This window comes from Saccopteryx leptura, chromosome 5, assembly GCF_036850995.1.
Source record: "Saccopteryx leptura isolate mSacLep1 chromosome 5, mSacLep1_pri_phased_curated, whole genome shotgun sequence".
NCBI lineage: Eukaryota > Metazoa > Chordata > Mammalia > Chiroptera > Emballonuridae > Saccopteryx > Saccopteryx leptura.
The window spans coordinates 99,244,631-99,316,719 of record NC_089507.1 but is presented as its reverse complement, the minus strand read 5'-3'; positions in this window follow the sequence as shown (position 1 = coordinate 99,316,719).

The following is a 72,089-nucleotide window of genomic DNA, read 5'->3' as shown; positions in this document are numbered from 1 at the left end:
GGAACTTTCAGCCACGAATACTATACCCATCAAAGCTATCCTTCAAATATGAAGGAGAAATAAAAACATTCACAGATACAGAAAAGATGAGGGAATTTATCATCAGAAAACCCCCACTCCAGGAATTACTAAAGGGGGTTCTCCAATCAGATACAAAGAACAAAAAAAAACAGAGCCACAAGTAAAAGCTCCAAGAAGAACACAATAAAACCAAATTTAAACTGTGACAACAACAAAAAGAAAGAGGGGGAGAAGATGGAGATTAACAGTAGCAAAGGACGATGGAGTGCAAAAGTACTCACAAAATAGTTCGCTACAATGAACAGGGTAGGGACCCTTTTCATTATTCAAAGGTAACCACCATTGAAAAAACCACCACAGAAGCACATGAGATAAAAAAGATAGCAACAGTGGAAAGATGTATGGAATACAACCAAATAAAAACAAAAGATAGAAAAACAAAAGAGAAGGATCAAACAAGACACAAAACTAACAGAAAGCAAGATATAAAATGGCAATAGGGAACTCACAAGTATCAATAATTACACTAAATGTAAACGGATTAAACTCACCAATAAAAAGGCACAGAGTAGCAGAATGGATTGAAAAAGAAAATCCAACTGTATGCTGCCTACAGGAAACTCATCTAAGTAACAAGGATAAAAATAAATTCAAAGTGAAAGGCTGGAAAACAATACTCCAAGCAAATAACATCCAAAAAAAAGCAGATGTAGCAATACTCATATCGGATAATGCTGACTACAAGACAGGAAAAGTACTCAGAGACAAAAATGGCCATTTCATAATGGCTAAAGGGACACTGAATCAAGAAGACATAACAATTCTTAATATATATGCACCAAACCAAGGAGCACCAAAATATATAAGACAGCTACTTATTGATCTTAAAACAAAAACTGACAAAAATACAATCATACTTGGAGACCTCAATACACCGCTGACGGCTCTAGATCGGTCATCCAAACAGAGAATCAACCAAGACATAGTGGCCTTAAACAAAACACTAGAGCACCTGGATATGATAGACATCTATAGGACATTTCATCCCAAAGTGACTGAGTATACATTTTTCTCCAGTGTACATGGATCATTCTCAAGAATTGACCATATGTTGGGCCACAAAAACAACATCAGCAAATTCAGAAAAATTGAAGTTGTACCAAGCATATTTTCTGATCATAAAGCCTTGAAACTAGAATTCAACTGCAAAAAAGAGGAAAAAATCCCACAAAAATGTGGAAACTAAACAACATACTTTTAAAAAATGAATGGGTCAAAGAAGAAATAAGTGCAGAGATCAAAAGATATATACAGACTAATGAAAATGACAATACGACATATCAGAATCTCTGGGATGCAGCAAAAGCAGTGATAAGAGGGAAGTTCATATCACTTCAGGCATATATGAACAAACAAGAGAGAGCCCAAGTGAACCACTTAACTTCCCACCTTAAGGAACTAGAAAAAGAAGAACAAAGACAACCCAAAACCAGCCGAAGAAAGGAGATAATAAAAATCAGAGCAGAAATAAATGAATTAGAGAACAGAAAAACTATAGAAAAAATTAATAGAACAAGGAGCTGGTTCTTTGAAAAGATCAACAAAATTGACAAACCCTTGGCAAGACTTACCAAGGAAAAAAGAGAAAGAACTCATATAAACAAAATCCAAAATGAAAGAGGAGAAATCACCACGGACACTGTAGATATACAAAGAATTATTGTAGAATACTATGAAAAACTTTATGCTACTAAATTCAACAACCTAGAAGAAATGGATAAATTCCTAGAAAAATACAACCTTCCTAGACTGAGTCAAGAAGAAGCAGAAAGCCTAAACAGACCTATCAGTAGAGAAGAAATAGAAAAAACCATTAAAAACCTCCCCAAAAATAAAAGTCCAGGCCCTGACGGCTATACCAGCGAATTTTATCAAACATTCAAAGAAGACTTGGTTCCTATTCTACTCAAAGTCTTCCAAAAAATTGAAGAAGAAGCAATACTTCCAAACACATTTTACGAAGCCAACATAACCCTCATATCAAAACCAGGCAAGGATGGCACAAAAAAAGAAAACTACAGACCAATATCTCTAATGAATACAGATGCTAAAATACTAAACAAAATACTAGCAAATCGAATACAACAACATATTAAAAAAATAATACATCATGATCAAGTGGGATTCATCCCAGAATCTCAAGGATGGTTCAACATACGTAAAACGGTTAATGTAATACACCATATCAACAAAACAAAGAACAAAAACCACATGATCTTATCAATAGACGCAGAAAAGGCTTTTGATAAAATACAACACAATTTTATGTTTAAGACTCTCAACAAAATGGGTATAGAAGGAAAATATCTCAACATGATAAAGGCCATATATGATAAACCATCAGCTAACATCATATTAAATGGCACTGAACTGAAGGCTTTCCCCCTTAAATCAGGAACAAGACAGGGTTGTCCACTCTCTCCACTCTTATTTAATGTGGTACTAGAGGTTCTAGCCAGAGCAATCAGACAAGACAAAGAAATAAAAGGCATCCATATCGGAAAAGAAGAAGTAAAGGTATCACTTTTTGCAGATGATATGATACTATACATCGAAAACCCCAAAGAATCCACAAAAAGACTACTAGAAACAATAAGCCAATACAGTAAGGTCGCAGGATACAAAATTAACATACAGAAGTCAATAGCCTTTCTATATGCCAACAATGAAACAACTGAGAAGGAACTCAAAAGAATAATCCCCTTCACGATTGCAACAAAAAAAATAAAATACTTAGGAATAAACATAGCAAAGAATGTAAAGGACTTATATAATGAAAACTATAAACCATTGTTAAGGGAAATCGAAAAAGATATAATGAGATGGAAGAATATACCTTGTTCTTGGCTAGGAAGAATAAATATAATCAAGATGGCTATATTACCCAAAGCAATATACAAATTTAATGCAATTCCCATCAAACTTCCAATGACATTTTTTAAAGAAATAGAGCAAAAAATCATCAGATTTATATGGAACTATAAAAAACCCCGAATAGCCAAAGCAATCCTAAAGAAAAAGAATGAAGCTGGGGGCATTTCAATACCTGACTTCAAACTCTATTATAGGGCCACGACAATCAAAACAGCATGGTATTGGCAGAAAAATAGACACTCAGACCAATGGAACAGAATAGAAAGTCCAGTAATAAAACCACATATATATAGTCAAATAATTTTTGATAAAGGGGCCAACAACACACAATGGAGAAAAGAAAGCCTCTTCAATAAATGGTGCTGGGAAAACTGGAAAGCCACATGCAAAAGAATGAAACTGGACTACAGTCTCTCCCCCTGTACAAAAATTAACTCAAAATGGATCAAAGATCTAAACATAAGACCTGAAACAATTAAGTACATAGAAGAGGACATAGGTACTCAACTCAGGGACCTGGGTTTTAAAGAGCATTTTATGAATTTGACTCCAATGGCAAGAGAAGTGAAGGCAAAAATTAATGAATGGGACTACATCAGACTAAGAAGTTTTTGCTCAGCAAGAGAAACTGATAACAAAATAAACAGAAAGCCAACTAAATGGGAAATGATTTTTTCAAACGACAGCTCAGATAAGAGCCTAATATCCAAAATATACAAAGAACTCATAAAACTCAACAACAAACAAACAAACAATCCAATAAAAAAATGGGAAGAGGATATGAATAGACACTTCTCCCAGGAAGAAATACAAATGGCCAACAGATATATGAAAAGATGCTCATCTTCTTTAGCTATTAGAGAAATGCATATCAAAACGGCAATGAGATACCACCTCACACCTGTTCGATTAGCTGTTATTAGCAAGTCAGGTAACAGCAAATGTTGGAGAGGCTGTGGAGAAAAAGGAACCCTCATCCACTGTTGGTGGGAATGTAAAGTAGTACAACCATTATGGAAGAAAGTATGGTGGTTCCTCAAAAAACTGAAAATAGAACTACCTTATGACCCAGCAATCCCTCTACTGGGTATATATCCCAAAAACTCAGAAACATTGATACGTAAAGACACATGCAGCCCCATGTTTATTGCAGCATTGTTCACAGTGGCCAGGACATGGAAACAACCAAAAAGCCCATCAGTAGACGACTGGATAAAGAAGATGTGGCACATATACACTATGGAATACTACTCAGCCATAAGAAATGATGACATCAGAACATTTACAGCAAAATGGTGGGATCTTGATAACATGATACGAAGCGAAATAAGTAAATCAGAAAAAAACAGGAACTGTATTATTCCATACGTAGGTGGGACATAATAGTGAAACTAAGAGACATTTATAAGAGTGTGGTGGTTACGGGGGGGAGGGGGGAATGGGAGAGGGATAGGGGGTGGGGAGGGGCACAAAGAAAACAAGATAGAAGGTGACAGAGGACAATCTGACTTTGGGTGGTGGGTATGCAACATAATTGAACGACAAGATAACCTGGACTTGTTATCTTTGAATATATGTATCCTGATTTATTGATGTCACCCCATTAAAAAAATAAAATTATATATAAAAAAAAAAAAAAGATTTTCAACATCATTTAGAACATTTTTAACAATCATAAAATATTGTTATTGAACAGCAGCTTTTTTTTGTTATCGCTATCTACAACATAAAATGAGAAATGAAGCCTGAGAAAGATTGTTTCACACTTATGACAAACAAAACATATTGAAACCATGTTTCACTATGTGTATCAAATTTGTGGATTATGCATATAAAAGTTAATACAGGCTTAAATAATAGCATATTGAAATAGAATTTAGAATGATTAATGCTGAAAATATTGATATGTGCTTTTAAAGAAAATTATGTGTATTTGGTGATGTAATAATAAGCTTTAATAGAAATACTATTGTAAATTTAAATAAATTAGTAAAGATTTGGTCTGATATATTTTTACTAATACCTTTTTTAATGTGTGTGGATATAATTAACATGTCATTGATATTAAAATTATTCTAAAACATGCAAAAAAAAAAAAAAAAAGAAAGTTAGACAAGTAGTGATCTTGACGTACTTTACAATGCTTTTTAAAAAAGAGTATATATTTTTGTTGCAAGAATGGATAGCCATTCAAAAATTTTTCAGCCATTAAGGGTTAGTATTAAGAGAATTTTTCTGGAATATTATTTTATAATGTATATACATAAGATTGAGAAGAAGAGAATGGATAAAAAGACATCACCTGAAAAGACATGATTTTTGAGAGCATTGATAGTAATAATAATAAAGAGACAAATGAGATAGAGGTTGGGATTATTGATTCCCCAAGACTCAGCAGCTGTTGACTTATGAAGGCAAGCGGTGGAAGAGGCCCTGGGGTTTGAGTGGTTGATGAGAAACTGTGTGGCATTCGGTTCCTAAAGGAAGGCACCATTCACATAGGTTTGAAAAAGCAGGCAGAGACATGACGAGTTTGGTTTGGAGCTCTTAGACTTCAGGTGCTAGTGAATCACTAGGTCTCGGGTGAGTGATGCTGGAATCCTGAAACCACAGTATAGTGGAGCTGTCAGAGTGGTGACACAATAGAGAGGAAGTCACTGAGGTCAGGAGATTAGCACAGAGTGTGTAGATGTAGAGCACACCCCAGGCCTTCCTTCATCTGAAGCCCAAAACTCCATTTACACTGGACACTCTGAATACTTTGTGCTGGAATCATAAACTCTAGTTCTGAAGATGCATGGAGCACCAAGATTATAATCTTTTTCTTATTCTTTTCATTCTTCGGAAATTGCAGATAACCCTTGAATACTCATTCATAAGCCTTCCAACACTCTTGTCTAGTGTTTCCTTGACCTAATCCGTTTCAACAGCTTCTATTTCCCCTCTAGTTTAACTATCCGTTGCACATAACACCTTAGAATTGTTATCCTATGTATTTTATTCTATATTTCAAGACACAATATCTACTGAGTCCAAGTATTCAAACTAGAACTCACCCTGGTCTGTCAGTATTTGAAACACAGCCATTTATATTAAAATATTTATTGTCACTCACACTTGACATGAAGATTAACATTAATGAGCATATACATATATAATATAAAGGTCTGCTATGCGCCAAGAACAGTGCTAGAACTGTCTCAGAAATGTGGCCCCCTGCCTGACCAGGCAGTGGTGCAGCGAATAGAGCGTCAGACTGGGATGAGGAAGACCCAGGTTTGAAACTCTGAAGTCACAAGCTTGAGAGCAGGTTCATCTGGTTTGAGCAAAGCTCACCAGCTTGAGCCCAAGGTCACTGGCTTGAGCAAGGGGTTACTCGGTCAAGGCACATATGAGAAAGCAATAATGAACAACTAAAGTGCTACAATGAAGAAATGATGCTGCTTATCTCTCTCCCTTCTTGTCTGTCTGTCTCTATCTATTCCTCTCTCTGACTCTCTCTCTGTCTCTGTCAAAACAAAAAACAAAACAAAAGAAAAAGAAATGTGGCCCCCATTGCTCCTGATACCAATCCAGTGAAGATGTGATGTATTTCTCATTCATTCATTAAATATGTGGGTGTGAAACTACTGTCACAGTTTCCCTGCCTGGTACTGCTTGCTGAAACTGATTCTGGAGTCCGAGGTAGAATAGGATCTAATATTATCCTCAGTAAAACCCTGAGAAATCAAAGGAGGGAATGGCCTCATAAAGTGACTGTGATGGCCCCACAGAGTCCACTGCGGCTGGTGATGCTGCTCTAGGACACAGAGGTGAGCTCCTCTCTTGCACGGGGCTTCTCAGGTTCCCATCCGTGCCATGGGCTCTATCCAGGGTTGACTATGGCACCAAGATTTCACTAGCTATCTTTGTCCTCTTCCTAACAAACCCCAGAGAAAAACAGAACAAAGGAAAACCAAGAAAGACTTCTGAATTTCGGTCCTACCTCCCAGAATTGTAAGAATTTTTTGCAAACTGTAAATTGATAAAGTGCTATAACAGAATTGTCAAGTACTATTCATTGCATCTGATGGCAAAATAGCCAGTCTTGGAACCAATTCTCTATCAAGGTTGTTAGTTGCAATGGTTTGAGAAGAAAATAAAAATTTTAAGGGCTGTTGAGTGGTTAGGAAATGGGCCAGGACAACAGAGGCTCAGCAGCCCAGCCAGAGCCGCAGCCAAACTCATCCCGCAGATGGGTCTATGGAGGCAATTCCTATACCACCCTAGCCCCTGGGGGCCAGGCTTGGGGTCCAGCACCATCAACAACGCCCACAGGAGGCTGCTGGTGATGTTGTGGCACCGGGACTGAGTGTTGTTACTTCTTCTACTGAAATTCTGTCTCCATTCTCTATCTTGCATCACTAGCTGCACTATTCTGCTAGGGCTAGGGCTGCCACAACACAGAGCCACTGACTGAGTGGCTTAAACAACACAAGATCACTCGCTCCACTTGGAGGCTAGCAGTGGAAGATCAGGGTGTCGACAGGGTCGGGGAGCTTTAAGGTGAATCCAGTCCAAGGCTCTCTCGTTAGCTTGTAGAAGACTCTCTTCTCCCTGTGTCTCTTTGCATAGTCTTCCCTTTGTGTTTCTGTGTCCGAAGTTTTCCTTTTCATAAGAACAACAGTCATATTGGCATAACGCACACCCTAGTGATCTCATTTTAGTAACCTCTGTAAACACCTTATCTCCAAATAAGGACACATTCTGAGATACTTGGCCTAGGTCTTGGCCGTGTGAATTTGAGGTGGGGGTTGCAATTCAACCAGTAACACTATTTCCATATACAAAGCATCAAATAGGGCTTATGTAATCCTGGTCCATTAGCCAGTTTGGGGAGGGTGGAGTGAAGAGAGAGTGGATGCAGACTTTGGGTCTTCTTTAGTGTCCCCAGCACTCACATGGAGGAAATCCCCATCCAGGAGAAGAGGTCAAGTTTCTGATGGTTAAAATTATATATATTTGTGTGTGCTAGTGTGTATAGTGTGTGTATGTGTGTGTGTGTGCATTGCCATCTGAAAGAAGAACACTCTTACATAAAATTCCTGATGATGTGTATGCTTATCCCTTATTCCCGCAACCCAGGCACCATTAAATCACCTTTCACTGATAGTTAATAAAATCTGTGAGATACACAGGCATAAGATTTATAAAGCCACTGAATAATACAGCTATTAAAATAGAATAAAGAAATATCATCTAATAAAATTTGTACTTGACAGTGAAAAGTATAAGCCAACTTTACGGAGGCTTCATAAATGTCATATTATTTTTTGTACCTGTACTGTAGATAGCCAAAATTTATTGTGATGTTAGTACATTTTTTTAAAAAGCATATTTAGGCCCTTTTATGTCTTTGATATTACTGCCGATCTCAACCTGAGCTGGTCATCTATATGAGGAATTTAGTCTCCTAAAAAGTTTTCACATTGTTAACATGTTTTTAAAAAATACTGCTAACATTATGATTCCAGTGGAAGCACTATTTCATCAAAATATAACGTGCTTCATCATGTCTCCAGAAAGCATGTATTTTGTGCACAGCTCTGGAATGCTGGCCGTGGGTTACAGAGTTATCAGAGCAGGAACTTTATGCCAAACCAACATCTTGTAACCAAGGCTTTCATCAAAAATATACCTGAAGCATGACGAAAACAAGTACAAGATAACTTGATACAGAAGGTCACTCATATGTCAAGGTCAGAATAAATAACAGAAATAACCAAAGAAATGTGGAGTTGGTCCACGAAGACTTATAGCAATTTTGACCTTGATTAAATGAAAATTGAGGGTAGGAAGAGTCATAGCTTTGTTAAAATTAGCTCCATTTTTGACCATTCTAAATCCCACCTGCCCATGAGAAGGCACCTTCTCAGGCTCTTCCTCACATAGCTAAACAAAGTCCCAAAATAGTTTTTGATATTTACAGATTTCATAATCTTGTTATTACCCAGGCAAATATTGACTCCTCCACACGGGACACTCAATTTTGCGTCTCAACGAGACTTTGCCAAGTCCCCATTCTTGCCCATTGCCTCCCAGAAATGCCTTCCATGTGGCCTCTGCGGACCAGAGTACAGGCCACCTTTCCTGGCCCCTAAAATATGACAAGAACTGCTTGGGGAGTAGCTAGACCAATTTTGAGAAATATAATGTGGGTCAGTAATTTGAGGCTAGTTTCAAACCTTTCAGTAAACATCATTCCTCCCAACATTAAGAGAGAGATAGATATGGTTTCAGAAAAATATGTAAGCATGTTTTTCCCTAAGATTGCCTTGCTTCCTGTGTCCAGTCAAGCCAGAAATACCGCAAGTGCAGCCTTTCTCTCGGTATTTTTCCACTTCTTGGCCAGGTCTTGGCCAGAACACATCAGAACAGAAATAAGCAATAAGAATAAAAACTGGTTCCCTTCCAAGAAACGTGTCAAAGGAATTCAAGCTGTTTCTGCTAATTCACTAGCAGCAATGAGTATACAGTAGTAGAACTGGCCCATTATCTGAGTCAGAACGGCTGGGGAAAGTGACAGCAGAGAAAACGTACCTCTTCTTCATGCTCCTCAGATCCTATGTAACCAGAACCATGGGCTCTGTAGGTTTCTGAGTCTAAGCCATGGACTTTGAGGGAACTGAGGTCCAGAGAAATGGACTTAAGATAAAAGCCAGGCTAGGGAAAGAGGCCAGGGCTTCTGGCTCAGCATCCGGGCCATTCTCTACTCCTTCACTTAGCTTCTGGCTCAGACCTGCAAGAGTCACATGAGTGAGAAGTAGCCTGCAGCTGCCAGCACAGACATTGCCCGTCACCCTCCCGGATATCCAGTGTGGCTGGGATCTGCTCCGCAAACTGCAAGGGACCGAGACTACTGGCCCAGTTTCACCTGATCACTTAGAAATTCAGTTTGGGAGCAGCAGCAAACATTTGAGCACTCACTTCTCTGTTTTCCTGTTATTACGAAGCCATGCAGTCAAGAGGACACCACCATGAACTTGGAGTCTAGCCTCTGTTTCTTTTTTTTTTTTTTTTTTTGTATTTTTCTGAAGTTGGAAACGGGGAGGCAGTCGGACAGACTCCCGCATGCGCCAGACCGGGATCCACCCGGCACGCCCACCAGGGAGTAATGCTCTGCCCATCCAGGGCTTCGCTCTGTCAAGACCAGAGCCACTCTAGCGCCTGGGGCAGAGGCCAAGGAGCCATCCCCAGCACCCGGGCCATCTTTGCTCCAATGGAGCTTCGGCTGTGGGAGGGGAAGAGAGAGACAGAGAGGAAGGAGGGGGTGGGGGTGGAGAAGCAAATGGGCGCCTCTCCTGTGTGCCCTGGCCGGGAATCAAACCCAGGACTTCCGCACGCCAGGCCGACGCTCTACCACTGAGCCAATGATGCAACCCACTTCACATGGGTGAGGTAGCTTAGCACAGTGCCTACACACATCACCAGTAGTATTAAATCATTGGTATTATACATCGTTGGTATTTTTTCACAGATCTCATTTGCTGATAAACTGAACAATGAGTCAATGACAGAAATACATAATCACCAAAGGAGCAGGAAAAGTTCATTGTCCCAGGTTCGTTGGAGACAGTGAGTGAGGAGTCAGGAATAGGTGGTGATATAACTCATGCTGCTTTCATTCAGCGTTGGGAACTTTCTGGAGACTCTGGAATTCCCATGAACAATGAATGAGTTCAACAGAAATCTCGTCCTAAGAATCCACCTTTTTATATCCATCATTTAAAAAAGAACCATCATGAAAAAGAACTGAATACAAGCTATGCTTTTTTAACACATTTAAGTGCTCAAGAAAAAGATAATTTACCATTTACTTCTTGTAGCCTTAAAAGCAGGAAGGTAGATATTTTAAAATATCAAAAAAAAAAAAAATGAGAAACTGTGAAGCTTCATATTAGTGTGTTTGGGGCATTCCATTTACTGCTGAGATTTCAAAGCACTGGCTTTGAACTGAGGAAAGCCGCTGTCAGGAAGTTCATCTACAGTGTAGATTCTACACGCACTGAGCTGAAAAAGTCATGCTCTTTCTCTCATAAAATTTCAGAACAGATGATTAATACAGCCCAGAACTGAGTTAGATTAATTAATTTGGCTAATTTGAAATAATACGGCATTTTGACAGCATAATTTAGTCTCAGCTCAGTGATGAAAAACGGACTTCAAGAGATCTTTCCCCAAGTGTTGCAGTCTTGAAGTCATTTTAATTTTATGTTCACCTAATTAGTAATTCCAATCACAGGAGGAAGGAGAAGAAAATACATTTCCTCAGTTCATGGTCAATAATCTTGTGCTCATGTGGACATTCGTGCTCCTGAGTGATCACTGGGGGCTGAACTGCTTCCATCTGATAATGGATGATAATGGATGGCTGGGGCTTTCACTCGGCTTGCGGGTCTCAGGGGAGGAGGCGGGGCTGACGGCTCCTAGGATGGCGGAGCTTTACCCATCACACCACTCTGCTTCCAGGAGAACTTCCGCCCGAAAACTGGCAGCTACGGAGTTTATTTCTGATCAAAACAGGGTGTTTCCGCCATCTTCAACATTGTATAAGAGAAACAAGCAGAGAGCCTGTCCTGATGGGGGAACAGGAAGCAAGGGCCTGAGCCCTGCAGGTATGAAGCAGCTTCCACGTGGAGGGGGCCGCGCTCCCAGACTCGCACAGTGACACAGGAGAGGGACGGCTAGCATGAACTTGGGGTCTGTGGTTAAGAAAGGGAGAAGAGGACCGTAAATGTCAGCCGACATCAGTGGATAGATAGCAGTGTAGCAAGGAGAACGGGATTTCGCAAAAGGGCAACTGGCAGCCGGAGGGACAGAAACAAAGGATATCTGTCTGTTGCTTCTGCTGTTTCAGACAATGGCCCTGAGCCTGCCCTCACGAGAAGGGTGCTGCCCATGTAAAGAAATCAGTGGGATCGCCCTGCTTTCTGTGCACTACATGTTGCTTTGGTTCTCTACGTGTTGCTTTGGTTCTCTACGTGTTGTTTAAAATCAGGGGAAATGGCTTGTTTTCAGGCAGTTAGAAAATATTTATACTTGAGAGTTAAGAGGTCATGAATATCACCCAGCTGACTCTTCTGTTTTTTACCTAAGAACACTGAGGTCCAAGGGGTTAAATGAGTCCTCCAGGCAGTGATGAGACCCAGGATTGCAGCCCGGTCTCCTAAGCAGGGTTGCCTTCCTACTGGTGTTTTTTTAGAGTGGGAGTTCATTGGGGGAAGTAAAACAAAACCGACAAGAATAGTATCAGTCAGCACCGGAACCAAAAAAGTGAAGGGGTGGTCAGTTCCAGGGAGTGCTCAGTTCCAGGGGGTGCTCAGTTCCAGAACCTGGACATTCAGTGGTGGCTGAGCTGCTCAGAAATAGAGAGGAGTGGACTGACTCTTTGCTGTCATGTGGCCCTCCACCATCAGCTGGATGGTGGCCCTTGGGTGTCACCTGTTTCCTCCATCTGAGCTCTTCACAGAGTGAGCACCACTTTCCATCTGCAGCAAGGCCTTTCTCAACCCCCTTCACATCCCCATCCCTGTCCATCTAGAGTTATCCCCACGTGCTTTCATTCTGAGGGCTTAGTGTCCTCACCTGCGAAGGCCATGGCTGCTCTAAATGACCTGTGAGGATGTTGAGGACTCCAGATGTGTGGCATGTTGTTTTTTTGTTATAGTCAGTGTTCTTTTGATCTTTGCTTTGAAATTGATTGCCCCTTCCATTCACTGGCCTAACTTTGTAGACCTTCATCCTTAAGGTAGCAATTGTCCTAACTCCTCTCTCCCTCTTGTCCTCCATCCCTCCTGCATTTCCCTGTTAGATGAAGCTCTTCTATGCCCATTTCCAGCAGGTCGCTTCCTAGAGGCCCTGTTCAGACACCTTATGTGGCTCTCCACCAGTCATACACACAGTCAATTCTCTTTCGTTGGCACTCAGGCACATGCACTATGTGACTATCAGCCACAATCCTGATACATCAATACCTGTCCCCAGCCAGCTGGGGTCAGAAATATACATTTTCCCTCCTGTCTCCTGCCCATGAGGATGGAGTTTCGAGAATGCATGTACCTGATCAAACCAGCCCACACCAGCCCCTGACTCTCACCCTCCTCCCACCTTCTCTTTGAGTGCCCAGCATCTACCTGTCCAAAACAGGAAACCTTTGGTGTGAGAGCTAAACAAGGTGTTGAACAAGGTAAGCGTGACAATTGTCCTGTTCCAATAGCTCACTCTGTCCCTCTTTCTCAGTGGCCGACCCCTGGGGCTTCTCCCACTTCTTCCTTCCTATGCAAGAGCTCAAGGATCCCCTGGAGCAGTGCTTCTGCCCTATCTTCCGGGTGCCTCACTGCTTCTTTGTGCTCCCCAAGCAGACAGCCTGAGTCAGCATTACCAAGCCAGTGGGCTCAGGCCCCTCGAAGAGCAAGCAGGTTCAAACTGAACTTTCACTGAATTTTATCACCTTTTCCCTTTGTAGTCTCAGAACTGAATAGTTCTCTGAGGATAAGGACAAGATTGCACTCAAGGAAATACTGGATAGGTAAAGGCAGAGCAATGTCCCCTATACCCAAGAAGACATAAATCCCCAGTGCTGCACTGGCTATCAGGGTCAAGGGGTCAGGGAAGGAGTGAGGAGGACAGGAGCAAAGCAAGAAGGAAGTGAGGAGCTCTAGAACTTGGGACTTGACCAGGGTAGGTGCTCAGATACCTATTTTTTTTTTTTTTGCATGATATATTAGTCTTGGATGTTTTATTCCCCAGAGCATTAGCTAATGGGATTATGGGTCTGGCAAATCTGAAATTTGCAGGCTAAATCAGCAGACTGGAGAGCCAAGATGAACTGATGTTGCAGCTATAGTCTGAAGGCCACCTGCTGTCAGAGTTCCCTCCTGCTCAGCTGGGCGGGGGTGAGGGGAAACAGTTTTTTGTCTACAAAGACCTTCAACTGATTGGTTGAGGCCCACTCACATTGGAGAGCAATCCAATACACTCACAGTCTACTGATTTAAATGTTCATTTTATCTTAAATATACCTTCACAGTAACATCTAGATGCATGTGTGACCAAATGCCTGGGTGCTCTGGCTCAGGCAAGTGGACACACAAAAGTAGCCAGCACAGGTACTAATCTGATCATGATGCCCAGGTGAGCCAGGTTAGATTAAAGGCTACATCAGGACACGCAGTCCCAAGTACCTCCCCACAGCTGTCTGGGCTCCCCACATTCTCCTCTTGGAGCTCTGCTCTCCCCTTTTAACTGCCTAAACTAGTCAGTATTCTTACGTTTCTGCTTCCTCACACTTTCCCTCTGAACCCAGTCTTGTCTCAAAAGCCCTTGACTTGTCTTTCCTCTGAGCCTCGGCAGAATTTACAATCTACGCCACTCCCAAAGCCCGTGCCACTTACTGAATTATTTCACCGTCTGTCGTTCTATGTGCATAGACTCATTTTATCATCCACAGAGTGGAGCTGAATCATATCTTCCAAATTTGTGAAAGCGCCTAACCCCTTGTTCTCTCTCGTCAACGTAGTGCGCTTTTCTGAATATCTGCACTGATCTACTTGATTGACACTCAAACACTAATAAAAGTAGAGAGGTGCTGGCACTGGCTTGAATATATCATACTGTTCCTTTTCCAACAGTACTTTGGTACATTAACATTAGATCCCGGATCAACAATTTAGATTCTAAATAACTCAGATATGGTAAATTATAAAATGTACCTGTGACCTCAGGAAATGTTCAAAATATAAAGCAAGGACTATACTTTTGGTAGTGAATATAGAAAACCATACTTATGTCTTAGGAGGGTCCATCAGCTATGGGTTATACTTCAGTAGGATTTTCAAAGGATCTACTCTGTGTATGAAGTGCACACTTGGAAACTGGTGGCTATCATCTGGGACAGGGGTCCCCAAACTTTTTACACAGGGGGCCAGTTCACTGTCCCTCAGACCATTGGAGGGCCGGACTATAAAAAACTATGAACAAATCCCTATGCATACTGCACATACCTTATTTTAAAGTAAAAAAACAAAATGGGGACAAATACAATATATAAAATAAAGAACAAGTAAATTTAAATCAACAAACTGACCAGTATTTCAATGGGAACTATGGGCCTGCTTTTGGGTAATGAGATGGTCAATGTGCTCCTCTCACTGACCACCAATGAAAGAAGTGCCCCTTCCAGAAGTGCGGTAGGGGCCGGATAAATGGCCTCAGGGGGGCCACATATGACCCGTGGGCCGTAGTTTGGGGACCCCTGATCTGGGACAACCATACAAACAGGGATATGTGTAAGGCTGGGTCTGTGAACCCTGGTCATTTGGGGACATGAGGACACATGAACAGGAAGGAAGATGATACCACAAGTACAGAATCCACAGCAAAATTCACCACTGGTGCGCTGGAAGAATGTGCCGACCACGCCGGTTTAACCCTGTATATTCCGGTCTTGTTCAGGATAAAGTTCTATTTACATTCTGATTTTGGTATTACCCATTTTTCTTTTCCCTCTTCTCTATAACTTAAATTTTTATCTCAACTATAATCAATGCCTTTTCACACAAAACATCTATCCTAATCATCCTTTGGTCAACTTTCTCGAATCAGTATCAATGCAATAGTCACATTAGAATGATCCTTATCACACCAAAACAGTAATTGGCAATTAAACATCTTCTAATTTCAAAGGAGGAAAAAACAAAACAAAAGAAACAAAACTAACTTGTTTGTTCTGGGACTATGGACCAAGTTGTTCTTTTGTATATCTTTTCATTGTGAATAACATCAGCCCAACAAGCTTCTGGCAGAAAGTTGAGCAGGAGGAGAGAGAACAGTTGACCTGTTGGGTCTTCAAGGCAACTGGTCCCAGACCTCACCCACGGGTATCAGACCCAGGAGGAGGCTCCTGCCTCTGGCTTTCCAGGCCTCCTTGGGAAGGCTGGGCAGGAATAGGCTCCTGCTCCCTGACCCTGAGTGGGGTCTGACCATCCTTCTGCCATGCTTAATGCTGAGAGAGCCCGATCACACCTAGAGAGCCACATTGCTCCCCGAATGGTGGGAATTCGTCTCATTCAGAAACCGGTGCTGCCAGGGCCCACAGTGTGTCCCCCGGCCCACTGGGCATGCTCTGTACCACACACTTCTGTGCCCAACATCCCCCAGAATTGCACTGTTTCCTAATATTTTGACCCATTTCTCTCTGAAACCAGAAAGGGAACAAAAGAAAAGGAAGCCTCATTGGTAACTCTAGGGAAAACCTCTTATTTCAACCTTCCCATGACCAGGGAAAGTGATTATTATACTGATGTTTGCTTACACTGAGGGAATTGTGACTCAGAGAGGTTAAGGTGTTGGTACAGAGCTGCACAATTAAGTGGAAAAGCAAAGCTTGGGTCCAAGAAATAGGTAACCCCCATGCCCATGGGGTGTCCTTGCCCCATGCAGCGCCCTCTGCTGGGCTCACGCTCCTGCAGCTGTGGGTCAGCTGGTAGGACACCCAGTGAATTTCTCACAAGGATGGTTTTGTCCCCACTCCAGGCCCACCCACAGGCCACAGCCACATAAACATCACCAGGCTCCACTCCACCTCCTCTTCATGTGATGGATTTGTACCAGCCTCGGGGCCGTGCTATGTTCTGGCAGTGACAGTCACGCTGCTGAGGCTGCAGGCCTCGCTGTGAACAGTCCAAGGTTCTCTCCTAACCTGCAGCCTGGCTCTGCCGTCTGGCTGGATTGGGCAGATGCTGACGCTCCATCCAGACAGAGCTCACTCTAACCACACCAACCTCTAACACTGGTGCCTCTTCCTGGCTCACTCCTGCAGGAGATATACATGAAGAGCCAGATTCAAAAACTTGCATTTCTTATAAGATATGACCTAGATTAATGAAAGGCCAAGAGCGGAGAAGATACCAGAATGGCAGCCTTCCCCGAGAGAAGACATCTGTGAACCAGGTCGCATCGTACACACAGTCAGTCCCTATTGTGGCAAGTGTCATGAAGGTCTGTGTGAAGAGCTGAGTCTTGGTCTCTCCTGTGGGTCCAGTGAGATGTTTTTCCTACAACAGCACGGGCCTGATATCCACCCACATCTCTAGATCTTGGTCCACCACTGCCTCAGGCTGAAGGGCCACCATTCGGGACCTGACACTGGTCCCATAGTTGAGTGCCTCTTTATGCTGTACTCAGGCAAAGGACTATGCTTCAAGGAGCACCACCCAAACACCATTGGATACAGAGTGCAACTATTCCCTTTATCTCAGTGGTCCCCAACCTTTTTTGGGCCACGGACTGGTTTAATGTCAGATAATATTTTCACGGACCGGCCTTTAGGGTGGGACAGATAAATGTATCACGTGACCGAGACAAGCATCAAGAGTGAGTCTTAGACAAATGTAACAGAGGGAATCTGGTCATTTTTATTTTTTTATTTATTTTTTTACAGAGATAGAGAGTCAGAGAGAGGGATAGACAGGGACAGACAGACAGGAACGGAGAGATGAGAAGCATCAATCATTAGTTTTTTGTTGCACATTGCAACACCTTAATTGTTCATTGATTGCCTTCTCATATGTGCCTTGACCGCGGGCCTTCAGCAGACCGAGTAACCCCTTGCTCAAGCCAGCGACCTTGGGTCCAAGCTGGTGAGCTTTTGCTCAAACCAGATGAGCCCATGCTTAATCTGGTGACCTCAGGGTCTCGAACCTAGGTCTTCCACATCCCAATCCAACGCTCTATCCAATGCGCCACCACTCGGTCAGGCGAATCTGGTCATTTTTAAAAAATAAAACATCATTCAGACTTAAATGTAAATAAAACAGAAATAATGTAAGTTATTTATTCTTTCTCTGTGGACCGGTACCAAATGGCCCACGGACCGGTACCAGTCCGCGGCCCAGGGGTTGGAGACCACTGCTTTAGTTAGCTTTAGTTCCCTCTGTTACATCCGTCTAAGACTCACTCTTGATGCTTGTCTCGGTCACGTGATACATTTATCCGTCCCACCCTAAAGGCCGGTCTGTGAAAATATTTTCTGACATTAAACCAGTCCGTGGCCCAAAAAAGGTTGGAGACCACTGTCATAGAGGACCCCCAGTCTCACCCAAGCTTTCCCGGGGGCTGTGGCGACTGTACAGTCACCTGCTGTCTCCCGTAGCCTAGCCGTACAACCCTCACCCCTTTCCAAGGCCCCCTTCCCCAGGCGTTGCCCGTGGGCCAGCAGCAGGGCACTGCCTGTGAGCTGGTTAGCGGTGTGGACCTCAGCCTTCACTCCAGCCCTACTGAACCAAGACCTGAATTTTACCAAGCTATGACTCGGGCCAAAAATTAGGAGTTATTCAGATATATTCTTAAAAAATGTGACAAATAAACAAAGCAAGATAAAATAATGATGCTGATACTGTCAAATTTTTTTTTAAATGGGTATCATTCTGAAAAACGATGTCTAGTGTTTAAAAAAAGAGAGAGGCAGACACAGCACATTGCAAAGTTGTTTCTTAATTTAAGTGAAAACTCAATTTAACTTTTTATTTATTTGACCATCAGACCAAACCTCTATAATTTCTGCTTGGCTGCTGTGGCATTCTCACAGTAGAAAATACTGCAGTAGTAAATTATTAACTTTTTAGCTTCTGTAGCACAGGAGAAATAAGCTTCAATATAAGGAATGCCTGCTGCCGTCACGCCCAAGCCATGAGTCAAGTCCAGTCTCGCCAGGGTTTGCGCCCTTCACAGCACTGGAATATTCCACTGCTCTCTGAATTCCTGGAAAAGGACTATCAACTTGACGATCACTTAAGGCTGTAAGTACAACTGAGATTCCAGAAGAGGTGCGTCTGTGAGCAGTATCTGTTCCCAACTACTCAGAATCTACAGAGAAAAAGTTAAAGAAGGTCTGCGTGTATGAGACAGAAACCTACAGGGTGGGAGATTTACACAATCTACTTCCATCTCGGTTTTTATTCTTCAAAAGCTGTCTAAGAAAACAATAACTCTTATGATGACATTGCCACCTCTGTCTTCCATCTCTAAGGAACAGACAATAGATTGGAGTAAGAAATTAAGTTGAAAAAGTGGAAAATGTGACCTTAATATGACAAAATTCACCCCCTCATTATTCTAGTGGCTCAAACCATAAATGTAAGAGTCATTCTTAATTCTTAAATCTTCTTGTTTTTTCCCTCTCCCTCCATATCACAAAGCCTTGTCAGACCTACCTTCTCTCCAGTCTATCTGTCTCTCCTCGTGCGCGGGCCCCTCTCTGTCCCTGGACTGCCATATTTAGTATCCAAATGGCAGGCACCTCGTTCACGTCCCTGCTTCCATTTATGTCCCCTGGAAGTTATTATTCACACAATTTGTAAAGCTTATGAAGAAAATTCAATCAGCTGCTTCTTCAAAAAGTTTTAAAAAGAGACCATTAAACTAGAAAAGACAATAATTCTATCAAGAAATATTAACTGCCCAATAAAAAAATGGGAAGAGGACATGAACAGACACTTCTCCCAGGAAGAAATACAAATGGCCAACAGATATATGAAAAGATGCTCATCTTATTTAGTTATTAGAGAAATGCAAATCAAAACTGCAATGAGATACCACCTCAAACCTGTTAGATTAGCTATTATTAACAAGACAGGTAATAGCAAATGTTGGAGAGGCTGTGGAGAAAAAGGAACCCTCATCCACTGTTGGTGGGAATGTAAAGTAGTACAACCATTATGGAAGAAAGTATGGTGATTCCTCAAAAAACTGAAAATAGAATTACCTTATGACCCAGCAATCCCTCTACTGGGTATATACCCCAAAAACTCAGAAACATTGATACGTAAAGACACATGCAGCCCCATGCTCATTGCAGCATTGTTCACAGTGGCCAGGACATGGAAACAACCAAAAAGCCCGTCAATAGATGACTGGATAAAGAAGATGTGGCACATATACACTATGGAATACTACTCAGCCATAAGAAATGATGACATCGGATCATTTACAGCAAAATGGTGGGATCTTGATAACATTATACGAGGTGAAATAAGTAAATCAGAAAAAAACAGGAACTGCATAATTCCATATGTAGGTGGGACATAAAAGTGAAACTGAGAGACATTGATAAGAGTGTGATGGTCACAGGGGGAGGGGAGAAAGGGAGAGGGAAAGGGGAAGGGGGAGGGGCACAGGGAAAACTAGATAGAAGGTGACAGAGGACAATCTGACTTTGGGTGATGGGTATGCAACATAATTGAATAACAAGATAACCTGGACTTGTTATCTTTGAATATATGTATCCTGATTTATTGATGTCGCCCCATTAAAAATAGTTGTTAATTAAAAAAAAAAAAAGAAATATTAACTGCGTGACTAAGCTATTCCTTCTAGATGAGAAAGATTTTTAAGTTGTGCCTATAAGACATGTCTGTCCCTTTGGAAGTGTGCAGTCATCTTACTGGGGAAATAAAACTTTAATTCAAACAAAACAGATTCTGATATAAGACACTCCAATATAAGTGTCAGGGTTAATAGGAGAAGAGAAAGGCATTTCTCAGTAGGACTATGAGATGTTTGGCTAAAGTAGTGGAATCGGACACAAGGGTGATACTGGTGTCCCCACTTAGAACAGGATCCCGAAAGGAGAGAGGACTCATTCGTGTGTGGCTTGGAGCCTGGATCTGGAGGCAATCTGTAAATCTACATATTATGTTAGCCTTAAACTTGTCAAAGGTCTTAGTTAGAAGCATAATATTCTAAAATTCCTCAGAGGCCAACTGAGTCTGGTGCAGACTCCTGTGACGTTGCATGTCTGCGCTCCTGCAGGGAGGAGGCTGGTATTGGCTCCCTCTCCCCCACCCCTTCCGTCATCCTGACATCTGCCGCACCCTCAGCAAATGTACATGGGAGTCGGATAAGGAGGGATCATGGCTGAGTCAGACACAAACTGTGCAAATGATTCTAGAGAGTCATTCCCACTTAATTTTGCAATATTCCAGAAGCAGGAAGGTCTAGATATTGCTTTGTTTTCCCTCTCTTTTTCATATTCACCCCCCCCCCCCCCCAACACATACAGCATTTCTACTTCTGGCTGAGGGAACACGTCCTTGTGCTCCAGAGGACAGCATCTTTCTGAGGAAAGCAGCACTGTCTTCCGGGCTTATGACAGTGAGAGACTGATATTACTCCTCCCTTTTCTGTGGTCACTCAATAACTCAGACAGTAGTTGTTAAATGTCTGATTCATGCTCTGCATTAACAGCTGGCTTATTCAACACCGACCAGACCAACTTAACCTATTAAAATGAGAAGATTTGGGACACCATTATCAGTATCATTATTTGTTAGAGCCAACTCATTTTTTTTTTTTGCAGGTAGATAAGATGTTTCAGTAGGAGATTCAGCTTGTAGAAGGGTGATGACACAAGTCTTATATGGTGCCCCTCCTAGCACATCCTCCCAACACCCACCGGTGCTCAAGGGAACCTTCCAAAAGCAGAACGTTGTAGGCTAGAAGCACCCAGGAAAGTGGAAGATAAACTTGGTCTTCTGAAAAGCATGCTCTTTCTGAATTACACAATAATGAAAGAAATTACCCTGTACTAGCCACAGAAAGCCAAAACCTATGGGGGGGGGGGATAACCTCATTCTCTAGCTAAATTAGACAAAAAACAACAGCCTTCATCTCCATCATGTTGGTTTGCAATACTCGGAAAGGTTGGTGTAGGCGCGTCGCAAATGCCCTTAATGTTATCCTGGAAGATGCAGCCCTGATGGGGTCTCAGCCCTGGTGGGGTCTCACCCCACCACAAAGAGCAGGCTCCCATGAGAAGAACATGACAACTGTACTTACTGGAGATGCCAATCTTTCTGCTCTCAGCTGATCTCTGTCACCGTGAGCCAAGGTCCAAAGGAGGGAGAAGATGAAGGAGGATGAAGAGCTCACCTGGTGATGACATAAAAGCAGAGTGCTTGTGTCATCTTTGTCACTCTCAAAGGTTTGTGATGTTCTTTTTAAAATGAAGAACAGAAAAGAGGCTGTTGTGGGATAAATTGGGTATCCCCAGAAATTATGTGTTGAATCTTCAATCCCAAGAACCTTGGAATGTGGCTGAACTTAAAGAGGAGATTCAGGTAAAGTGAGGTCACTGGCTTAGGCCTAATCCAGTATGACTGGAGTGCTTATAAAAAGAGATTCAGGGCCTGACCAGGTGGTGGCGCAGTGAATAGAGCATCCAACTGGGACACAAAAGACCCAGGTTCAAAATCCCGAGGTCACCAGCTTGAGCGTGGGATCATAGACGTGACCCCATGGTTGCTGGCTTGAACCCAAAGATCACTGGCTTGAAGCACAGGGTCACTGGCTTGAGCCCAAGGTCACTGGCTTGAGCAAGGGGTCACTTGCTCTGTTATAGTCCCCCTCCCCCCATCAAGGCACATACGAGAAATCAGTCAATGAACAACTAAGGAGCCTCAACAAAGAACTGATGCTTCTTATCTCTCTCCCTTCCTGTCTGTCTGTCCCTATCTGTCCCTCTCTTTGTCTCTCTCTCTGTCTCTGTCACACAAAAAAAGAGATAGGACACAAATGTACACAGAGGGACAACCAAGTGAGGCCACTGGGAGAGGATGGCCTTTTACCTGTTAGGGAAAGAAGCCTTCTGAGAAACCAGCACTGCCCACACCTGACCTCCAACTTTCTGCCTCCAGGACTGTGGGAGAATAAATGTCTGTTGTTTGAGCCCCCAGGCAGTGGTATTTGTCATAAAGCCTGAGCATACACCTGGGCTGGGCATGAAGACTAGAGTAGTCTAGAGTGGCCAACAAGAGAAATGTCTTAAGTCTTGGTGTCTTCATTGATGAAATCATGATAATTCCTACCTCATAGGGTGCCAATGAAGATAAAAATAAATAACATAATATATGTAAAAGATTAATTTAGTGCTCAACAAACTGGTCACATACCATAAGATCCAAAATACAATTATGGAAATCCATCCATAATTTAATGTCATAGAATGGTCTATATAACCGCAAGCATGACTGAAACTCATGGTGTAGAATCCCAAACTGCAAGCCATCAGAAGCAGAAGCAATGAGTCTCTAACTTAAAATAGACATTTGTGATCATGCTTGAATTACAGACCTTACAGACCTGCTAGTCCAGGCCTCTTTCTTAATAATTCAGTCTGTTTTAAACAAGGATCAACTTTATGTCCTGTGTGCATCTAGCTTTACAACTCTATTATCCTCATTTTAATTATGATGAGCTTCAAATCAATTTTGTCAGGGAGCAGGGGATAAAATGCATACATATGTGTGTACATGGACAGAATTATTCACATGAAATCTATCAATGTCGATTCTATTCTAAATTCTCTTTGGAAGAGTAGTCACAGTGGAAGTTAGCAATGGGCTGTAAGTAAAATGCATCTTCCTCCTGGTGTTAATTTCTTAAATCAGGAATTCACGCTAGAATGAAAAGCACACTAGCTGTGGGTGAAACAGCCGATTAGGGTTCAGCTCTGCCCCCTAAGCCACTGATCAGTTTTTGAAAATCAATTAACCTTCCTGAATTTAAGTTCCTTCATCCCAAACATCTTTTTAACTCACCATGGTGTTGTTAGGATAAAACAACCTACATAAAAACACTTTGAAAATGTAAAAACTATACAGATATATGTGTGTGCACTTCAGATATGAAGTACTCAGATAAAAGATATGTTTACTATTGCCCAAAATCTATGTACTCTAGTTGACCAATGTAACCCTGTTAAATTTAATCATCTAAAAAAATAAATTAAGGAAAAGAAAAAAAGCAAAGACCAGACTCTAATTTTTTGGCTTTTCATCTTTTATCACACATAGTATAAATGGCATTTCAACAACTAGCTTTCCTAATGAAAGATCATATCTGACAATTACTTTAATAACTGTCCTTCCAGATGACCTTAAACCTGCACCTTCAGAAACACCTGGAACGAATGCATGTGGTTTCTGCACACTGATGGAGGTTGTGATGAATGCAAAGTGTCCATTTCTAAATCTCCCTCATTAAAATAACTCACAGACTGCTCAACACCGTTTTTGCGTTCTTCCTTCTTTCAGCGCTGATGGAAATGGGAGAGAGAAGTAGTGCTTACTATGTATCTACTTGGTGCCAGGTACCACCCCATTCATTTTACACACGAGACCACGGGATTTTGTGGTAAGAAAGCTGAGGTTCAGACAGCCTACATCACCTGCTCAGCTCCCACCCACACAGGCAACAACCCAGATTCTAAACCCCATGTGTGGACTTCTTCAGAGCCTACTCTGACTCCCAGGACTAGAAATAAGAAGATCCTTAACACAGCATGTGTTTATACAGGGACAGAGCATTTGTGCAGTGGACTGAAGGTCTGTGTTCCTCTACAATTCACATGTTGAAACCTATCCCCGGTAGGATGGGGTTAGGAGGTGGGGTCTCTTGGAGATGATGAGATCATGAAGGCAGGACCCCTATAATGGGACTAATGGCCTTATAAAAGTGACCCAGTGAGCTCCTCAACTCTCATGAGAGGGTTGTCACAGAACCCACCATGCTGCTCCCCCTAATCCTGGACATCCAAATTCCAGAACTGTGAGAATGCACTCCTGCGGTTTAGCCTTCGTCCAGCCTGAGGCCCTATTTCATCGCAGCCTGAATGGACTAAGACAATCGTATTGTTCAGTTTGCTCCTCAAGGTTATCTTCACCTTTTCCCCTGGAAGCTTAAATAAATGGAGCCACATATACAGTCCTAAATCTAAATCCCACATAGTCCTAGAGCTTGACATTTTCTCCATTATCTAAATAAATACAAATAATCCAAAAAATTCTGCATTTAAAATTCAATTTTTTTCCCTTTTCTTGACTGCTTACTATATGTCACAGAGAGCTTTGGGTGGCCATTTTCCAGATTTTGGCTAAAGAAAATGTGATAATTTTTTTTTAATAAATGTGAGAATTTTGAGCCACAAACACTGTGCAGTCCCTTCCCATTGGCCTGTACCCTTAAAGCAGAGAAGCACTTAGGTCCTCTCCCTGTTTTGGTCCCTGCCTAACTAAAGCCTGTATACCTTTGGGCTGGTTGGAAGCTGAGGTAAAAACGGTGGGTCCATCTAGTCACCCGTGCAGAAGAGACTGAACAAGAGGCTTTGCACCCTGCCCAGGCCCAAATGAAAAAAACAGATTGAGGGGAGGGGTTCCACTCAAGACCCCCTAGTTAAGGGGTCAGCTACCTAGGTTCATCTAGGCAGGTGGCTCCCTGCTTTCTAGTTGGGCTGGTTACTTTTCTAGGTTCTGATCCTGTTTACTGAAGTTAAACAGGGAACCACTGTTTGTACCAGGAAGGACAGCCTATTGAAAAAGTTTTCCCAGGTTAAAGGACAAGTTCTCCTCGAACAATTGGACTTCAGCTAGTTATTGCCACTAGCAATTTACCATCTTTTGAACTTAAATTAAAACTTTGATATGTATTTTTTTTTATGAAATAGCCTCCTCCACATAGAACATAATCACCGTAATGATGATGTATGGCTTCTCTTGGGGATTTATGCCAACCTATTTTGTTTAATATTATGAGGAATGTCAGAATGGAAGGAGCAGAGTAACTCCTGAAGAGAAACTATGGGAGATAATTCTTAAAGAGAAGAGATGGAACAGAGCAGGAGGGCAAGCAATTATCCGCGCAGTTAAATCTCAGAGATTCTGAGATAGGAGCATAGTGCTCTCATCAGCTGAACTGAGTATCCATCAAAGTGTATTTTACTTTCGCATATTGATGGTGTCTCCTAATAAAATAATAATTTGCATTTCTATTGTTCTTTTCATCTCCTAGGACTATACAGGTGTTAAATTATTTAGCTTTCTCATAATTCTGAGAGGTGCGTGTCTTTCTATGCTAACCTGAGGTGTTGGTAAGCTGTCTGACTTCTCAAGGGCACAGCTTAAAACAGACCAAGAGGAACAGCTTAACTGTGCGCCTTTCCTGCTGCCTTGTTTGTGAGGGTTAAAGCCATTGGACTACTTTTCTCACCCTCACAGATGGTTCTTTTTAAACTCCAATTAGAATCAGCCCATTATTATGTGGCATGGAGAATTATAGCCAAGAAAATCCCTTTGGAAAATAGCATACTTTATATGGGATTTCTTTTCCCCATTTATTTCCATTATTAGCCAAGGGTCTACCTGCCTTCCTCAGCCATCCTCACAAGGTGGGGAACTAGGAGAGAGTCTGGGGACTCCGTTTCCAGGGGGACACCACTCAGCATGCTTCGCTAAACTGTCACTCTTTTTTCGTAATTTTTTTCATTTATGAGAATAGTTCAAGATTGTGTACTCAAACTTTACAGTCTCTATTTAGATAATAGAATAACAATGCCAGACACAGTTTTGTATTCAACCTTCCTGACCTAGGTCTCTAGGCAGTATTTGTGAGGCAAAGAGAGGAAGACATTAGGATATGACAGTTACAAAGGCTGAAAATGAAAACATACATTTAATGCTTGGGCCTAAGAGTACAGAACTAGGGTCTAAGGGTGAGAAACAGATATTCATTTGCTAATTTAACCTTATCCCCAGAAAATATTATAATATCTTTTCCAAAAATGATTTTTACCTAGGTCAGATTTTTGAAGAACAAATTTACATTCTTAACGGATATGCACCAAATCCCAGTTTCTTACAATTCTCGTTGTGAATATGACTTTTTTGGTTTGGGTTGTAAAAGAAGACACTGGGTCCACTTAGTTGTCTGGGATGTAACCGTGAGCTAAAATGATCCTAATGAATAGTTACCCCATGTCCAGTCCTTTTGAGAAGCATGATTCATGGTGAGGACCAATGGCCAGCACAAAAGCTGTGGATCAATAAACCTAATGGCCCCAGGCAAATGGAAACTGAGTTAGTATCAGCTGTTGGAGGGAATTTCATTCTGATCAGGGTGTAATTGGGTATTATGGGTAAGGACAATTTCCCTGTACTCTGAAAATCATTGAATACAGCAAACCAAAAATAAAGAGGAGGACCACACTCTCTGCCACTGTCCCTCCTCTTCAGCCCTCGGGGCACAGCTGTCTCTGGGAGTTGGACGGGGTCCTGGGGCTGCGCACAGTTTGAGTCCTGGTCACAGGAAATTGCTTTGTTTGAAACATAGAATTGCTCATGGTCACAGGGCTTCACTTGCCAGACACAAATGTTTTGGAGATGATGTAATGAGATGTATTTGAATAAACTGTTTACAGGGGCGTGAACATCTTTAAATGAAAAGGAATTTCTTTAATTTCTTTTCAGAGGTGAGCTTGGCCTCCTCTGAGCACAATCTCTGGGCTCTTTTCTGCAGAGATGTCACTCGGGCAGTGACACCTCCTGAATATAGTCTCGGGGGAGCGGGTGGGGGGGAGCTGCTGGATGGAGTCTGGGATCCTGCCCTCCTCAACTCCATCCTCATCAGAGAACTCCCTGGAAAACCTTTGCTCTACCATTCTGAGGTATTTTCCTTGCTGTGGTGTTTCTGAGTTCACTTTCTGATTTATAGATATTGATGGTGAATGCTCTAAACACAAGCACATGATGTCCTTGTGTGGATGGATCCAGGTGAGATTGTCATCAGGCACCTCTGCCCATTTCAGATCAACACAGCGTCACAGGTGGGTCTTCTGACCTCCAGGAAGGGAGTGGCCAAGACAACATCTCTCACGTTTATTCCTCTTTCTGAATATCGCCCTTTTAACCTTTTACCCTATTTCTTTATCAACACTCACTACACAGGAGGGAGACGGTTGAATTAGGATGTGAGAGTTTTGATATCAGTCCTTTTATGGTGTCAAGTGTAGAAGTGAAGGGAGCGGAGCAGTTTGGGCTATTTTTTTTTGCACAAAAACCAGGATCAGGAGCTCATGGTTGCAGAAGCATTGTTTAGTTTACTGGTCTTCAACCCCAAACACACACACATACACACACACACTCACATACACACACACACACACACACACACACACACACACACACATACTACACTAAAGCCCATGAGGCTTCTACCATGTTGTGGTCTCTCCAATTCAGGCATCAGGAGCCAGATGACAGCACTGTGGCCAGCAACCAGGGTGCTGGGCTTCCTGCTGACTCCACCACTGCACAATATTTGATGTCATGACAGGGCAGCTCTACTAAAGACATTACTAATTTCTGAGACCATTGTGTAGCACAGGGGTCAGGAAACTTTTTGGCTGAGAGAGCCATGAACGCCACATATTTTAAAATGTAATTCCATGAGAGCCATACAACGACCCGTGTACGTTACGCATTATCCAATAAAAATTTGGTGTTGTCCCAGAGGACAGCTGTGATTGGCTCCAGCCACCCGCAACCATGAACATGAGTGGTAGGAAATGAATGGATTGTAATACAATGAGAATGTTTTATATTTTTAACGTTATTATTTTTTTAATTAAAGATTTGTCTGCGAGCCAGATGCAGCCATCAAAAGAGCCACATCTGGCTCATGAGCCATAGGTTCCTGATCCCTGGTAGCAGGTAAAGGTGATAACTGGTCACTGATTCTCAAATTGTTGAAACGTCATTTTGTCATCCCACCCCAGAACAAAAACTCCTGGATGGGGCAGCAATTGATATTTTTAACAAGACCTCCAGGTAACTCTGATACACATTCAAGTTTGAGAATAAAGGGATTAAAATTATATTAAAACTGAAAGCATCTTTTTTTAATTTTAGTAAGAGGAGGGGAGGCAGAGACACATGCCTGCATGCTCTCCAACCAGAATTCACTTGGCAAGCCCACTAGGGGGGATGCTCTGCCCATCTGGGGCCTTTGCTCTGTTGCAACAGAACCATTATTTTAGCACCTGAAGTGGAGGCCATGGAGCTATCTTCAGCACTTGGGGCCAGCTTGCTCTAATTGACCCATGGCTGCAGGAGGGGAGGAAAAGAGAGAGAGAAAGAGAGAAGGGAGAGAGGGAGGGGTGGAGAAGAAGATGGGAGCTTCTTCTGTATGCTTTTGCCAGAAATCAAACCCAGGACATCCACATGCAGGGCCAATGCCCTGCCACTGAACCAACTGACCAAAGCCTGAAAACATCTTAATAACTAGAAGGCACAAAAAGAAATGTTATCTAAATTTAAGCAGATACTCCTTAAAATATAGGTACAATTCACCATTCCTAAGAGAGTCTCCTGTTTAGAAAGATAACTTAGCACGTGAAAGTGAGAATTCAGAAAGCCCACTAGAACCTGCCATACTTTCCAATTGAAGCCTTAAAGCCTCCTTTCTAAAGTTAGTATATTAACCTTTATTTCATCACTGAGTACACACAAGTCTATACATAAACATGTAAATCAACCATGTATTTTCCCTGTTAATTTCTCTGTTGTCAGTTAATTTCCAAGCCTACATCTCTGAACCTAAATGGTAGAGGAAGTTTACTTACCAACAGAACCTAATAGTCTACTCATCTGAAATATGTTCATTCCCAATGCCCATTTTTTTAAGGCAACTGATAAAAACTTGATTGAAAAATGGCATAAGACCCACATTTCTGGGTCAATACAGCACTGCCCTAAAAATCTCATCTGAGAGATTTGATCTCATCCTCACAATGAACTTGAGAGGTAGAAATTGCTCACACCATTTTATCAACAAGGGAACAAATTGACAGAGGTAAAGAGCCAAAGCATTTTAGTAACTTGTAGATTTTCTCTGCACTACTCTACAATTAATAAGAAAAATATTAAGGACTTACATAAACCATTTAGGAACATCATACTATTTGTTTCCACCTATCTCTTAAATATTTCTTTAGGTCACATAATTGATATGGATTGAATGTGTATCCCCCAATTATATGTTGAAGCCTAACCCCCTATATGAAGGCATTAGGAAGTGGGTCCTCTGGGGTGTGAGGAGGTCATGAGTGTGAAGCCCCCATGATGGAATTGGTGTCCTTATAAAAGGATCCTAGAGAGCCCCCTGGCCCTTTCTGCATGTGAGGACACAGTGAGAAGACACCATCTGTGAATCAAGAAGTGGATTTCACCAGAACCCAAACCTGCTGGAACCTTGATCTTGGATTTTACAGCCTTTACAACTATGAGAAATAAATGCCTGTTGTTCATAAGCCACCCAGTCTGTGGTATTGTTTCTAAATTAAGAAGCTCTAATGGCTTCAGTGTCACTTAGGTCTTCTCTCCTCTGAACTGGGAGCAGATTCACAGCAGCAGGAACAATAATGGATAACAGGGATGGCATTCCGTAATTCTAAATAGTGTAGTCATTTGAACACTTCCTCCAGAAGGGAGCAATGCTTTAGTTTATTGACAGAGCAACGCTGCATTGACACAGAGCCAGCGGTGAGTGGCAGAGGCCAGGAATCCACCTGGAGGCTCCAAGTCTGCCTTGTAACTGGGAATGTTGCCTCTTCCCACCTGGCTCAGCCATATGGGTTGAAATGTGCCATGCATAATTGCCTTTGCCCGCATTTCCACCACAAGGCGCTATGACATGGCCTGGTGTTGAGCCCAGGAAAGGAGATTTCCTCAGAAATTGGAGGAAATATTTCTGTTTCTCATGTCTTTTCTGTCCAGGGGGAATGTGAGAAATACCTCAACAGATGTCAGAGGGCAGGGACCTGAGAGGGCATTGCTGGATCCCCTCCCATTTGTCCCTTCTAGTGCAGGACTCACCCTGATAAGGAATCTGACAACTCTCCAAGTGGGACGAGCTGAAGAGAAGCCGTACCCACGCACACACACATCAGGGCCTTACCGAGTTCCCCATGCACCGATGCTCTCTGAGCAGAGTTGTACTACTGAGTAGGTTATCTCCCTGAAGACCAGGTTAAAGTTAATGTCAGACTCCTACCATCTAGTGGTAGTCAGATTTTCTGCCCAATAAAAAAAGATGTCATTAGGATGCAAGCTCCTTCCATGCTTAGCACATTGTTTTCGATCTCAGTGTGTCCGTATGGTGCCAGGGTAGTCACCAGAGCACCAACCTTTACCGTGGCCACTCTAGGTAAAGGGAAAATAGGAGAAGATAGAAACAAAAGGGTGCCTGACAGTTCCCTTTAAAATTCCTTTTCCAGAAGCCCTATCAAGTGATTTCTGTTAACAGCTCTTTGGCTAGAAAGTAGAAGACAGCTCCAAGGGGAGGGCACTGCTAAGTACCCACTTCTGGGCATGTGGTGGCCATGTGGGGGTTTCTTCTGGACGTTTTTTGCTCATAGACAATCAACCTGAACCATATCTTTGTTTGGTTTATTTTTTGTTTGTTTGTTTTTAATTTATTCATTTTTAGAGAGGAGAGAGACAGAGAGGGAGAGAGAGAAGAGAGAGAAGGGGGGAGGAGCTGGAAGCATCAACTCCCATATGTGCCTTGACTAGGCAAGCCCAGGGTTTCGAACCGGTAACCTCAGCATTTCCAGGCCGACGCTTTATCCACTGCGCCATCACAGGTCAGGTGAACCATATCTTTCTATTCTGTAAAAATACTAGGCAGAATTTAAAATTTTGGAGCAAGACCCAGGTTACTCCTATTTCCCTCCCATTCAGTAGTTAAAGCTAGATGTATATAGTTAGACCTGAGTGGTGGATGGGGCAGGAGATGCTATACCAGCAGCATAAAGTGCTCAAGAAGGGTGGGTTGTAGCCTTTCTTACAAAATGAAAATATATCCAAAAAGCTGGGATAAGGAAAATATCCAAGACCATCCAGTAGAGCCTGCTCATTTTGCCTGGAGTGCTTCCAAAGATCTGAGGCTTATGTAGACCCTCACACCAATGGCGATACTTCCTAAACCTCTTTTATCTCCTTATCCCAGGATATGGTATAATGTCCCACAGCCTCCATAAGACAGAGAGAACCCTAATGTTGTGACTTGAATAAGGAAGGGAAGATAACTCTTGAATCATCTATCAAAGCTTCTTCAAAGGTCTGCATTTCCGGTCTCAGTGCTTTGTTGCAGTCAGACTGGGGTGCTGCTGCCGACAGCAATTGATCAGAGAAGTAGAGCCACTGAAACATGCCCATATATACTTAAAGAATGTATTAGAAGGAGCTGAGCTTAGGCCATTGGCAGGCTGGTCAAATAATCAAATTGAGACTGTTATTTTTGCATCTGTTAAATACCTAGGGCCAAGAGCTAGGAAGGGGAGATGAATACCAAAGAGGGGAAGTGAAGAAGACCAGCTCAGACCTCCAAACTGAGTTGGAACCTCCGAGGACAGATTGGATTTCACCTTGGTCCTCACTGCCTCCATCCTTCAGAAGATGGTGGTGTCCCCTCAGAAGAAGCAGGCATCCTTCAACATGGAGCAAAACACATCCCTGTACTAGAGCAGAAAAGCTGACTCAGAACCCCCCATGGGAGCTGGCAGAGCTGTGGGCCCACCTGGCACCCCAGCCCACCATTTGGGCCAACATCTGAGGAGCAATGTCAAAGAGCTGCACCAGCACTTCCTGCCGTGCCCTGATCTCCTGCATATAAAAAAGCATACTGTTTTTTCAATGCCCATTTTTTAGTCTTTCCTGGAATTGGGTTCTCCCCCCGTTGAGCCTGCAGGTGAGAACCAGCCTGACCAGTCTTGTGAGAGTCCGAGCCAGCCAAGACACAGAAATCCCTGAACAACAGAAACTATGAAATAAGTGTTTGTGGTTTCAACTTGCCAAGTTTAGGAGCAATTTGTTCCACGCAGGAGCTAACACCAGCACTCTGGTCTGTTTGTCAGCCTTTGTGCACATCATATTGTTACCTTATTTTATACTGTTTCCTCCACTAAAATTGCCATCAGCCTTGCTCAGTGTCCAATTCTATCTACTCTTCAATATCCACGTCAGTGTCTGTGTTCTCTTTGAGCCTTTCTGATTATTTCAGCCTATGATGATTCTTTTCTTCCACAAGACAGAAAATTTATTTTCGCAATAAGGCCAGAATGCCTTTGAACATTCACCCCTGGCTTTGGGTGGCACAGGCCAACACAGTGTACAGCTGGGATCAATACCAGAGAAGTGGGTTGTCAACACAAGTAGGATTCGCCTTTCTTTAGAAGCAAAATGGGAGAAGATCTGAGGTTGGAAATTGAGTCAACATTAGTTGGCCGAGTAGGATAAAACTGAGCCTGAGAATAAGGAGAGAAGCATGAGCAACAACTCCTAGGTATCAGTGTTGAGAATTGATACTTAGGGAGCAACCCTAAGTATAAGCGAGGGGTAGACTGCTAGGGATAAGGGTTGCTTTGGTTTTTGAGTTTTTCTTGAAGGACCTTTTTCACCGCCTCTGTGAATACAACTCTATTGATCTCAAAGCAGTTCTCTGGGTCAGGGCGCTCTACATTGTGACATTGTGTGTGTGTGTGTGTGTGTGTGTGTGTGTGTGTGTGTGTGGTGTATTTCCTTTAAGTCAGTGGTGGCCCCTTGAGGAAACAGTAAGCTGGCAGAATGCATTGCTTTTCCTCCACACAGCAACTACTCATTGAACCCTTATATGGAAATACAACCTTTGTTCATCCTTTTCCTTGAAAAACAGAAAGAATCTCTGTATTCATTCATTTACAGAGCCAACCCGATTCCTAAAGATAACAGAGCAAAATTAAAGTGGGCTACTTCCTCAAAACTCATTTTATTTCTGTGACCATTTAAGCTTAGTTTATATTCCATTGAACAGGGTAAAAACAAATTAAAGTAGCAAGAGAAAGGTATTTTAAACCTTTTAATAAAAAAGATGTTTTCATTTGGTTAATGTTGAAAGTAAATTTAGATGAACCATACAAATTCATACTTCATAAGAAATATATGTGTATCTGTACATTAAATTTCCCACTCACAAGCACATGAAAGCTTTTAGAATGAGGTATTCATTGCCTGACACATGGCACAGTTCTACTTACGCAAAGGTTCAGGAACATCAGGCTTAGTGAAGTTACATATAAAAAAGGCTTTAACTCAATTAATTAATTGAGTCTAACAGAGACTTCAGTTCTACAAAAGCAAATATTTGCGATTGTACTTGTGCTGCTGTGTTTGTCACATCAAGCACCTGGTTTGACTAAAGTTGTCACCGCTTTGCCATTGGTGATAGCCAAACGGGGAAATGCTTATTCCAATGGGCAGCCAGTATGGGTTCCCAGTTCATCACAGCTCCTACAGAATTGAAAACCAGGTGTCTTAGAGGAAAACTTCCATTCTAGTGGCTGCATCCACATGAGAATAGAAATAGCCATTTACTAACAATCATGTGAGTATACACAGTCAATCTGGTACATTTATTACCACCAAAATACTTAGAAGATTCAGTGATCTAATTTTGTGACCAATACAGCTCTGTTTGTCCTGGCCAGTTGGCTCAGCAGTAGAGCATCAGCCTGGTGTGTGGAAGTCCTGGGTTCGATTCCATGTCAGGGCACAAAGGAGAAGTGACCATCTGCTTCTCTACCCTTCCCCCTCTCCTTTCTCTATCTCTTTCTTCCCCTCCTGCAGCCAAGGCTCCATTGGAGCAAAGTTGGCCTGGCACCGAGGATGGCTCCATAGCCCCTGCCTGGGGTGCTGAGGATGGCTCTGGTTGCAGCAGAGCAACATCCCAGATGGGCAGAGCATCGCCCCCTGGTGGGTATGCCAGGTGGTTCCTGCCCAGCGGCCACATGCAGGAGTCTGTCTGCCTCCCTGCTTCTCACTTCAGAAAAATACAAAAATAAATAAATAAATAAATAAATAAATAAATAAATACATACATACATACATACATACATACATACATACATACATACAGCTCTGGCCTGACCTGTGGTGGTGCAGTGGATAAAGCATTGACCTGGAAATGCTGAGGTCGCCGGTTCGAAACCCTCGGCTTGCCTGGTCAAGGCACATATGGGAGTTGATGCTTCCAGCTCCTCCCCCCTTCTCTCTCGCCGTCTCTCCTCTCTCTCTCTCTCTCTGTCTCTCCCTCTCCTCTCTCTAAAAAAAAAAAAAAAATGAATAAATAAATAAATAAAATCTAAAAAAAAAATACAACTGTGTTTGACTACATTTAATGCCTACTGTACAAGTCAGACCTCCCACCAATTAATTAACTTAGCCAAAAATCTAAGATAAACCAAATTGAATGGAATCCTGTGTTTCACATAATGAAAAATAAAAATAATAATAAAAATAATGCAGTATAGTAACAATAAGACACACACAAACAAAACACATTTTTCTCATACATCACAAGCTAAGCCAAGAGTGTTTGGGGTACACTGAGGTTCTCAGCCTGAATTTTCTGGAAGTTTCTCCACTGTTCTCAGTTTCACTTAGCAGCCTCCATGCAGCATACAGTTTAACAGGTCTCTTAATGTGGTTTAAGGGTTGTAATGACACATTCTTATTATAAAGGCCTAATCCTCAATTGAAACTATTTGTCACAATAATACCCCCATAGTGAAGACTTTTACAAGATAATTATGTGGTGAGTAAACAATGTGATGTTCCCTTTTATCTGCCTTAAATGGGCCTCCTTTTCCTTTAATCACCTGCCTGCTGTTCATATATTATTGAGCAGAGTGAATGAGACCCACAGAACAGCCTTTCTCAGTCATTGGTTGTTATGTATCCCATTATATCTCTAGGTTAATGAGCACTATTTAGTGTTTACCATCTCCCATTTTATAAACATCAGTTTCCATTGTTGATTTACATAGTGTGGAAGAATCATTGAGCCCAGTCTTTGAGTGTTTTAAAGATTGCTTTGCAGCATGTTCTTCTGGTAACAGCCTGGAGAGAACAGTATCTTCTGCATACTGCATTTCACCTCTGCTCCCTGAGGGTGACCCAGGACGGGGCCAGTAGTGGCTTGGCTTGCTTTGGTTTTTGAGTTTTTCTTGAAGGACCTTTTTCAGCGCCTCTGTGAATACAACTTGCTTTTCTTCTTTTCCCCTCCCTTTTTACCTTCTTCTTCTTTACCTCCCCTCCTCTTTCCTCCCTTCTTTCCTTCCTTACCCAACATTTATATAGAGCAATTATCATAAACAAAGTAGATAGTGTTTTTAATCCTATTTCTGTTGATTTTTAAATATACTTTTTAAATTTTATTTTTGTTGAGATATAATTGACATGCAACATTATACTAGTTTCAAGTGTATCACATAATAATTTGAAATTTAAATATATTACAAAATGATTACCACAATAAGTTTAGTTAACATGAATCTTCACAGGTAGCTAGAGTTATTTTTTTCTTGTGATGAGAGCTCTTAAGATCTATTCTCTTGGCAACTTTCAAATAGACAATGCAGTGTTATTAACTATAGTCACCATGCTTTATATTACATCCCCATTATTTATTTATTTTATAACTGGACATTCCTCGATGAAGAATGTGAGGTTATGAGAAGTTAAATAACTTATCTGTTGTTATATATCTAATAGGTAAAGAAGCAGGAATTTTTAACCTAGGACCATCTGACCCTGTAGTGTGTGTATGACCCATCCCTTTATGGCTTTTAGAAAACTCTTAGGATGGCAACCTGTCATCATTTAAGGGAACAGTAAACAAAGTCTCATTGGAGACTGCCTGGGCAGCACCAGCTACGGGACTCTCTCCTCACATAGCCTCCATTCTCACCCCTGAACACCTTCGACTGCTTTCTTCATCCACAGGTGCCATCCCCTCACTCACACAAGGACCAGTAGCTTTGCACGCTTACAGCTGCTCCTGGGAACAGAAGAGAAAGTTGACTCCCAGCTCCTGGCAGTGCTGTGCAGGAACAGTGCTCCAGAACACCACCCTCCACCTTTCCCATCCCTAGGGTTCCACCCTCCTAGTTCCCATAGGGCTCAGCCTGTCTGCCCTCTAGGGAAGAAAAACCTTTTATTTTTGTTGTTAGGAGGCTCCTGATGATTTTAAGCTCTGGTTTTTATGGGCCATTAAGTTGAGTTGTTCAGATTGGAATAGAAGGGAATAGAGCATTTCTTTTTCTTTTTTTTCTATTTTTTTTTTAATTTTAATTAATTTTAATGGGATGACATTAATCAATCATGGTACATAGGTTCAGAGAAAACATCTCCAGGTTATTTAGACATTTGGTTATGTTGCATACCCATCACCCAAAGTCATATAGTCTTCCGTCACCTTCTATCTGGTTTTCTTTGTACCCCTCCCCTCCCCCACCCTCACCTGCCCTCCTCCCGTAACCACCACACTCTTGTCCATGTCTCTGAGTCTCATTTTTATGTCCCACCTATGTATGGAATCATAAAGTTCTTAGTTTTTTTCTGATTTACTTATTTCACTCAATATAATGTTATCAAGGTCCATCCATGTTGTTATAAATGATCCGATGTCATCATTTCTTATGGCTGAGTAGTATTCCATAGTATATATGTACCATATCTTCTTCATCTAGTCATCTATTGAAGGGCTTTTTGGTTGTTTTCATGTCTTGGCCACTGTGAACAATGCTGCAATGAACATGGGGCCGCATATGTCTTTACGTACCAGTGTTTTTGAGTTATGGGGGTATATTCCCAGTAGAGGGACTGCTGGGTCATATGGTAGTTCTATTTTTAATTTTTTGAGGCATTTCTTAAGTGCAGGTCTGAAAAGTGAGTGGAGACTAGACCAGGAGAGGTAGACTGAGCCGTGAGAGTATGACCAGAGGGAGTCCTGGAGGGCCTGGCATGGTGTTGATGGAGACAGCCATGGGGGCAGAGGCCACAGCCTGGGAAATACCAAGGACATGCACAGGCAAAGGACAAACGTGGGATTTTTCTCAAATACCCAACAGCTTCCAGAATCTCAGACACACATGCCGCAGTCCATCACCATTTAGCTTACAAGTCAGCACACCTATCCCTAGAAGTAAAATTGTGCCCCACGCTTGTTGGAGGTCATCCTGGATTGTGCATTAGAGAGGTGTTTGGTTGAGCTATAAGCTACCCAAGGTGTCACATAACTCCCTATGTGTCTACCCATCCTTGTACAATACCCCAGAACACCCAAAGCAGAATGCCAGGGCACCTGAAAGGTGAGCATTGTGGTGTTCCTGAAACGAGCGAGCATGAGACCCTGGCACTGGACCACTGGGAAGTTAGAGTCCCCAGAGCAACAGTAAGTGTTCGTTAATTATCGGAGTGGAGACAGCTTTATGTCCAGCCTGCCTTCAGAAGTGTTACCCACATATTGTCTCTTGGGCAACATGGTTGAAATGAAGCTGTGCAATGTCAGGAGTGTGGGGTTCCTCAGCCAGTTCCCGAAGTTGTCCCTTCAAACCTTTCTTATGGACCAACACTCCAAAAAGTAGAATGCTTGTCTGTCTACCAGTGATGTTTTTCACTGGGTCAGCCATGGGTGTATATGTGTGTGTATGTGTACACATGTGTGTGTCATGATTGAGGAATACTTTTTGAAAAATAAAACCCAGGCAATTTGCAATCCCAATGCCCCTTGGGAACCTCTGCTTTGTAACAAACCTCAATATAAGGAGCTTAGATCAGAGGTATCCGGATAAGGTCAGTTTAGCTCATTAAATCACTCTCTTGTGACAACTAGTGCCGAGCACTGTGCTAATTATCACAGACATATACAGAGAAACACTGATACCCACCATCAATTTTAGATAGGAAGAGCATTCTATATCTCAAATACACTTTGAATAAATACATATAACCAAAGCTCTCCTGTCCAAATGTTAATTGGCATATGGAGTTTCCATTGAATACGGTGTAAGCAATGACTGCCCTCTGTCCCCCACTCACCTATTTTGTTTGCACATAAGTGTTTCCCACTGAAGGATGGAGGATGGTGTGCAGGGGGCCAGCCCAACTACACACCTTGTGTTGTTAATTGCTTAAAACCACTGTTAAATGCTATTATTGTCGATACTAGTGTTGAAAGCTTTATCTCCTGCTTCAACTCTACCTTTATGCATTTATTTAATAACTACAGAGGGCATATGGTGTTCTGGGCACTGGTCTGAGATGCTGGGAGAAGTTCAGAGGTGATAGAAAATGTGACCCAGGTCCAGCCGTTGTCCTGGAAGAGCAGGATTTGAACTCCTGTCTGTTCAATGCCGACATCTCTCCCTTAGTGTTCATGGTGCTAGAGCAAGGGCTTGTCCACCTCTCAACGGAACAAGGGTAATCACGCTTACTAGAGAGACAAAATTTGATTTATCTGCCACTTTAAAGGACACCTTATTATAGAACATTTTAAACATGCATATGTTAGAGAAAATAATATAGTAAATTTCCATGCACTCATAACCTGTTTATGACCGTTTTCAATGTTTTTCTTTTCCAGTTTCATCAATCCCTACCACTTTTAACTATAAAACTTCAAAGTCAATCAACACATCACTTCATCCATAAATGTTTTATTATGTTCCAAAAAACATTTTTACACTTAACCACATTCCATTATCACTCCCAATAAAATTGGCCATAATTCCTTAATAATATCTAATGCCCAGTTTGTGTTCAGTTTTCACTGATTGTCTCAAAACAAACGTCTTTTTACCATCAGTGTGTTTATATCATGATCCAAAGAAGGAGGACCACATGTTGCATTTGGTTGGTAGATTTCCTTTATCTCTTTTAGCCTATAACAGTTACCATTCTTCACTTCACCTTTTATTATGACATTTATTTGCTGGGTCATTGAAGAAACTGGCTCATTTGTGCTATAGAATTTCCCACAGTCTATGTTTGGCTGATAGTATCCCTGTGGCTCTATAATCAGCGGGGTCCAAGAGTGGGTCTAGTATTTGATCTGACAGGTTTTTCCATGATAAGAACTCTGTTAGGCATTTCTGTCTATAAACGACATTACACATGATGTATTCATTTAGCAGATGGTGTGCTGTAATTATCTTATGAAGATAATCTCTGTTTCTTATTGTGCTATCACTTGAGCACTAGATAAACATCATCCTTTCTCAGTTTTAACCTTAAAAATATATAAATAAAATAAAAGTGTCTTTACTTCAAATTCCACCTTCCACTTGAGGACTGGAGGGTGGTACAGGTAATAGGGCTGCTGAGTAACGTGGGGTCTCCCTAAAATCAGCCAAGCACCCTTTTTTTCTCACACAGCCTCTTCTCTTGAAGATCTATTCTACCTCACTTCTATGTGACAAATGTTCAGTTTCAGAATCGAATTCACTCCAGATCATGTTCACTTTCTAACTACCTTCCTGATTCTTCCACTGAAATGTAAAGTGGCTACTATCAAAATCGAGACTAATCTCCAGTAACCGAGTCTAAAATCCGCAGTGCTTATCAGTGGCACTGTCTCCTAAAGGCTGAAAACCTTTAAATACCGTTTCCTTACCAATACAGCTGCTCACCATTGTCCTACCAGCCCTTTTTTTTGTACCTACTGAAAATACATGCCCAGGAACAAAGGAAAAACAAATGTTGACAAAGATGTGGCATGTCATTCTGTTTGCATGCATTTGAGAAGATCTTGACTCAGAGAGCTCATGGAAATGAGAAAGAACTTCAGTCCTAGGCTGCTGATTAACAAGCTTATCAGAGCTGAGCATCCAAACAAGGGCCATCTTTTAAAATACTCAGTTGCCTACTTATATCACGGGATTTTGTTTCAAATGACTTTTAACTATTTATAAAAGCAAAACTCAATTTCCAACACAGAGATTATTATTGAAATGTATCAGAAAAATGTACTGAGTCTTAAAAGTAGTTTAAAAAAAACAGTTCTGAAATATTCAGACTAATTCTTTGGAGTAAACTGTACCTATAGGACAATTATAAATAGTTTATGTTCCCTCTTAGCGTTTATGATTCAGGATTTGGTGTCTTTATAGCTCCTGTCAAAATCAGTGCTTCTCTAAACCAAAATATAATGTGAATGATATTATTGACTATGAGACTGTTCTAGAGAGAAAGAAAATCTATTGCTTAGGAAACCACTAATATTCAAGGACAGCCTCATTATTATGCACTACTATGCATATTTTTCAAGTTGCAATATCACACCTTTGGATGGCTTGATCTCAACTATAATTCTTAAGTGTTCACTTGAATATATTTTGGTAATTATATACGCTTGTATAGCCACAACCACAGTTAAGACATAGAGCAATTCGGCCCTGGTTGGGTGGCTCAGTGGATAAAGCATCCTTCTGGCACACTGAGATTGTGGGTTTGATCCCCAGTCAGGGCTCATAGGAGAAGCATTCAATGAATACACAGCTAAATGGAACAACTAAGTGGAACAATGGGTTGATGCTTCTCTCTGTTCCTTTCTCCTTTCCTCTCCCTCTCTCTCTCAATCAATGGAAAAACTAAAATAATAATAAAAACAGTTTTATCTCCAAATATTTCCTATTTCCCTTTACAATCAATTCCCTCCCTCACTCTACCCCAACCAACATTAATCTGTGTTTTATGATTGTAGCCTTGCTCTTTCCAGAATTTTATATGAACAAAATAATACAGTGTGTATTTTTTTTGTTTGACTTCTTAATGAAATCTTTTGACATCTATCCAAGTTGTGGTATCACTATTTTTCTCCTTTCTAGTAGTATTTTATTATAGGGATAGATAGTACTTTATGTTTATTCCCTCACCAGTCAGGTGTGTCAATTCTTATACTTGTCTATTAAGAAAAATGCTGCTATGAAAATTAGCATGCATATCTTTGTGTAGACACATGTTTCTATAGGACATACCTAGGAGTGAAATAGTTGGGTCACAGACAAGTGAATATTTAACTTTATAATATTCCACCTTACTATTTTCCAAATTTTGCACTTTCACTAACAATGAGTGGGAATTCCATTTACTTCACATCTGCACCAACGTTTGCAATTGCCAAGTATGGGCACTGACTGGTTGGTTCAGCAATAGAGCATCAGCCCAGCGTGTAGAAATCCCAGGTTCAATTCCCGGTCAGGGCAACACAGACGAAGTGAACATATGCTTCTCCACACCTCCCCCCTTCTCTCTCTCTCCATCTCTCTCTCCCCTTCCTTCAGCTGTGGCTCAAATAGTACGAGCAAGTTGGCCCTGGGCACTGAGGATGCCTCTATGGTCTCACCTCAGGTGCTGAAACAGCGCAATTGCTGAGCAACAGAGCAGCAGCCCTAGATGGGCAGAACATCACCCAGTAGGGGGGCTTGCTGGGTGGATCCCGGTCAGGGCACGTGCAGGAGTCTCTCTGCCTCCCCACCTGTATTTAAAAAAAGAAGAAGAAATTGCCAAGTATATTTAACCTTTTCAGCAGATGCAGTGGTTTCTCACTTTGGTTTTCATTTGCTTTTCTCTAATGATTAGTGGTGTTGAGATTCTTTCATGGGTTTGTTGGCCATTCATATATTTTTTGTTCTGAAATATCTACAAATCTTTTGACTGTTTGTAGAGGGATTTTTCTTATTTCTAAGAAATTATTAAAAATACTTATATATTATTTATTATAGTTGTATTTATTATTTATATATTTATATCTTTATATTTATCCATTATAGAATAATTATACTATTTATAAATGTATAAATATAAATGCTGAATATAAATATATTATAATAAATAATATATAACAATAAAGAATATGAGTTATGCAGATATAAACATAATAAATCAATAATTAGTATAAATATAAAAATTTATGAGAGAAGGAAGAAAAATATCAATGTACATATAAACACATAAACATACGATTTCTTTACGCTCTCTGGATAGAGCGCTGTGTTGACTTATGGTTTGTTCCCACTGCTGACTGTCCTCTTGACCGCCAGCCGCACTCTTGGCTTCCCCCACCCTGCAGTCTAGCACAAACGGCTGTGTACACAACTAACCCAAGAGGCATGTGAAGTGCTAAGTGTGAGGATTCACAATCACTGTCCTAGTGGTGTGTTTGCGCTGCCTGAGTGTCATTAGATAAAGACCTAACTACTTGTAGTCTCATTTCTTTTTTTTTTATTATTTAGAAAATTAACTTTAACAGGGTAACATTCATCTATAAGAGTACATAGGTTTCAGGTGAACATTTCTGTAGCATTTGAACTGTTGATTATGTTGTATACCCATCACCCAAAGTCAAATCATTTTCTGTCACCTTATATCTGTCCCTCTTTATTCCCTTCCCCCCACTCGCTTCCTCATTTTCCTCCCCCACATTTCCACTTCACTTTTTCTATGTTCCTGAGTCTCTCAGTTTCATATCCCACCTATGTGTAAAATCAAAGAGTTCTTAGCTTTTTCTGATTTACTTATTTTACTCAGTATGATGTTCTCAAGGTCCATCCATGTGGTTGTAAATAAATTATTTTAGATGGCCAGCTTTAACTGAGTTTATGAGTACAAGTAACATAATCCATTGCAGGCATTGCTTTCGTTCGGCTACAAAATGTCTTCCATGAGGACAGATTTACCACAAAGCTGCTGAAGCGTGAGCTTCGAGGCCCCTACTGTCACGGGCCCATGTCCAGGTCCTGGGAAGAACCTCACAATGTGTTCATATATTTATTCTAAATAAAGTGTATACTTCATTTTAATTTTAAGTTGCATATTCTTATTTTAAAGAAGACCCTTCCAAATGATGTATTTCAAGCTCTACAAAGAAGGGAAAGGCAAACTGACCTGTTATTTGGATGACTTAGAAGCGACATTACCTGACAACTTCTTCTGAATGAGAGTAAGGGAGTGTACAGTATAGGGTGGGTGCATGTGGGGAGGGGGCAGTGTGCATGCACATTGCTTTTCAAAACACCTGCACTACTTTATATTCCACAAGAAATATAACAGAGCTTTAATTTTTCCACCCTTTTCAACTTTACTCATGCACACCTGACTTATTTAAACTTAATCAGTTTACTACATTTCTTGAAAATAATTCAAGAATCAAAATAGATGGCTTTAAATAGATAATCCATTGCTTTCTTACATATGATGTTTGGGCCATATATTTTTTTTCACCTAGTTTCTAGAAGTCCCAAAATCAGAATTTGCCGTTTTTATAATAGTCAAATTATGTTTCTATTCTAGTCACATATTTACCAGTTTTTTTGAATTTTTTTAAAATTTTCTCCTAGAATTAATTTCTTTCCCCTTTGGTAAGTCTTTCATCAAGAGTGTGCAAGTGGAAGATTTTCTCCCTTCTCTTCTGCCTTCTTTCCTTCATGCCTGCCTGCTTTGCTTTCTCTTCTTTTCCCTTTTTTGATTAAAAATGTATTTATTATATGGTCATTCATAAGTGATAGTACAAGGAAGCACAGAAATTTAAGATCATAGCTATTTTTTTTTATTTTTAAGTGGTTGTATTTAATGTTAGCACAATAACATTTTTTCTACATTATATGTATATTGCGTTGTGCATTCAGCACCACAAGTCAAGTCTCCCTCCATCACCATTTATTTCCCCATTCTCCTCCACTTCCCCTCACCCATTTTTCCTCCTGCAATCCCCAGACAATTGTCTGTAGATCACAGCTATTTTTATTCAGATTATCTCTAGAACCCTTTGGAAACAAGGGATTTCAGTCTTTTATCCAGGTGGCTTCCCACTAGTAAGACATCTCTCATGTTCCATGTCACTTGTGGCTTCTTTGTCTCTTCTGGCCTTTTCCATTGATTAACCACCCAAGCTATATGATTGATGAATTGTTCTAAAGCCTGCCCACCCCGATTGCTGGTTGACATGGGGTCACTTCTCCAGGGGAGCTCATTTGGAGCAGTCTTGTCTCTGTTGAAGTTGTACTGGTGAATGGGTCAGGTACTCCCACAGGGTAGCTCCAAATCTTGAGGGTCAGTAACCAAGAACCTGCCCTGAATCTCTGGAAGAATGAGCAAACTTGAATCTGTTTGACCTAACCCAAGTTTCATAGCAGAAATGATTCTTCATGAAGGGGTGACCGGTTGGGGACTGAAAGCCAACAGGGTCTTTGCAGTTTAGATTTTTGGGGGACAGAGGTGTGGGGAACTGGCAGTAAAGTGACAGTCTGCCCAACCCCCCACCTTACTTGTTCTGTGAAGTTACTAAAGGCTATTTTTTTCACACCTTCATATTAGTTGTGTTGCTGGATTATTTATACTTGTCCTATTTCTCATGTCCCTGGAAAGGCTGGAAGCAGTTTCTTTTTATCCTTTGTTTTGTGAAGCTAAGATGTTAGGTATGGTGGGAGTTTTCTGCACTTGGTAGAATTCTTGGAATGCCTTGGAAATGTGACTTTGTTTTAATGATCTCTTTGATTTGCTAATGGCCTCACTTTGATTTGCTAATGGATCACTTTGCCCTATAAATAAAGCAGGTTGTGGGAGTGTGGAGGTTTGCTTTTTGCAAGCTATCTCTTGCTCTGCAAAGAAATCTCTGGAGCCCATCCTTTTTCTCTTTAAGACTATTTTCTTAATTCTGCACGATTCCACTCAGGACCTGGAATTACTAGCCGTGCTGGTTCAGGACAGTGACCAATGACACTTCTGGGTTTTTAGGGGCTTTTCGGGAAAGATTCTACACTTTGTCTACAGTTCAACTTCCAGCACAACTTCAGGTCTTTCCCCAGAAGAGTTACAGAATTGTCAAGCTCATCAACAAGACTGCATAACTTTTGAAAAGATTCACTTACCATAATCTTTTCTAAGCTTAAAATTGGCACCCTAGTTGGTGCTCTATTTAAACAAAAATATCAAGGTTCTGAGGACGAAGAGTTGGAGAATGGCAATGCCTAGAATATTCTCTAAAAAAAAGAAAGAAAGAAAACACATTCTCACAGAAAATGATGATTCTATTTGGCACCCACATCTATAACCCAATCTGTTAGGCAAGTATAATTTAAAGTTTGATTTTTTTTTACCCTTTCCTAAGAAAATTCAAATGGAAAAATAGCTGTTTTAGAGCATAGTGATTAAATCTGAAAAGCAGAGCCTCCTACCCAAAAAACTGTGGTTGTTTAAATCTTGATAATTTTAACAAATTGTTGACAGTCCTATTTCTTGATTCTTATCCTCAAAAAAAGAAAAAGTTGGGGTTTTTTTTTTTTATCAGTTTGGTCAGGTTTAGTTCTTTCTCCTGAAATGTTTTTATTGTACAAAAACAAGTGCACTTTATGGTCAGTTGAAAATGGAATAGAAGACTTAGGCTTCTGCTTTATTAGAAACGTGAGTTTGATGTCATAGGGAAGATCTTCCACAGGAGGAGAACATGAGAATGCAGAGGGCTGCCTCACATTGTTGCAGAGGATGTAAAGATGCTCTCTACCTGAGGTCATGCCCACGCAGCCCCCTACCTTGGGCCACATTAGGACTATTATCTTTATGCCAGTACATTCCTGTCTCCTTCCTCTTGCCCCACAAACAACTTCTTCTGGTGACAAGCAGAAGGTTTGGACTTGCTGTCTTCTGTGTGTGCCTCCCTGAAGCTCTGTCCAGTGTGAGTGCCACCATGGCCACTGCCTAGAGCATCAGACTGGTCCTTGCAATCTTTCCTTTTGTTAGATAATTCCTCCTATTTATGTAGGATCTTTCTCAGTTAGCTTCTCCTGCGTAATGAATGAACCACTCCCAGTGTTGTTACTGGGAGAGGTTTCCCTGCTCTTAGAAAGTGTACAAGAAAAGGATGTTCTCTTGTCCAGACTTTGAAAGTTGTAGTGTGAGGCTGTGATGCTTGAAGCTGCTACAGATATGATATGAGGATTCTTGAGGCCTAAAAAGGAGAAACCACAATAGAAGTCAGCATGGTGGAGTATAAAGATAGAGGCACAGGGTGTTTGGGTCTGTCACAGTGCTATGCAACCAGAGGTGGGCTTTGTGTCTCATTTTTATTGAGGCAGTCCCTGTACTATTGAAACTGATTCTACTTTAGTTGGTGTTCTATTACTTATAGAACCTACAGCATTTGTGTTTGGAGTCACGCAGCATGGCAGGGTCTTCTTCCGAGGGCAGACCTCAGGACTCCAAGGATGGGAGCATCCTGCCTGGAGATTCCTCCGCCCCTCACTCTTCTGGGAGAGGACAGGAGGCACAGGCCAAAATCCAGTAAGACCTCCTTCTGCTTTGTTTGTAAGAAAGAAGGATGTGGATAGGTGATCTATTTAAGGGAGCCATTATCTTTAAAATTTTTTGATTTAAGCCTAAATCAAAGGCCTTGAAGAAATTTGTGTCTGGTCTTCACTCCCCCACCTCCACACACAGTGCCTAATTTTTCTTAGGAGCAATGGCCTGATCGCACACCCATCCTTACCTTAGGACAATCTTCATGTGGGGTGCAGGGGGTGCTGGTCCAGCATGTTCTAAAAGAATCTGGACCATGGTGGGCCTTGAGTGGATGCCCCAGCTGCTAACAATGGGACTGCTGTCAAGAGGTCAGGCTTAGGGCTGATGGGGTCTGTCAGAGAGTCAGAGAGAGAGCTGAGAGACTGGAATGTGTGTTTATGTCATTTGGTGGTAGGTCTTCACAGGGTGGTCCAGTTATTTTTTTAAATTTCTCAGTAAAATACATGCCAAAGGTACAAAATTGTTTTTATTTTTATGGCCAATGAGTATAATGTCAAACTCCCCTTTTCCAGGAAGATTAACCTCTGAAATTATTGAAGGAATGTGGAGATTCTCCCTTCACTTCCTCTTATTCTCTGTTTCCTGAAACACAACAATTATTTACCAAAACAGTGGTGTCACAGAAGGCTTCCCTGGCTTAAGAGGAGAAGCCAAAGTCCTTGCCTCACAGATGAGTCCCGGGCCAGTGACCTGTCTCAGACCACAGGAAATGTCACTTTCCATGCACTGAGAACAGGGGTCCAGCCCTGCAGCAGCCCCAGGATCTCTCCTGCCAGTTGCAGGAGCCAGGCAGGGTGTGCAGGTTCCCTTTGCCTCAGTCCATTGCCGTGGTCTCATCGTACGGAAGAGTGAGGAGAACACAGCTGAGAAACCGTGCGCATCCTTACCTGAGAAGAGATTACCTGAAAAGAGAGCTCAAACTTGGGGAGGTGCCACGGCCTGCCCTCCATCTGCCCTGTTCAAAGGTTCCCGGACACACGTCCCTCATTTGTCCAGTTGGACACTCAGCTTGACAGAGTGCTAGTGGAATATTAGTTAAAGCAACGAAAACCTTTATCCTCATTACTCTTGTTGGCCTCATTAGGAAGAGAAGTTATCTTTAAAAACAATTTAAAAGTTTTTAAAAGTTCTAAGACTCAAATTGCTCTTATCCAGAATAATTGAAACAACCACCTGATTGCATATGCCCAGTCCTGTGGGGCATATTAATATTGGTTACCTCAAATCCCCCTGTGTAAAAATTTTGGTTTTATCAGTCAGAAGATGTCAGTGTTCAACTGAATAATGACATCTTTGGGAAAAGTGGGCCGTGCTTATTTTTATGAAATATTATCTACTAGTGGGGAATGCTGGTCTCACAAACAGTTTTCTTACCAAGCTACTAAAGAAGAGAATAAAATCAACAAATTGCATAACTTTCTCTTTAACACAGAGTCATCTGTCTGCTCCCATAGAAATGGCATGCTATTTTTCTCAGCGTAACGGCTTCCTCTTTAGATGAAACGAACCTTTTGTATTGATGAAATTTGTGGATCATTTTGGCTGCTGGCTGGGATAACGTCACAAGGTTCTGACTTCAGATATTTTTAGAGTGCATATAAAACAGCAGTCAGTAATTAATAGGATATCGATTGGTCCAGCCTCACCTAATCACAGGATGTGTAATAAATCATAAGGTATTTTGCAATTAGGAAAATCCATATGGAATAACAAAATACTGTTAACAGTAACCTTAACAGTGTGAACTACAGCATCGCGGAATAATTGCCATGGAACAGGCAGATGTGCGTGTGTAGAACCACTCTCCATTTATCACTGGCGACGAGCTCTTGTTTTGGGGGACATAGCTGTTCCGGCTAAAGGTCACTGGTGAAATGTTTAGCTAATATCCCCAAAATGCATGTTTGTCCTCCAGGGATTTTCCATGTTATTGTTCAGTTTCAAATACCAGCAGAGCCTTCCCTCCCCTCTCTCCCCAGGTCGTGATTGAAGGTTGTGTTATTTCAAGGGTGCCAAGCAGCATTATGGCCCTTACAGGGTTTTCAGCATTCCTGTTACCAACCCCTAATAAATAACTGGCTGGGAAGTAAATTTTAACCAACTGGGACAACACTGGCAAAAAAGATTTCCACAAGAGACAGATATTCTTTTTTATAAAGAAATTTCCCCATTTATTTTTAAAATACAAAGAATACTTTTATTTGCATTTGCCATCTATTTCATAGAAAAAATATGGAAGAGAATTATGTTACTTTCTTTATTTTGACTTATATTGCCTCTAAAAAACAAGACACTGAAAACTTTTAATTTGAATGATTGCCTGGTTATTAGGGGTTTTCCCCTCCCAATGGTCAATTTGTATCTATGAAAAGTCAAAAGGCTCTGAACTTAGTATCATTATTTGGTTGAAAAATATTTATCACCTGGGTCAAGAAGAAGAATTTAGTCAATAATATTGTGATGAGTTAGCATAGAGGCTGATGGTCACTAAAATGAGTATGATGATCACATTGTAAGGTGTAAAAATATCTAATCACTATATTGTATACCTGAAACTAATATAATATTGTATACCAACTATACCTTAAAAATTAAATACTTATTTTGGAGCTGGAAGAGAACTTCAGGTCATTTCATCCAGTAGTCATTGTGAGATGAAAGCGTTGAGGAGAAAATAAGTAAATAAACAGATTTAGGACATGCTGCCCCCAAATATACTACTTTGGTGTATTGAGCTGAAGCCACTTGAAAGACAGAAGATTCAGAGAGAGGTTTTCTGTGAAGTCCCCTCATCTGTCTACACACAGGTCCTCCAAAAGAAACTCAGGTGACCTAAGTCCCCTGCGGGGAGTTTCATCCACCAGGACGGTTGACTCGTCACAAGAGAGGGAACTAGAAATCAGCACCACACCCAGACAAACTGCCATCATATTATTTGTTCTCTAAGCACCGAGTTATCTTTCCTAGAAGTCACTTACTCTCTCTGCAGAGGCCCACACCCAACTCCCTTGGTAAGGCAATATATAAGGTCTCAAATCTCACTGCACTTTGGGGTGCTCACTTTTTTTTTACCTCTGATGCCCTAGAGCATGCCATATTACAACTGCATAAATTTTTATAACATTCCTCTAGTTAATCTGCTTGTTTTTAGTTTATATAATAGACCTAGAGGAGGGTAAAGGAAACTATTTTCTCCCCTACATAACTTCCCAAGGTCGTTGGCATTGTAACTACAAAGCTAAGATTCAAATGAAGATGTGTGAACAAGGCCTAAATTCAAACTACTCATAATTTCTAAATTATCCCAGGCTGCAGCACATCTAAAACTTTTCTCAAAGGCACCTCTCAGTTATGGCAAGATGGGTAAATAAGCCAGTCATATCAACGAGGTACTCTCTGGTTCATCAAGAATTACTTTACAAATACCACTATTAGGTTGTCACTTTTCAATTACTAAAAAGGAGACAAAGCAATAGAACTCCAAATAATATCTTGCACAATTCAGTGTTGTTTCCATGATGGATCGAGGGGATATATATAAAGGCATTTAATAATGTACTCTGTGCATCTCTATGTGGGTGCCAATGACTTAAACCATATGTCATTTCACAGTGATCTTCATTATCTTTGCACTAGAGTTTGATCCATTTTACTGCTCCTGTTTTTCTATTCTGACATGGCAGCTTATTATTGAGTATATTAATATAAATATTTGCAAAGTTTTGTTTGTTTCTGAAAACAAATCTAGGAGAACGATTTGACTGTCATTTCCAACCTCTGGATACAATTTGTTATGTCAGATGCATTTCCTATAATTCATGAATAATTCAGCAACATGAAAATATTCTTTATGCAAATAACAAAGATGTTACAAACACGTGTGGCCAATATTGAATTTTTGAAAACAGTTTCACACTTATTATTTTATTTCTGAGATAAGTGTTTTGATCCCAAGATGACTAATAATGAACATGCCAGAATTAGAACCGAAACCTGCTTTTCTGGTTCATTGTTCCTTATTCTTCAATAAGATGGTCACAGTTTCTTTTTCCTACTGAGACCAGACCAACTAAATGCAGCCATCTGGAACCTCATATGTGGAAGACTTACATTGCTCCTAAATTAAGAACATTGGTAAATTTGGTAGTTTCAAATCTTGCCTATGTTTAATTTGCCACTCAGATATGAAATTATAACAATACTAATATACTATAAATATAATATAAAAACTATACTAAGAAGATTGATTGCCTGTGTGCTTTGTCAGCTCATTTAGAAAGCAGATATTAAGAATCGGTGCCAGCACCATGAAGGACACAATAACGACCAAAAAACATGGTTTCTAATTACCAGACATTTGCAATCAGGGCGAACCAGATGAGTCCTAGGGAAGAAAGAACCTTAACTTACCATCAAGACACAAATCTACATTCCTATTAATAAGAGCACTTACAAATTGAATTATTAATTTAAGCGAGGATAAACAAGGTTTACTCTTTTTTCATAGGTTTAGAAATTAGAAGTTGAAGAAAACTATGGACATAATAAAGGAGGTTAATACTATTGTTTTGTTTCTATCTACTACTCTAAGGTCCATTCTTCAGTGCTTCATATAGATGACTCTATTTAATAGTAATGGGAATCACACTTAGGTCTTGGAAAGACAATTTTTCCCTCTAGAATTTTCACAGAAAATCCCCAAGGGAATAATTTTTCCTACAACTCTGTCATAGCCATATTAACCCAGCAAGTTTCTCTGCACAGTAATTAAATAAGCACAACAGGCAAATTCAGATTTCAAGACTCTGAGTTTTATGGTTACAGATGTTCTTTTCAGCATAGTCTATTCAGCAGTTCCTCGGGTCATAAATGTTTAATTTTTAATCTGTTTTTTATTGGTTTCATGTAATGCAGACTATTGGTATACCAAAAGAATTTTTACTCGTTCATTTTATGTGTGGGAAGTTGCTGGTAATAAAAGCTTTAGTGAAATAAAATAAGGTATGTTCCCTTAAGAAAATGAACATTGTTGTAGCTCAAAATACAGGTGAGTGTTCTTTGCTCAGGACAAGGACTGTATGGATTTCAATTACAATATTGTTTGCAAGTGACAGTCTATCTACAGACTTAATATGATCCTGGGAAATCACAAGATTTGCAGGTGTATTACTGAGGTCACACTGAGTTACATCATCTATTTGCACTGGAAATGTCCTTTGAAACGATTCAGGGACTCAAAACAATAGTCATTTCAGGATATATTTATCTTTTATGACTCAAACAGCTGCCCCACTTTTCAGAAGACCTTGTGATAAAGACAGTACATGCTGTTGAAAGGTAAGTTGTTGTTACAGCACCACAAACAGGGCCTGATGAAATCACCAGTGACATCACATATTTATATTTATCAGTAGGTATAAGCCTGAATTTTAGTTGCCCTGAAAACATAATAATTGTTGCAATGTACTCTCAGTATGAAATTTTGAACTGAAATACTCTGTTGGGTATTTAACGTACAACATAGCACAAGGTCTGACAATTTTTAAATGAATGCTGTATCTCCCATTAAACTTGATATATCCAAAATATTTTCTTAATTTCTCCTTTTGATAGGACTGTCTGGTGCACCAACAGGTAGGGTAAATTAATCATTACTTTTTGCAAAGCAGACTTAATGAAAGGGAAAACAGACAGCAAGATCTTTGATCAAAGACACTTGTAGTAAAGGAGTGAATGAGCATTAACTATGACCAAAAGGAAGTATCAGCCCCATCAAGCAAGCTATGGTCACTCCCAGCACCTAAGTACATGTGAGTCCAAGTCAAAAACCTAACACCCTCACTGTCACTGCCATTGTTCCTGACTGGGTCTCTTGTCTATTTCAGAATTGGCTTTGGAATATTAAACTAAAAGATCTTGCTTCCCACCAATAAAAGCCCATTTTCCCCAATTTTCCTAAAACCAAAACATCACTCTCTCTAAGTCTACAACTAAAGTTGATTCCCACCTTATTTTGTCATGGCCTGTCAACTCGACCTTATCTATCAGGCAAATTTGGGCAGAGACACGGCTCCCTTTGCTGCTGGCGTTCTCTCAGGCTCCTGTACATTTAGCAAATGAAAAATGTGGTCTCTTCTCTGTGGAGTCCTTCTAGGGCTGTGCCTTTCTCTCTGCTCGGTGTTCATGGCAGAGTCTGTCATTTAAAACTGACTAGCTGGTAGAAATTTTAAAGACACTCTCAATAGTAATACTTGGCAATTATTTTACGGCACTTCATTAACTTACAGTTTACAAATAATTCTACAACTCTGGGAGGTAGAACTGAGATTCGAAAGATCTGTATTTGAATTCTCGCTTGTCATTAGTTAGATGAGTTGACTGAAATTGCTGAGTCTCTTTCTGTGCCTGTCTCCATGGTCATGATGTGAAAGTGTTCAGAATAGAGGTGGAGCTCAGAGAAAGTAGCATATAACTTGTTGTTGAATCTACTACTCCATGTAGGAAAAAGAGAAGATTTTAGCACTGGTTAAAAAGACAACAAAGCTAGTTGTTTGGGGACTGACCTAGAGTTGTAGTTCTCCAGCATCAGCACTGGGACCCTGAGGATCACATGGCACGGTCAGGAAACCTGTTAGGTCAAACCTGTTTTTATAATTATTCCAAGACTTTTTGCCTTCTCACTGTTCTCTTATGAACGTACAGTGAAGTAATGCTAAGGCCATGTGACGTGTACTATTGTAACAGATTGAACTTGGAAGAAGATATGAAAACCCTGCCGACTTGAGTTAAACCAGAACTGAAAGTGAATTTGCTGTTTCCCACAGAACATGAGATAATCCCATTCATCTCACTAACTTACATTTTGTGAGAAGCATAGGTACTTTTCACAAAAATACTTACTCATATTAGCATGGAATGTGTTCATTATTCTAATTTCTAAATAGTATAATAAATAAATATATTAAAAATTCTACAGCTTAAATTTCTCATTTGGTAGATAAGCATAAGTTACATAAACAAGAACTCTTGGAAAACTCGGTAAGATTTAGGAGGACAGACTTTGAAAAACTACTGAATTTGAGCAGTATTATTTACAGTGTAAATTTTACACTTTAATGAGCAGATAAATGGCCTGGGGCCTTGTCAGATGCTAGCTCTGGTCAAGCAGGGCCAAGCGAGGCCTGAGAATAAGCATTTCTAACCCATGCTTGTGCATGGGCATATACACACCTCAGGTGACACCATGGCTGCTGTTCCACAGTTTGACTAAAACAGTCTTCTGCCTTTGGAACAGCAATTTTCCCAGAGTCGGTAAAGATAGAGGATCTCTTCCGGCCTTATCTACTGTAACTGGAGTTATTTCCTTCCAGAGCTAGATGTCAGACCTGAGATATGTAAAAGAGTTCATTTTCGCCACAGCCTGTTGGCTGAGCCTAAGTCCTACAGACATGCTCAAAGGTCCAGCAGTGACCTTGTGCATCGGGACACTCGGTGAGCCCGGGTGGGTGTGAGGGGTGAAGACCAAGTCAACAAAGACAAGTTGGTTTCAGGTTGGAGAGCCAGGGCTTCTGAGAGCCAGATGGACACATTGGGCTTGGGAGAATTTTCAGTTTGGTAGTAGATCCCTTCTGTTCTCATTGACTTTGTTGACTTTACAATATTTTTGTTATTGCTGTTCCTCATAGGATGGTGTTCTTTAAAAAAACATTAGTTTTCCCTTATTTATTTAGGTTTATTTCTCAACTAAAAATGATCTCAAATCATTAATAAACATAGACATGTTGCCTCTTTAAACACTTTAGTAGAATTGGTTTACAGAAGGTGGGCCTCAAGGTCCTAACCACTGAATGGATCCAATGTGGAAGATGGTCAGGTACCCACATAGCATCTTATAACCTCTGAGGTGGTGCTCAGAAGGTAGAGAAATGGATGTTTGTCGTCCAAAAAAAAAAAAGACAGGTGTGAGAATTGGAGGAGAAACACCAAACTCACACACTCCCACATACCAGTTGTGTCACGAACATGCGATGTTCACAGATGTTCTTCGTCAGCTGTTGGTCCAGAGTCAGGATTCGTAAGAATGGGGATAGGAATTGGTCTCGGTGTCTGCACTAACACAGAGGTGACCGTGAGGACACTGCTCAGCCTCCACCAGCAAGTGCAGATACAACACGGTGAAGGGGAGGGCTGTCACCTGAGCACACTGAGTTTAGTTAGTGGGAATATATTTTGTTCCTTGTGGAATAAATCTCTCTACTGAGAGATTCAGTGCATTGCTCTCAGTAGATGTCTTATTTCCTGTGCTCTCATTGTAAATAGTCCTTTTGTGTGCCTCTAAAAATGGCTTATTTTAAACAGGACCTGTGTTTGGAGAAAGTGATACCCCTAGAGCAAGTTTTCTGTTTTGCTGACTGAGTTTGGGGGAGCAGTGTCGTATCTGTCAGTCTGTGGGAACAACACTTGCACCCGTGCAAGCCCCCCACACACACCGCACTGTATTGTCAACACGCTGAATATGCTTCAGGGGGATCGCGTCACAACTGGGGGGGGGGGTTCAAGACTCAGTGCCACGATGCTGCTTACAACACATCTGAGGGTGATAGAAACATTTCTGTGTGACCAGTGAACTCAGTGCTCATTCTTTTTCATTTCTAGTAAGTTTCCAGTGTGAAGCTTTTCAAATGTATTTCGGGACAGTAAAGGAAAAAAACCTGATTTAACTAATTACCTTTGTAATAATTCATACTTATTACATTTTAAATAGAAAGAAGGACCATGAGCTTGAGAAGTGTTCAGATACGAAGCACCCCACCTCACCCCCAAACGTGGAACTGCATCTGAGCTAAGAAAAGATAGGGCGTGTAAGTGCTTTGTGGGTAGAACTCTGGGCCGGAAGTAGAAAACACTAAACCAGTGGGAACCCTGACAAGTCCTTACAAAAAGCAAGTGTTGAGGGGTAGGACCATAATCAAACTCTAAGAGAAGTTTCTAAATCTAAACTTTAGAAAAGCTTAACAAAATAAAAAAACTAGTAGCAACACTGCAGCTTTCTAGGCGAGACTCTCACCAAAACAGCCTGCATTTCCCCCAACTGCCAGCTAACCATCCAAGTCCAGCTTACCCCACCCCAGCACATCAGGGGTGCTCGTGTAAGATTACACGCCTTAAAAAGCGTGTGTTTGTTGTTAACTCATAACCTTGTGGGGGAAAAATTAATGATACATATAAGTTTTAAAGTAAAATGCATTAGTAGAAACTTTGAGTGATGATAAGACTGGCAAATCAGGATACAACTGCAAATGAAAAGCTAGTCTGTTACTCACAGCTACGAGAGGTGAGGGTACACTGTGCCGCGCAGGGCCGTGCGAGGAAGCACCCGAGTCCTTCGGGAGGAGGCGGTCAAGTCTTCACTGTGGTTTCCAAAGGAAGAATGGATAAGGCAGGACAAACAGGTTAGGATTCGCTGGTTTGGTCATTTCCACAGGGACTGCCCCTAGTTGTTTGGTACCAGTCCTGGATGACAAAAGCAGAGAAACAGTGGCCTGGAGTGTGAGAACCTCACAGAGGAGGGGTGGAAATGTGGACTCCGGACTGCTTAGCTTGTATTTGAAAATACAAGCTCCTTGCGGGAGGAGGCCCAGGTGTGGGGACTCTGACATGTTATCAGCTTGTCCAGAATGAGGCATGTTAAAGTAAGCGGTTTATAAATGTTAAATACATGGTCAACCCAGTGACATCGATAGAACAACTGTTAGGGAATACAGAAAAAAGAACAAAACAAGACAATTGTATAAATACAATTATGTCACCACAAATAGGTGTGGGTACCAGAGCACTATTAAAATAGCAGAAAGCTACTACCTCTTTTGGAAATAGGACATCAAGCCTGCCACCTGAGCACCATCCTCTCCTGGCTTTGCCCTATATACAGAAGCCAATTTGCAAAGCTGCAGGAAAGTAACAGGTGACCAGATAGATCCTGATTGTAAGTGAAATTAAATGTAACTACAACACTGAGCCCATAACTGTGGTAGTAAAATAAAATGAAGTAGAAGAAGCCATACTGTGATAACAATTTAATATTCACTAGATTGCAAAGCTAATCTAGAAGGAATCATTGTACATGCAGGAAGAAAATTATCACCCAATAAAATACGCAGTAATATACATTTATGGTCACCTAGAGAACCCCCAAATTTGAATGGTGATTTTTCTTTTAAATGATGGCTAAGTGCTGGAGGTACTTAAGCCATTTCTCCATGTTCTCCATTCTGTCCATAGCAGAACGAGTAGTGCTTGGTTCAAACAAGTCTCATTTGGAGGATAAAGTGATGTGAGTTGAGCGATTGCAGGAGGAGATGGGTTTGGGTGACCTCCACTGGTGGATCACTGAATGGTTGAATATTAAAAAGATTTAGGCTGAAAATCAGAGACCCAGGTTTGGGGGGGGGGTCATTTTTTATTATTTATTTAATTTTTTTTTTTTAATGAGAGGAGAGGAGATAGACAGACTCCCACATACACCCTGACTGGGAACCACCTGGCAAATCCTGTATGGAGCCAATGCTTGAATCAAGCAAGCTATCTCAGTGCCCAGGGCCAACACTCAGACCAATCAAGCCACTGGCTGCAAGAGAAAAAGAAAGAGAGAAAGGGGAGAGGGAGGGAAAGAGAAGCCGATGGTTGCTTTTCATGTGTGCCCTGACCGGGGATCGAAGCCTGGAGTTCTGCATGCCAGGCCTGTGCTCTATCCACTGAGCAGCCAGCGCCAACAGAGGCCCAAGTTTTAGTAAGAGCTCTAGCTCTAGGTGGCTATTAAACCCTGAGCCAGTGACTTAGCCCTCTTTTTATCTGTCAATTAGTAGAATGTTCCACCATCAGAGGGGCAGGTGAAATTAAAGGATTTTTAAACTTTTCACTGAAACACTACATTTGTTTTTGGTAGTCATGACTGCATGTTGCAGACTCCATCATTTCCTAGACTATCGCTCTTTCTCCTTGGTTTATTGATAGGAATGCCTCCAAATCACTCCGTTGTACTTTAGAACTTATGCAAAACACTCATAAGCAACTGGGAAGCTATGTGAGCATGTCCATTACCAGCAAAAAATATTTTATTAACGGACCATCTTGAGTACACATAGCATTCAAAGCATGATGGAAAGTTCCTCTTAATTTTCCCCGTTGAGTTTCCAACTTGTCCACTTAGAAATCACTTCATTTGGACACCCAGGAGGTGTCCTCTCATCCCCTGCTCCCTTAAAACTTATCTTTACGTGTCTGATTTCCCCAACATCCTGGCTTGGTGCTGCACAGGATACCAGGTACTGTGAACACCAACATTGCACAGCCCTGAAGACTTCGGGTTCTTCAGAATTCCACACTCTGAAAGAGGCTGGAGGAATGGAAAGAAGGAAGGAAAGAAGGAGGGAGGGAGGGAGGGAGGGAGGGAGGGAGGGAGGAAGGAAGGAAGGAAGGAAGGAAGGAAGGAAGGAAGGAAGGAAGGAAGGAAGGAAGGAAAGAAGGAAGGAAGGAAGGAAGGGAAGGAGGGACAGGAAAGAACAGGAAGGAGGGAGGGATGGAGAGATAAAAAAGGTAAATGAAGAAAGAGAGCCCATCTTCTAGGCTGTTTGAATATGAACTTTTCCTAATATTTGCATTTTCGTAATTTACACCTAGAATCAGCTAGGTAGCTCAGTTCAACCACGTATAAGTATAATCTATTCCCTAGGGTGGTAGGTGAGAGCTCTAACCATGATTCTAGTTTTTTGTGAAGAATCTTTATGCTCTGGGCCCCCACTATTAGAGTCCAGAAAGTCTGCAAATCTTTGCTCCTAGTGCTGCATGGCCAACTTACGGCCTGCAGGCCGGATCCAGCCCGCATAATGAGTTTATGCAGCCTGCGATTAAATTTTTAATATTCTCCACTACTTTAAAATCTCAGTTACTCAGAAGTGGAAGCATCTTTGATTATTGGAAATTGAGATATTTAAGAAGATAGTGATACGCGGAAAAGAATTCCTTGTGTGTCTAATCTAGCGTTAACTTAGAATAATTGGTTGAATGGATTCACGATACTCTTTATTTTTTTTAAAATTCCATTATAAAGATTTACAACTTTTGTACTCGTCTGTACTCGATATGAACTGTTTGACATTTAGCGGTGATGTGAAACCCACATTATTTTAGGTGGAGTTTGCCAGTGCATGCCCAAGGACAAGCAATTCATTATTTTTGTGGTCAAGTGTGCTGAATCAAGTGGCACTGTACATAGACAATAGCTGCAGTTGATAACTGAAAATGTGTCCAGGCTGTTTGTAAAACGAAATAATTGTTTTATTTGAGGTATAACTCCTTCAAGCTCATTCTATTAATTAAATATTGTTTCAATTGAGCCCTGGCCGGTTGGCTCAGCGGTAGAGCATCGGCCTAGCGTGCGGAGGACCCGGGTTCGATTCCCGGCCAGGGCACACAGGAGAAGCGCCCATTTGCTTCTCCACCCCTCCGCCGGGCTTTCCTCTCTGTCTCTCTCTTCCCCTCCCGCAGCCAAAGCTCCATTGGAGCAAAGATGGCCCGGGCGCTGGGCATGGCTCTGTGGCCTCTGCCTCAGGCGCTAGAGTGGCTCTGGTCGCAACATGGCGACGCCCAGGATGGGCAGAGCATCGCCCCCTCGTGGGCAGAGCGTCGCCCCATGGTGGGCGTGCCGGGTGGATCCCGGTCGGGCGCATGCGGGAGTCTGTCTGACTGTCTCTCCCTGTTTCCAGCTTCAGAAAAAAATGAGAAGAAGAAGAAAAATATATATATATATTGTTTCAATTGATTGCGATACAGTTTGGATATTTATATGGTATGTAATTATATTTTTATTAAAATAATATTGTATATTAAAATTTTTTTCACTCATTTACATTTATTCATAAGTAAATTACATAATAAAATTTTTTTTACTTAAAGAAATCTTTTTTGTATTCAACATTTTTTAATTTTAATATTTTGTCCGGCCCTTGAAAAAAGTTTTTTTTCTAATCTGGCCCAGGGGCAAAAACTGTTGGCCACGCCTGTCCTAGTGGATGTGCAAGCGTGTTCTTCCTTCTTCCGTGTCTACATTAGTATTGGTCATTTAGGATGGTCATTGTTTGAACACAGAAGACTGTTTACCCTTATTCTGCATTAAAATCCTCCTTATATTTTGAGTGATCATTACTCTACACCTTTTTTTTCCTTGGCAAATATTACCAGAAATTTTTTAAAAGAGTTGGAAGTATCCTTGTCTTGAAAGTTTGTCTTGGTTCCCAAAGATAGCCACTTCTCTAAAAGCCCATTAACTGCCTGAATCTCCTAAGTCTATATCCACCTGCTCTTACTCAGATCCTACTATTTCCATTCTAACTACACTGTCACTGAAGGAACCTTGGCTGTCTGTAAAAAATAAGCTCAGTTTGTTTGACTATTTTGCTAGTTCCCTCCTACAACAGTCCTCTGGCAACCTCATAGCACATGTACCAGGGCCCGGAGCCCACTCCTCACCCCTTAGAAGGCTGCCCTCCTACTTCATACTCACGAACATTTACAAACTCACATGTAGTTTGATTTTCCCTGCAAATATGCACTTAGATCAATATTTAATTAACATTTATATTCTCCAAAATACCTAGCATTTAGTTATTTCTAAATAAACACTTATCAAATTGACATAAATTACATCTGGAGATTGTGGCAGCATCCCCAATAGTGTAAAGTTTATGTCTTCAAAACTATGGACAATATAGCAATTCCTGTTTCTACCCCAACTCTTATCGCTCCCAGGTGATTCCATCACCAGGGTCAGGGCAGCAACAGGTTAGAACGAGGGATTAGCACTGGAGTTCTAGTCTGCCATCTGTCACTAATGGGCTGTGTCACTGTAGAACAGCTTTGTGCCCAACTAAAAAATTAAAGATTGTGCCTGACCAGGCAGTGGCAACAGTGGATAGAATGTCAGACTGAGATGCAGGACACGGAGGACCCAGGTTCAAAACCCTGAGGTTGCTTGCTTGAGCGAGGGCTCATCCAGTTTGAGCAGGGGCTCACGAGCTTGAGCAGGGGGTCACTGGATTGAGCATGGGATCATAGACATGACCTCAAGGTTGCAGGCTTAAAGCCCAAGGTCGCTGGCTTGAGCCCAAGGTCACTGGCTTGAACAAGAGGTCACTCATTCTGCTGTAGCCCCTGCCCCCACCTCCGGTCAAGGCCCATATGAGAAAGTAACCAATGAACAACTAAGAAGCCTCAACAAAGAATTGATGCTTCTCATCTCTCTCCCTTCCTGCCTGTCTGTCCCTATCTGTTCCTCTCTCTAACTCTCTCTCTGTCAAAAAAAGAAAAGAAAATTAGAGATTGGTCCAGCTCTGCAGTTTCTGAGCATATTCACGGACAGAGTCCTGGTGCTCATTCTGGGTCCTGTGTACCAGTGGACAGGTGCAGACAACCTCCACCTTCACCTCCTGCAAAACAGCCTCCATTGCTGTGCCATATGCACAGTCCCACCATAGTCTCATTTAGAAAGAAGCATGTATAAGAAACTCAAAGGTTTGAAAACAGTGGTCTAGGGGAGTGGTTTCAACCTTTTTACACTAAGAGACCGGTGATCTAGCCAGTCGGAAATGGCAACACGCAACAAATCAAGTTTTATCATACTGCGCATAACAGTGCAACACAATATAAGCTGGTGCTTGATTTCCAAACTCCACATGTATGATGCATTGAATATTACATAAGTTTATCTGAATACTTTTTGTCTATTGTGTATGATTTGTAAACGTTCTGTATGGTGCAAAACGTTCTTCAAACGAGCCTATATGTTCCAAAGATATCTAAGACAAACTCAATGGTATTTTCATCAATGATACAGGTTGACACGTGGTATTCATCCTGAGCATAAGTGAATTTGACTAAGATCACTGGGTCTATAATCTTCATGCAACATCAGAGAGGTTAATTCTTTAGCAGACCAGCACCAGTCCATGGACTGGCAGTTAAAGGACGCTGGTCTAGGTGACTCCCTCAAGTCCAACCAGATCCTGGTTTGAATGTGACAGTTAGGATGGCACTTTGATGCCAGAACAGAGGGGTCCTAATCACAATTTTTGTAGGAGCTTGGTTGGACCCACTTCATGCACAGACCAAGTCAGAGTAAGGGGACACCAATAAACAGTGTGCCCGCTGTAGTAATTAGCCTAAAACCAGAGTAATGGGTGGTATACCATGGGTGGGACTCCCCCAGGTCTGGAACAGGGCTCTTCTGAGCCAGACTGTGTGCTGACTCTGCATGGGGGTGTCAGCCACTGTTAGTCTGCCCAGAAAATGGCCAATTTCAAACCAAGGAACATTGGAGTTAAATGCTTTCTGACACATGAGAAAGTGCTCAACATCATTAATCATTAGGGCAATGCAAATCAGAATCTTAGGCCCATAAGTATGACCACTGTCCAAAAAAAAAAAAAAAAAGAAGTGTCAATTGTTGACAAGACAGTAGAAAATTTGGAACACTTGTGTGCCATTGGTGGGAATGTAAAATGGTGTATAAGTAATATATGTGCACAAAAAATATACAGTAGCATGAAAATTCCAAAGACAGTAAAGTAAACGGGTATATATCTCATTTTGAACAAAGGAGAAATGGGGAAAAGTGATGAGATTTTAAAGGAAACAGATAATTTACAGGTAATTGATGAAGAGCAGAACATATATGGTGGCAAAATTTGCTTTAATGGGACACAGGGGGGGATCTGCTACCAGGCCCCTGCTTGGCGCCTTCCTATCTACCATGTTTCATTCAAATTAAACTAAGGTGAATATCCTGAGATTTCCTTCCTGGAATGGGTTTTTCTATTTGAATCTCTTGGGTAGGAAAAAGAGAGGGTCAAATGTTCTTTCTGAGTCTTTTGTTTCTTAATAACCAGCTTTAAAAATCAAAACCCCAAAAGGCAGCTTGAGGGTGACAAAACTTTAGTCCTCTGTGGACACCAAAGGAAGCCTGTACCGTCATGTCTCACTTATTCCTCACAAAAAGCTGTGTGCTCACTACACAGGTAAGATACTGGAAAGGCAGAGGAGGCCATGTGCCCAGGCTCACACGGTCAACACACAGCTAGGTCCAGAGGGACATGCAGCTCCAGCTGTTGGGATCTACCACCCTCCTGTGCTTCTCTCCCCATTGCCTTTCCAAAGTTCACTTACCTTTCACAACGATGATTTATTTAATGGGCCCGCTGACGGTGTTGAAGTAGATGATCTCTAAAGTCCCGACCAGCCATTCATTTCCTTCTTTCTCGTTTCCTCTTTGTTGCCTTTCTAAAACTACCAGTGACAGAAAGGAATCATTATAAGAATTCTGGGGGGAAAAAAGTAATGGTCAACCAAGATTAAGAGAAAGGAAGATTTTCTTTTTTATCCAATCATTTGAGATAATAAAAGAATGTAAGAGTCGTGGATTCAAGGAGCAATGGAGTTTTTTTTTTTTTTCCTTCCAAATAATTTACTTCCAATGAAACTTCTGAGATTTAGCCCTAAAGAAAAATAAAGTTATAATATATAAGGTTGAAATGGCTGTGCCTGATAGTATAAAATACATATATTTAATATAATTATAACATTTTCTTTCTGTTTAAAAAATGTTAAGTCAGAATCCTGTAGCTGGTGATATAAATTTCTATTATTTTTTAAATAATGTAGCACAGTTGTTTTCATAATTTAAAATATAATGCTTCTATAAAACTTGCTCTAAAGAATTTTCACAAAGAATTTGTGTAATTTTTTGCTATATCCATAGAGAATATAGTAATATATAGTATAATTTAAATTAATTTTTGCTTAGATATACTGTAATAATTTTTCCTGGCAAAGCTTTCTATTGCTGAGAAAAAAACTGTAATAGTGCATAATTATATTCATTTAGATTCCTTACCTAAATCCTATTTCAAATTTTGTATTACTAAAGCAGAAGGTACTGGTAAAAATGAAAGGGAAGAGTGCAGTATTACACTAACAGAATATATTTCTAATTTAAGAGACATTTTCTACATTCTGAAGTTCTAATGTGGTTTATGTATATATTCAGCTACTAAAAGTAGATATTCAACCTGAGTTTCCCAACTTTAAATGTCAAGTGATCTTCCTTATACTTGTTGTCAGTTGAGATGCTTTCAAACACTGGTGCTATAAAAAGAAAATGTACCTGTAATTATGGTACAAGAAAAGGAAAACACACATGCTAGGGGAACAGGAAAAAATTATTGGGTTATCAAGGAGGAAGTGGTCTCTGTTTCACTGCTTTTTATCTCAGAACTTCATTTATCTGGTAATAAAACATTACTTATTAATTGCAAGCTTTCCACTTAATGAAGCTAAACTTATATAAGAGTCCTATATTTTGTTTATTTTCAGGAATGTATTGCATCATAAAATAAGTATCCAACCATATTAGAATGGACTGTGTGACTTTGTTAATTCATAGAAGTATCAATACATTTCCCACATGTAAAATAGACAAGTTCCTTTTCTTCCATTTGCTGGGTCTGCATTTGTACTTCCCAACTGGAAGACTTGAAGAAAGTACACTTGGAAGCACATGATATCTGTGGCATTTTAGGAAGTCGTAAAAGTCACAATGACCCAGGTGAAAGGGACAGTTGTGACACATCTGAGGATTATGAGTGCACAGTCAGTTCTAGTCTCAGAGAATTCTTCAGATTAATTAGTCTGCTGACATCAGGTACAAGGTTGGCCCCATATTTAATAGACTTTGCTCGTGTCAAATGTACCAAAATCTATGGGATTGCCAAGGCTCTGCTGATTTAAAGCACCTGGGATCTCTACTGGTCATATGTTTTTATTTAAGGGCCAATTTACCTCAGCAGACCTCAAACAAAAGTTTCAAAATATATTGCTACAACATTAATTTAACCGGTTGGCATGCACTTAAGCCGTATGTAGACATTTTCATGATATGTGTAAATCCTTGATTAACAGTGTCAGCTGTTGACAAATCACATGTACTTCTGGTGCAGTGGGAAACATCCCCACATGCCTCACTGAGGACTTCTGCGTCATTCAGGGAGAAAAAGTGCACTGCGTTCAGGGGCTCAGTTCACTAAGAACCGCTTGAAAGGACCTTATTTAAATGACAATGGCCTGTGAATATCTCTCAGGCTTCAAAACTGCCCAGATCTGATTCCTAATCTGCAAAGCAATCTTCCTACAGGGTTGGGGATGGCTCCTAGCCACTCAGCTCTGTACTTGAATGTCTTAGGCCCCAGAGGAGGAGGAGCTTTGCAGCGTTGCCACTGGCAGTCTACCAGCCTTCCGCAGGCCTCCTTACTGGTCTAAAGAAATGTGGCAACAAAAGCCCCTTTATGGCCATCCCATGCTCACTGTCTTCACACTTCAAATGCTAGATCAAAATGAGCATAACGAATGGAGCCATCAAAGCAATTGGTGGAAAGTCCTGATTGGAAAACACCCACACATTGCATATTCCCTACCAGGGCTTTTCCCAGGGGAAAAAGGGCCCGGAAAGGCAGATGGGACACAGCCAAGAAGGCTGCAGCCTGCTCTGTGCCAGGTCGGCCTCTCCGAACTTCCATCTCGCTGAGCTCATTCTGGGGAGTCATGGGGATTCTGAAGCAGACAGAAGGAGGCTGAGGGGTGTCAGGGTTTCTCACATACCCCAGGGAGCACTGTGACAGGGGACATCCCCGGGCATTGTGTCTTAGGAGGGCTGCGAGAAGACACACATTCAGATGCCTGCGGTGCCCAGATGAAGGGTGTAGAACGCAACAGCCCCTACAATGGAAGGTGTGGGTCAAGATGAAAAGAAGCTCACATTCAAAGGAGGAAACAGTGAGCAATTTGGAGTTAGAAGGCAGATTCCCACCCCATGCAAATGCGCAGAATCAGCTGCTGAAGAAAGGGGCAGTAACCATGGTACTTGTAGAAACTTTACAAATCTGGTCTGAGAAAACCAAGTCTGAGAAGCTGCTCTTGAAGGCACAGTGGTCCATTTATCCTGATGGGTTCACAACATTCCTTGTGAGTCTGAGCAAGAGGCAAGAATGTGAAAATCTAACCTAACAAGAACCAAGCAAGTCAGGAAAGATCAAAAGAAATCAGTCACTTACAGACAAATGGAAAATTACATTAAAAGACAGACACAACTTTACTACATTGTGCAATTTCTTAAGAATGATGCAAAAGTCTTAATAATGGATCAAATTTTTAACAAACTGTAGGATTTCTTAGGCACTGACTACAACGTAGTTCAACTAAATAAATAAATTTAACAGAATTTCCTGCATGAGCTCATGCAGCTGATGACACCCATTTTTCTAGACGGCAATTCCAAATCACACCACATTGCTCTGCTGTTTTATTGGTTGCTTCTTCATATAGTAAGTGGTATGCATGTTTTAAAATGTGAAGTAGGGAAAGCTGATGTTGCCTTTTCAGGGTTTTACTCATTCCCCTTTCACTTTCTTTGCCATTTTCCAAATTACAAGCTGGGAGGGTACGTTGGGTCCCAAGATGCTTTCCTAAACCCTCTCCCTCCTTCCTCATGAGAAAGAAGTCCAGCCCCTGCCATCCCAGACCTGGTCAGGAGCTCTGGCTAAGCCTTGGTGCTTTCCCCGTGAACATGAAAACAATTGCACTGAACGTCAGGATCTGTCAAGGCCACTCTGAGACCAGCATGGACAATGACACAAACAAGACCTCCATGTAATTATTTCTGAACACAAGTTATGAATGTTCTGTACAAGCCACAAAAATGAGCATACATCCCATTATTCAGATGAATCGGAGAGACTGTTACTTCTGTATTAATCATAGGTTTAGTCCTGCTGCAGTCTGTTCTACTTCTAAAAAAGTTTATGAAGAGGTCCAGTCAAAGAGTTCTCCTGCCTCCTGCCAGCACCAAGTCCAGAGTGGACCCTCACATCCTCGACCATTCCCCAAGCCACCTACTATAAATGTCCTTCTTGACACCCCGTTGCTGAGATACCCCACAGCTCCCAGGGTGCGTTGTGCCTGCCGCAGCCCGCCGGATCCTAGAGGTGTTCGCAGTCTTGATGGGAAGCACCACCGCACAGCACGTCCGCTTCTGTCTCTGCTGACAGCTCTCAAGCCTCCATTTCTAGCTTTGACCCCCTTTTGAATTCTACTCAAACTTTCAATTGCCTGTCAAATTATTCCCAGATCCCATGCTGCTGGAAATCTAGATTCAGTTTGTCCCAAGCTAAAGTCATCATCTTTCGCTCATAAAATCTTCTCTAGTTCCTAGAACTCCCATCTCACTTAATGGTACTGATCAATTTTTGGACTCTGAGGCTCGAAATAGGAAGTAAAACCTATAGGAGAATTAAAAGATGCTGGGTAATAAATATATCAAGAACACTAAAGCACTTAATTGACTGTGAAATTCTACTTGGTCTTGTTCAAAAAAATTATTCTGATGCTTGTTAAAGATAGTAAGAAACACTTTATTTAAGAAAGGACTGTTGAATTACATGTGTTCTTTCATTACTGTGTTCCCACTGTATTTAACAGCATCTTAACCCCAGTGTGTGTTGACTATTAAAGGAATGACTAATAAGTAAATGAACAGACTTCCATTCAAGTAGGTGAGCCTGATCTTCACATCAGCACCATACATCGTAACTGCCTTTTCTAACCAGAATGAAGCCATTTGCCCTCTCAGATGTAAAAACATGCCTTACTGCTGTCTATAATAATTTGAAAAGTTTAAGACAATGCTATATAAATGTGGAATCACATGATGTCATTAAGTACTAGATCACTAGTAACAAATACATGTCTGGCTGACTTGGAAATGTTAGTATAGTATAAAAAACAGGCATATCTGAAAAATCTACATTCTAGACACATATGTCATTATTTGTTTGTTTGTTTGTGTTAGAGAGAAAGAAAAAGACAGAAACATTAATTTGTTCTTGTATATGTCCTAACCAGGGATCGAAAATGCAACCTTTGAGTATCAGGACAACACTCTAACCGACTGAGCTATCTGACCAGGGCATTTGTCACTAATTTTATTGTGGAATGTTTTACTCCACCTTTCAACTTCATGGGCCTCAGTTTCTTCATTTTCAAAGTAGTGTAAGGAGTATGTTAAATTACCTGAAGAATTCTCAGCATTCATTGCTCATTTTATAATAGAAAATTTCAAACCAAATGGCAGAAATGATGACATAAATTCAGTCATATGTATGTGTATGTGTGTAAAATAGAAGGAGCCCTGGCCGGTTGGCTCAGCAGTAGAGCGTCGGCCTAGTGTGCGGAGGACCCGGGTTCAATTCCCGGCCAGGGCACACAGGAGAAGCACCCATTTGCTTCTCCACCCCTCCGCCGCGCTTTCCTCTCTGTCTCTCTCTTCCCCTCCCGCAGCCAAGGCTCCATTGGAGCAAAGATGGCCCGGGCGCTGGGCATGGCTCTGTGGCCTCTGCCTCAGGCGCTAGAGTAGCTCTGGTCGCAACATGGCGACGCCCAGGATGGGCAGAGTATCGCCCCCTGGTGGGCAGAGCGTCGCCCCTGGTGGGCGTGCCGGGTGGATCCCGGTCGGGCGCATGCGGAAGTCTGTCTGACTGTCTCTCCCTGTTTCCAGCTTCAGAAAAATGAAAAAAAAATAAAATAAAAAAAATAAAATAAAATAGAAGGAAAAACGAGATATCTGTAGTCATCCATTGAGCTTATATAAAATGGACTTCCCTTTCTCTGTTACTTTTCCTCTTCCCATCTCTATGTTTCTTGTTCTTTATATTATTTCACTCTGTTACAAATGCTGTTTCTATGAGTTACACTCGTCTCATGATCCTGTGCTTATCTAGTCCTACCATATATTTCCTCCTAAACTTTAAGTTTGGGGAGATCCACAGAAGGCTCGTTTATTTCTTTACGCTGTGTGGACCACTGCTGTTGATGTACTGTTGGAGCTCAACACAGCATTTAGGGCCAAATGAATGAATGAACAAACACGTGAGTGAAGAATTGTGTTGTCACTGAGAAAGCAAGACAACAAAAGAGGCATGTCACTACCTCACTATTTTGAAACATGAAAAGACTTTATTAGTATACTTTATATTTTTAAATTTTAGTAACATACACACAACACACAATTTACCATCTTAACTATTTCCAAGTACACTGTATAATTCACATTGTTGTGCAACCATCACCTTCATCCAACTTCAGAACGTTTTCATCTTCCCGAAGGGAAACTCTCCAACTCTACAAATACTAATTCCTCATTCTCTCCTCCTCTAGCCCCTGGTAACCACAGGACTCTTGGATTGCTTCCATGATTTTTATATTATGTAGAATAATGCTGCTATGAAGATAGATATAAAATAACTGTTCAAGTCCCTGCTTTCAACTTTTTGGTTAAATACCAAGAAGTGGAATTTCTAGATCTTATGGTAGTTTTATGTTTAATTATTTGAGGAACATCTATTCTCTTTTCCATAGCAGCTGCACCATTTTATTATGTTCTTACCTACATTTCACAGGGTTCCTATTTCTCCACATTCTTGCCAACACCTTGTATATATACACATTTTTATACTAGACATCCTAGTGAATGTGAGGTGATACCTCATTGTGCTTTTGATTTACGTTTCCCTATGGCTTAGTGATATTGAGCATCTTCTCACATGCTTACCAGCCATTTGCTATTCCTTATCTTTTTAATGAGGCCTTTAGAATCATCACCCCGATAGATGGTTCTGAGCTCTGGGTCCTACCATGCTGGCTATATGACTACTTTGAATGGTTTGTCACTAACATGTGTGTATGTGTGTGTGTGTGTGTGTGTGTGTGTGTGTGCGCGCGCGCGCATTCTCAACCAGTGTGTGTGTGTGTGTGTGTGTGTGTGTGTGTGTGTGTGTGTTTGCGCGCGCACGCACGCGCACACATGTACATTCTTAACCAGTTGTCACCGTGGTGCCTGGAGGTTTGCATCTGCTACCTCATTCAATTCTCACAATAACTGGAAGTGGTAAACACTGGAGTCCATTTTACAGATGAAGCTGAAATGAGCTAAGGGACTTCTCCAAGATAGCATTACTAGTTACTCGCCCTGCTAGAAATCAAACTCTGAGTGTTTAACATCAAGATAGTTTGAGTGAACAAATGGTGTTCTCTGTTTTAATAAACTTCACAGGCACTGACCATTATAAAAAAGTAAAACTCCCCAATCATCTGAATGAATATTGAGACTCATCTTAAGTAGGAGAGAACCTTGAGAAGCTAATTATGTCCCAGGTAAGCCCTTTCATCTCAGGGCCATCCTCGCCCACACTCAAACCCAGCACTTTATTTTATACCTACATACAGCTAAAACAATTTCTTAAGTTTTAATACAGATGGCTCTCCGGTTTGGTTAAGGCTGTGAAGTAAAATGCTATTATGCTTATAGAAGAAAATAAATAAAAGGGCCTAACTTAGCACTTTTTTATTAGCCTTAGGACAAGTTCATTAACCATACTGAAACTGTTTTGTGTAATTGATGCATTATAGATCATTTACTCAATAAAAGCACCATCGCCTATCCTGTTGGGTGTAGGGACCTACCAGAGTGTCTCTGAGAAATCTAATCTTCAACAGCTTATGCATGGAGCCACCTTCCAATAGGAAGCATACATTTATTTGGGTTTGGAAAATGTCAAAGTGTCTTTTAAAGCAGAAAATGCCTGAATCTTATTGCTCAGTGTCCCGTCAACCCCATCACCACCTTAAAAGCTGTGTATTTGGGTTTGAAATCAATTTCCTGAGCTGCTTACTTTTCTGAATCTGCTGGTTTAGCAGCCTCATTGCATTCTTTCAGGCCAAAGAGTCTTTATTAAAAAGAAGCTGCAGATAATTTCTAGAGTTTTATCACATGAGGTTTCTTCTCTAACACCTTTTAGAAGGCCCTCAGCTCTCTGAATCTCTGAAGTGGGTCTCTCCTTGATTTGTATTTTTTATTACAATAGATTAATTCCATTTAGAAAGCAATTCACTACTTTTGGGGGTATCTTACTAAGTGTATACAAACTAGTGAGAGTTGGGGTGCACATCTCCCCACCTTCCTCCAAGAGGTGACCTTGACCATTGGGGAATGGAACTGATCATCTTAACACCTAGGAAGTAGCAGCACCAAAAGTTTACGCATACAAAACGCCTTTCCCACTTGGTCCCCCAGGGGGCCCACATTTCATTGTGGATGTATCCTCTTAAGTGCCTAGTCCTTGCCAGGAAAAATTAAATATGAAATAGCAGGTGAACAGAGGTCTGGTCTCAAGCTGGAGACCAGTGCAAAGTCTCTCAGCAGAGAACTACAAGGAGCAAAGAAATTCGATGAAAAAACATCACCACTGAGGACCCTGAGATGATTGATATCACTGAGTTTTTTAGAAAAATGATTCTTAAAGAGCAAAGGGGACTATAAGAAGACATCATAATTAGAAGATAAATTTTTAATTTCATACATCGGCCCAGCATTTGGAGGCCTTCCTACAAATGACCTCAGTATAAAGGAGGGTCCAGAGACAGTCTATAATTTTCGAAACAAAAGCGGATATTGGTGCTGGGAATGATGGAGATTGCTAACGTCATGCACAGTGTGAAATGGTGGCTGCTTCTATAAAGGACTGCATGGCCACCTATGGCTGTGGAGGTTATGAATGTGGTCATTTCAATTGAAATGCTTAAAGACAAACATGGGATTTCTGAGTCTTAATATGGAAAAAAGAATGTAAAATAGCTCATTAATATTTTCATATTGATTATGTTCAAATTCATTTTACCTGTTCCTTTTTTTTTTTTTTCTTTTTACTTTTCTCAACATGATTATGAGATAAACCTAAAAGGCATTTGTGATTCCCGTTGCATTTCTGTTGGACAGCCCCCATGTAGGACATCTCAGAACCTGGAACATGAAGTTTCTTGTGTGGCCTTAATAAAAGACGGACTACCCAGACTTTCCCAAACTCATTAGACCTCTAAACTCCATTTTGTAGAACATTTATAAATCTTTTTTTATTTATAAATGGCAATTTTTCACAGTAAACA